The 72,089-nt window shown below is 34.5% G+C and overlaps 6 protein-coding genes and 1 pseudogene across 12 annotated transcripts; 5 read left to right on the top strand and 2 right to left on the bottom strand.

Moving 5' to 3' along the window:
- The first annotated feature begins 1,492 nt into the window (after positions 1-1,492).
- LOC114286954 (pentatricopeptide repeat-containing protein At1g05750, chloroplastic-like) lies at positions 1,493-6,926 on the top strand (annotated as a pseudogene). Its single transcript, XR_014346832.1, has 3 exons — positions 1,493-1,987; positions 3,221-3,224; positions 5,705-6,926. The product of XR_014346832.1 is annotated as a pentatricopeptide repeat-containing protein At1g05750, chloroplastic-like (transcript).
- Positions 6,927-18,873: 11,947 nt separating this feature from the next.
- On the bottom strand, positions 18,874-22,428 carry LOC114287034 (uncharacterized). The gene is made up of 4 exons (XM_028230302.2): positions 21,955-22,428; positions 20,664-20,920; positions 20,066-20,517; positions 18,874-19,299 (listed from the first exon to the last, which is right to left on the bottom strand). The coding sequence occupies exons 1-4, from the start codon at positions 22,080-22,082 to the stop codon at positions 19,039-19,041; spliced, it is 1,098 nt and encodes a 365-aa protein (XP_028086103.2). The 5' UTR covers positions 22,083-22,428; the 3' UTR covers positions 18,874-19,038.
- A 9,438-nt stretch (positions 22,429-31,866) lies between these two features.
- On the top strand, positions 31,867-32,941 carry LOC145804636 (zinc finger BED domain-containing protein DAYSLEEPER-like). Its single transcript, XM_082899273.1, has 3 exons — positions 31,867-32,426; positions 32,526-32,610; positions 32,703-32,941. The coding sequence occupies exons 1-3, from the start codon at positions 32,141-32,143 to the stop codon at positions 32,713-32,715; spliced, it is 384 nt and encodes a 127-aa protein (XP_082755399.1). The 5' UTR covers positions 31,867-32,140; the 3' UTR covers positions 32,716-32,941.
- A 2,314-nt stretch (positions 32,942-35,255) lies between these two features.
- Positions 35,256-48,050, top strand: LOC114287035 (uncharacterized). 6 transcript variants are annotated; one of them, XR_014346830.1, is made up of 8 exons: positions 35,256-35,539; positions 36,821-36,954; positions 38,539-38,824; positions 44,323-45,137; positions 45,261-45,395; positions 45,512-46,622; positions 46,706-46,795; positions 46,878-48,050. XR_014346830.1 is itself a non-coding variant. In XM_028230303.2 (6 exons), the coding sequence occupies exons 4-6, from the start codon at positions 44,598-44,600 to the stop codon at positions 45,806-45,808; spliced, it is 972 nt and encodes a 323-aa protein (XP_028086104.2). In that variant the 5' UTR covers positions 35,256-35,539; positions 36,821-36,954; positions 38,539-38,824; positions 44,323-44,597; the 3' UTR covers positions 45,809-48,050. The 6 variants fall into 6 exon arrangements, 1 of the variants encoding a protein (XP_028086104.2); XR_014346829.1 differs by having other exon boundaries at positions 46,706-48,050; XR_014346828.1 differs by having other exon boundaries at positions 45,512-46,795.
- A 1,620-nt stretch (positions 48,051-49,670) lies between these two features.
- On the bottom strand, positions 49,671-51,055 carry LOC114286985 (uncharacterized). Its single transcript, XM_082897077.1, has 3 exons — positions 50,446-51,055; positions 50,180-50,262; positions 49,671-49,766 (listed from the first exon to the last, which is right to left on the bottom strand). Exons 1-3 carry the CDS (start codon positions 51,053-51,055, stop codon positions 49,671-49,673), a joined length of 789 nt encoding a protein of 262 aa, XP_082753203.1.
- Positions 51,056-53,673: 2,618 nt separating this feature from the next.
- Positions 53,674-54,967, top strand: LOC114294750 (NDR1/HIN1-like protein 26). Its single transcript, XM_082899272.1, has one exon. It carries the CDS (start codon positions 54,069-54,071, stop codon positions 54,795-54,797), a length of 729 nt encoding a protein of 242 aa, XP_082755398.1. The 5' UTR covers positions 53,674-54,068; the 3' UTR covers positions 54,798-54,967.
- A 4,977-nt stretch (positions 54,968-59,944) lies between these two features.
- Positions 59,945-61,017, top strand: LOC114294758 (uncharacterized). Its single transcript, XM_082899278.1, has one exon. It carries the CDS (start codon positions 60,097-60,099, stop codon positions 60,817-60,819), a length of 723 nt encoding a protein of 240 aa, XP_082755404.1. The 5' UTR covers positions 59,945-60,096; the 3' UTR covers positions 60,820-61,017.
- The last annotated feature ends 11,072 nt before the right edge of the window (positions 61,018-72,089 follow it).

Below are 72,089 nucleotides of genomic sequence, written 5' to 3'. Positions count from 1 at the left end.
TATTTTATAAGGTATGCATCTCTGTTATTTTATATATTTGTTATTTTATAAGGTATGCATCTCTTTTGTTTCTTGTTTGTCTGATGATGTTGATCCTAGGTTATAAATCTACCAGCAACTCCGCAAAATATTTCGGTGTTTCGAATTATGTATGTTCTCTATGTATGAAGACCATCAAGGTATCCAATTATACTATCACTTTGTCAAATTTTTTTTTTTTTTTTCTTTACTATATCTACAGACTTATGGGCTTTGGGTGTTGAACAATACTATATTTGTTATCAGCTAAAGTTTGGTTAGCTGATAATAGTGTAATCTCTGAAGTAGTTGAATAAAAAATTGTTGCGAACGAGTCTTTCAATGGATTTTTTAGAACATTGTAATATCAAAATAGTGGTGTGGAGTACTTTCATTGCGTTCGTACTTTACTTTTAAAGATATATTCATTCCTAATATTCTAATGATTTTTCTGAGGGTGTCAAAACTATTCTTCTTTGATAAATTATCTCTTTCTTGTCTATTACTTGATAATATATTAGTTGATTAACTCTTATCTGATTATAACAAGATTTTTATTTATCAGAATTACAACTTTTAATGTTAAAAACACTTAAAGTTCTCATTATAACTACTCTTTGTTAAATTTTGTAATTTAAGTAAACAAACCTAAAAAAAAAAAAAAAAATCTAACTGCTCTCCTATGCAACAACAAGTACAAAATGAATTATAAAGATCACATATCTAGAAGGATTATAGCAGAAGAAGTACAAAATGACGAAAATCAATATGAAATAGAAAATACATATACAACAAATTTTCAAAATCCCTCAAAGAGGATCAAACTGGAGAATGAATGAATTCTGTAAAATATTTTTATCTTTCAATTTCCAATATTTTATTTCTTCACCTTAAATAATAATAGTATTACAATGTTAGTTGGGTATTTTATTTGTTCATCTTTTAATTACAAAATGGTTTCTATATGCATACACATAACAAAATTGAAATAACCTAGTAAATTATATATTTAATATTAATAAGTCTAACCATATGATATGGACTGTAATTATTTTATATGATTGTTTCAATCTACTTTCTAAATTATAATACTTAAACAGAAATATAAATGTCCTCCATACGTATGAAATCATAGATTATTTTCTTGATGAATTGACAAAAAAAATCCACATATGAAGATCCGACTTATCAAATTTCAACCAAACAATATATGTACTTTCAAATATAAACATTAAACATTAACAAAAAAATAGCAAAATGGTTCAAAAAGTAAAACTAATATAAAACCTACAAATAAAAAATAAAAAATAAAAAATAAACATAAATATAAATATAAAAAAAAATACCACGTATAGAGCAAGTACACATCCACTAGTTTACTCCTAAAAGTGTGACTTGCGGTAATTAATGGTTTAAACATTATAAGGCAAAACAGAAAACAGCCAATAATTCAGGGTGTTCATTATAATTCAACCAATTAAAAAGTTGAGAATTTAATTTCAAACTCTGAATAAATTATTGGAACTCCCTCCAAAAACCGTTAATTGAAACAATGAGCGTTCCCGCCTACCCGGCCACCCCAACCACACACCTCTCTCCTCCTCCGCCGCCGCCACCATCACCATCCATACACCCAAACACAACTCCCAACCTATTTCTCTCCAACAAAAAGTTCCCAAATCACCAACTTCCCTTGAGACAGACCAACAACAAACCCACTTCTGACCCCACAGTCTCATGGACCTACTCAATTTCTCGCCACTCTCGCAACGGCCGATTAGCAGAGGCCGCTGCAGAGTTCACCCGCATGAGGGTCTCCGGCGTCGATCCCAATCACATCACTTTCATGACCCTTCTCTCTGCATGCGCCGATTTTCCTTCTCGAAGTCTCTGTTTCGGGAAATCTGTTCATGGTTATGTTCGTAAATTGGGTTTGGATCGAAACAATATCAAGGTGGGTACGGCTGTTGTTGATATTGTTAGGATCAAAGACACCCAGAAAATTATCTCACACACACAGAGAACACAATATTTACGTGGTTCGGCCCAATGCCTACATCCACGGACAGAAATGAGAATTCTCACTAAAATGGAGCAAAAATACAATTACAGAGGAGGAGATAAAACTCACTCAACTCACAGCTCTCACACTCAATTTCTGATCTCTCTTGGTTCTCACTCTCTCTCTGTCCATTTCAACTCTCCCCTCAACCTCTATTTATACACCAATGAGGGAGAGCCTCATTGGTCACCACCTACCTTCTTCCACTCTCTAATGGGGTTGGTAGAGTGGGAGAGCCACTTCCATTGGGTGGAGAAAGTGGGCTCTCCAATAGGAGCTCACATGGGATGAACCAACAAATCACCCCCTCAACTCATGTGAGGTGATCCAGTCCATACACTGCTGCTAATCTTGTCACGCCCAAAAGACCAACAGAATCTTCATCTCCTCACTGAGACATTGCATCCCCTGAAAGCTAGAGATAATACACCAGAGATACAAGAGGAGGAGGGAATCCTACATCCTCAACTCAACTCACACCACTCTCTGATTTGGAGAGAGCCTCTGCTCCTATCTCCCACAAATCTCTTCCACGCTTCCTGTCTCGGATATCTTCACTTGCTATGCTTGAACTTGCGCAACCAAGATATCTTGACACCCCCTGATTGGATGTCCTGCACCCCCTGCTCGGGATACCCTTGCATTACCGTGCAACTCCTTGCATGATGAACACTGGAGCAACTAGAAAACTTCAGAGTTTGACACATCAACATCCTCAATTTTCCTTGCTCGGAGCTTATTTCTGAACAACCAGCCTTTGCTTTCTGCACTTCAGAACAACTTCCCAGCGATCTCATACGCCCGTTGTTTGTGCTGCAATCCCTGATGTTCGGTTCTGTCTCACTTGTAAGTCCGTACTGATGTTTGACAGTTAGCCCTTCTGCCAAGACAACTTCCACCGGTCTGTACACGTTACCACTATGCAACTCCGTGCATAGTGCTTGCACCCCCTTATTGGAGTGCATTGCAAAGCTCACTTTGCGACTTGAGATTGCATCCCTCCCTTCCATGCATCTTTTGAGAGGTTGCAAAATGTCTCTAACACGGAAGCAAAAGAAACTCTCTTCTTCACTGGCATAGTCTCTACAGATTTGGTTTCTTTGCTCTGAACTTTCTTCAAGATAGGCTTCACTGGCTCAGATCTGTGCACCTTTGAACTGCCTCCTTGCGTTCCCGTGCACCGTTTTCGCCATTCCTGATGAAAGCCTTGCTCAATCATACGCTTTGGTTGCGTATGTTCTCTCTTTGTACCCTTCGACTAGCATTTGACAACACTCATCTTTGTCAAAATTTCTCCTTCCAGTCTGTACAGTTTGTTGCACAATTTGCCTTGCAACATTTCTCTATCACCTCTGCGTACATGAAGAACCCCGCCACTAGATGAGAAACAATTTCCTTTTAGATCTAGCATACTCAGGGAGATTAGATTCCTCCGTACTCCTGGCACATGTCGGACCTCAGATAAAATTACTTTTCTTCCATCCTTAGTAAGGAATCGCACTGTCCCTATGCCGACAACTCTGTTCACTGTGTTGTTGGCCATCCGGATAATGCTACCGCTGACTCTTCGGTAAGTGGAGAAAAGCTTCCTATCCGCACATATGTGGAACGTACACCCTGAATCCAAAATCCAGCCGGGTGTTTTCAACTCTGACGAGACTGTAAGCATCACCTCTTCATCGTCAGAGGAATGCACTGCAACTGCTGTAGTTGAGGGACCTCCGTGTCCCTTAGCCTTCTCTTTGGCTTGTCTGTCCGCCTTCTTCTCCGGGCAATCTCTTATTACGTGATCCTCTTGATCACAGTAAAAACACCTCCTCGTGTTGTCCTGTCTGGACTGTGAACGCCCTCTGCTTTTACTTCTTCCTCTACCTCTGCCCCTTTCTCTATCTCTGCCTCTACTTTCTGTGACAAGGGCATGAGACTGCTCTCCGTCCATCTCTTTCTTCCTTGCCTCCTCGTTGAATAAGGCGTCTGTGACCATCCCCATGGTCAGCTTCCCTTCGGGTGCAGAATTACTGAGAGAAACCACCAACGTCTCCCAGCTGTCTGGTAAGGAACTGAGTAATAATAATGCTTGCATCTCATCCTCCAACTCCATTTTGATAGATGCAAGCTGGTTCACAAGGCTGTGGAATTCACTGGTGTGTTCAGCAACAGACACACCATTCTTCAGCTTCAGGTTTATAAGCCTTCTCATTATCAAGGCTTTGTTCCGTGCGGTCTTGGACTGGTACATGCCCTCCAATTTCATCCATAGGGCATAGGCGTCTGTCTCTTGGGCAACATGGTGGAACACACTGTGGTCAATCCACTGTCTGATTTGACCGACAGTCTTCCGGTTGGTTTTTATCCAGTCCCCATCCTTGTCTCTATCTGGTTTGACCCCCTTTAGCGCTATAGGGTCAAACAAATCTCTACAATACAGGACGTCCTCCATCCGCGGCTTCCATATCGCATAATTAGAAGCGTTCAACCGTATCATCGGCCCTGAAACTGATGTGGATTCCTCCATCATCCAGAAAGTAATCTCTGTTTGAAAAACAGGCTTTGCTGTGAAGTCCGGACTGCTCAAATTAGCCGGAAAAGCACTTCGGATTGCCAAAATAAAAACTGCAAATTTTTGAAAGCTTATTTGCAAAATCTGACCGTACGGATGCGTCCGAAATATTCCAAATAGTTGGAAAGCACTATTGGATCACCCAAATCGGACCTCAAATGGCTTAGATAAAGCCAAAACAATTTAAACGGTTCAGATCGGCAGAATCTGGTGCGCCTGCAAAGCACCAGATTACTCCTCCGGTTCGGCTGGCGTCTGGCTGACGTCAGCGGCTCAGTGAGCGGCTCGGTCAGCGGCTCGGTCAGCGGCTCGGTCAGGTCAACGCGGCTCCGGCTGGCGGCTTGGTGCGCGCGCGTGCGGCGCGTGTTGCGCGTGAAATCACGCGTCTTCTTCCTCCGTCCGCGCGTGTGGCGCGTGGGTGAGAGTGGGATCACGCCCCGTCTGCCTGATCGGCGCGTGGTGGCGCGTGGCGAGACTGGGACTCACGCGCCAACTTCCAGGGGCGCGTGAGGGCGCGTCCGGCCTCCGTTGAGTGTGTGCTTTATGTTTCTGGACTCCTCTCGTCGAGCCCTTGCTCCTAGTATGCTCAAAATCTGATTTCGAGCAATACGATTTCTGGGCAGTTTCGAAACAACGCTCTGTTTTGCCGAAAAACGTACAACTTGGCTCTGATACCACTTTGTTAGGATCAAAGACACCCAGAAAATTATCTCACACACACAGAGAACACAATATTTACGTGGTTCGGCCCAATGCCTACATCCACGGACAGAAATGAGAATTCTCACTAAAATGGAGCAAAAATACAATTACAGAGGAGGAGATAAAACTCACTCAACTCACAGCTCTCACACTCAATTTCTGATCTCTCTTGGTTCTCACTCTCTCTCTGTCCATTTCAACTCTCCCCTCAACCTCTATTTATACACCAATGAGGGAGAGCCTCATTGGTCACCACCTACCTTCTTCCACTCTCTAATGGGGTTGGTAGAGTGGGAGAGCCACTTCCATTGGGTGGAGAAAGTGGGCTCTCCAATAGGAGCTCACATGGGATGAACCAACAGATATGTACTCCAAATGCGGCCTCGTAGATCTCGCTAGGTTAAGTTTTGATGAGATGGGTGTGAAGAATAGAGTGTCTTGGAATACGATGATTGATGGGTATATGAGGAATGGTCGAATAGAGGATGCAATTGAATTGTTCGATGAAATGCCGGAGAGAGATGCAGTGTCGTGGACGGCTTTGGTTTGTGGGTTTGTCAAGAAAGGTCACTTTGAGCAAGCTTTGGAGTGGTTTCTTGAAAGGCAGCTCTCTGGGGTTGAACCCGATCATGTGACGATCATTGCTGTACTCTCCTCTTGTGCCAAATTTGGGGACACTTGGGTTAGGTTTATGGGTACATCGACTTGTTTTGAGTAAGAAAATCAAGGACAATGTTCGGATAAATAACTCGTTGATAGACATGCACGCGTGGTGTGGATGTATTGAATTTTCTCGCCGAGTGTTTGAGAAAATGAAGATACGAACTGTGGTTTCGTGGAACTCAATCATTGTGGGGTTTGCGATGAATGGGAATGCAGAGGAGGCTATTGAATTCTTCAAATTGATGCAAATTGAAGGGTTCAAGCCAGACATGGTGAGTTTTACTGGCGCTCTTGCTGCTTGGAGCCACGCTGGCTTAGTTGATGAGGGGTTGATGCTCTTCAATGTCATAATGAGTGTTCATAGAATATCACCAAGAATTGAGAATTATGGGTGCATTGTGGATCTTTATAGCCGCGCAGGGAGATTGGAAGAAGCATTGAATGTCATAGAAAACATGCCCATGAAACCAAATGAGTTTGTGTTGGGGTCTTTGTTGGCTGCATGTAGGACTCATGGGAATGTCAACTTAGCAGAAAGATTAATGAATCATCTTCTTCAATTGGACCCTAGTAGCGATTCTAATTATGTGCTTCTTTCAAATATATATGCAGCAGTTGGAAGTTGGGATGGAGCAAACATCGTGAGGAAGAAAATGAAGGATTTTGGTGTACAGAAGAAACCAGGAATCAGTTCCATAGAAATAGATTGTGATGTTCATGCATTCGTGGCTGGTGATAGATCTCATGTCGATACAGAACATATTTATGCAATGTTGGAGTGTATGCAGCTTGAGCTGAGGACATCCGGGTATATTCCTGAATCTAATGTAGGGGATTTATGTGAATATGATTGAAACTTTTCAGTTCTAAAATATGTATAGATTTAAATTGTTGTATGAAATGCAATTTTTCTAGTCTAAATTCATTATCAATTGATCTTACTTAAGTTTTTGAAAGTGAATGCAGCGGGAATTGGAAACAAAAGAATTAAGAAAGGTAGGAAAATTTTGGAAACAAAAACTAGAGCTTAAAAAAATGTTAAATGCATTATCAATAATAAGATGTTTGAATATTTTAACTAGGTTTAAAGGCTCAGTAAAGGATGAAAAAAATAATTACGAGGCACCACATAAACGTCTCTCAAGAACATCAAATAACGTCTGTGATTTAAAAATTATTCATCTATGATGTGTTTTGCAAATAAAAATTTCATCTCACGTATGGAAATACAATAAAGTAAAATGATTCAATAATCATATCATAAATTATTAATATATCAATTCTCATATAGTCCCAAACTGGGAGAGACATATCCCAACCAAATATATGCAGAATAAAATCATTAAAAATGATTTTACTAGCTAGTGCTATGATGATATTGTTAATCAATTTAAAATGATGATTATTATTTCTTGTTAAAGTGTGATATAAAAAAATGTATAATCATTTAAAATTTTGTTAACCTATAATATCAGGGAACTAACTAATAATCTGTATAATAAAATTAAACCATTCAAGATAACATTAATAATAGTACAAAAAAAAGTGTTGAAACAAACTAATTGAGGTTTTGTTTTAAAAACAACACTTCAAAATCGTGTTTTAAAGTTCTACTATTTAAAAATAAAAATAATAAAAAAAGAGTCATGGTTGCATCATCCTATAGGGGAACTTTTCATCATGATTTTAGACGAGTACAAATCTGGAATATTACATCAAGGTTTGTTATTGCAGGAGCAGTGCATATCTGGATTCCTATCCATGAATGAACTGTGGCATGAAAAAGTCAGACTCTGACAGTCCTGTGTTTAAACCCCAAACCATCGCTTCACATCTTTTTTACATTGATGTTGCCTTTAATCATCAACTTCACTCTTCCAACTTGCATCATATAAAACCTGCTTTAATGTCTCATCAGAACTATAGGATTGTTGTAAAAAAATTGGTTAAAAATTAATTTTTTAGTTTTTTAAATTTTTTTAAAAAATATATAAAAAAATAAAGCGATAATATGATTTAAAATAAATTAAAATTTGAGTTTTATTTTTTTTTTTTTTTATTTTTTTTTTTTTTTGACTCTTCCCAAAAAGCCCATAATACAGAGTGATTGACAAAAACAGTGGACTTGACCACATGCATATATTGATATATACGTACATATTCCAAAGTGAGAAAAGAAAGGATAGTTAAAGCACTCTCCATGAATGGACGAAAAGGATATAGTACTACTACATCTCTGAGTTACATTACATGATGATCTAAGAACTGTAGCCAAGTAGATACTATATATATATATATATATATATGTCTTGTTAAGTGGAAAAAAAGATACCAAAGAGGAGCTTGAAATTGCATGCATTTAGGTAGAGCTAGTTGGGACCATTTTCATGGAGTGGTGGGCTTCTTTGGGCTGCCACCGTTATGGTGCAATGGGTCTGGACCTGATGGAACCTTCCTCAATTCCCACCCCTCCTCCATGCTTTCTTCACCACCATACCCATTTCTGTTTTTTGATGATCCATGGACATTTGTAGGACTACTCTTGAACAGAACCTGAACAGAATAACAGACACAAATCACTCTTGAAATTAAAAGCTGTCATCCAACATATAACATATATGCGTGTGTGTGTGTGTGTGTGTGTGTGTCTAAGCTCATTTACATTTACATGAAAATAGATTTAAATCAGAACCTTTCTGTTTTTAATCTCTTGGGCAGCTGCGTTCACGTAAAAGCATCCGTGGCCAGTGTTGCACTCTGCGAAAAAAATAAAAAATAAAAGGTTAAATACATACGAAGTTTTTTTTTTTATTTTAATTTTTAAATTTTTCTCCCATTGGTATGAGATTGAACATGATGAAGTCATTGAAAGTCTTGGTAAGCACACATTAAAGGTTAAATAAATACAAAAATAAATAAAGAAAAACAGAAAGAAACAAAAAAGGAGAACTATAATAACATATTAGAAACCAAATACAAAATCGATACAGAAAACAAATGTATATGGATGGACAAAAAATTTGCATGATTTGTTGGTGTGGTCTATTATGAAAAACTCTGTATTTTTTTTGTCCAAATTTGTGTTTAGTTTAAGTATTGAGAGAGAGAGAGAGGACCAGAAGCTTGTTGAATGAGGACCATGCAGAAGAGAACCATGAGGAAAAAAGGGACAAGCTTAGGTGTAGAGGCCATGTGAAAGAAGCAAGCTACCCAACAGTTTTGCAGGGCTTAGAAAAGGGAATAGAAGTTGGGGGGTAAAAGTCCTGTAGATAAATAGTAGTGTAGTGAGAGGAGGAGGCAAGAGTTGAATAGTGGGAAGTCTGTGGAGAACCCAGTTTATAGAGGGATTTTGAAATGGTAGAAAATGATTACTTGTGCAGCCATTTCAGGAGAGTTTTGCAAGTATATCATTATGCCTCTGTTTGGTAGTTCGGTTGGGTTGAATTTAGGGCTATTTTAGTTATAAAAAAATAAAATAGGTTTTTAGTTTAATAAGATAAAATATCACATTTAATTTATAATTATTATATTTTTTTTCACAAAAAATTAAAAAAGTTGAAAAGTTCTTCTCAAACGAAATTTTTTAACCCCAAATTAAAAAAGTCGAAAAACTAAAAAGTCAACATACTTCTCAAATGAACCATATATATTATAAGAACATAAGATAGATAGTAGTATATAATTCGAGTATTTGGAAAGAAGGTTGGATTAAAATAACATATTAAAAGAAAAATTGATTAAAGTAGTCCATAAGACAAAATGTCACATTTAATTCATAATCATTTCATTTTTTCCCCCACAATTATCAAATCAACTACCAAAAAAAAAAAAAAAACTAATTAATTTTTTAAATTGTTTGGGAAGAATTTTAGTTGGGTTTTTTCTCATTTTTTCACTAAAAGACAAAAATTTTGCAAAACTAAAAAAAAAATGCATTCAAACAAAATATCACATCCAATCCCATAATTATTTTATTTTTTTCTCACAAACATCACATCCAACCACAAAAAAACCCAACTATCTTCCCAAACACAAAAACAAATTTCTTCAATAATATCCCACATCTAAAAAAATCTACATTAAAACCCATTTCCCAAACACCATCATAATTATTTTAGCCAAGTTAAAATAGTCAAAAAATTAAACAGTCAATTAAAATAGTCAACTTTTCATACAAAGCTAATATGATTACACTTGTATTATATTTTCATAAAAATCTTTCACAAAAATGCTTCTTCATAAATTATGATTGACAAGAGTCTATTCACTTATATTGTAGCATTAAATTATGATTAAATTTTTATCAATAAGAATTTATGAAAAAGTAATTTTGTAAGAAATTTTTGTGATAATAGATTATTTTTCAATATGATTAATAAGGATTGTGATTATGTGAGTTTTAAAATAAAGAAAACTAGAAGATAATAAGAGAGATACAATTCTCATCAATGAGACAAAAGAGATGACCATCGTCGCCGTTGTTCAAGCCACCATAAGATTTGTGACGACACTATCTTCTTTAGTTTAACCACGCCGTCACACCCAACGTGACTCCGTCAGATGGTTTAATCTTATGTTTGTACTACAAGGGAAAAGGGTTAGATGTAATAATAATGATAACCAAAGGGGTTGAGATACTTTCGTAAGGTTTTGGGGTATAAGTCATGAGGTTACAGGTTTTATAATTTTCATGGTTAACTCTTAGGGATTTGGTACAGTAGTTCTAGAACGGCTCTCTAAGTGCTAGACGAATCAAATCCAGGACTTGGATGTAGAGTCGGATCCTGCCAACTGCGCACTCTGACTTAAATGGTGTGTGTATTGTGGAGTCAGTGTATACACTCGAGGTATGTCCCTCGTCCTATTCTGATTAAACTAACATTAGGTAATTGATTCTGAAATCGACGAAGGACAAATATGAAAAGTTTACTCATTAACCAAAATAATAATAATGATGTACAAATATGAAACATGATTGGGAGATTAACCTCAAATAAATTTGAAAATTTTACATATGAGAGATTTCATCAAAAATTACTTATAAATACATGATAAATTTTATAATTTTACTTTTTAACATTTATAAATTTATCATTAATTGAAAACAAAATTTCTACGTGATGTGAAATTATTCCAAAATTTTTTTGGGTGATACAAGACACCACTTGGCGATGTCCCTCACCAATCTCTGAATATCATGTCTTTTTTGTTCTTTCATGTTTCAACACAAAATCATAAATTTTACCATTTCACTAATTACAATACTCTAAGTATCACATTCTCATATTCGAAGACCACCCAATAACTTCTCATAACCTCTACTAGAAAAATTATTAGATGAGAATGGGGTAAAAATTATGCACTATTTCCACCAAACAGTTGTGGGTTTGTGTGTTTGATCCCTAGTGTTTTATAATTTTTCTGAATTATTCATATTTTTTTGTTACAATATAAGTATATAATCTCTTATTACTGACTAGGCACAATGTCAATATGATATTTCAAAATAATTTAACAAGTATTCATTGATGAGGGTAAATTATTTGGCATCTACATGCAGTATTTCAACTTAATTTTTATTAGTTTAAGCAATAGAGCTTATTTATTTCTATATTAATTTTAGAAGCCAATAAGTGTCATAAGAAAAATGATGTGGAGAATCATTTGAACACCACCAAATAATTCTTTACCATCAATCACAAATAATTATATTTTTGTCTTACTCTCTTTTAAATTTCAATACTTTCGTGTTATTTTAGTTGCTTTGCAATAGGCATGGCGAATCTAGTTTTTTTTTTTACCCCTATTTTTTTCTACATTTTTTTTTTTTGGGGGGGGGGGGGGGGGAGTTGCTACATGAGAATAGGTGATTTTTTTTAATATTTTGGCCTGGTGCAATTATTCTCCTCTTAAAAAATTCTTTAAATATATACATATATATTTTTGTTTTTAAATAGGATTTATGAAATGACATTGGGGTTGGTCTTATAGTCTATCCGTCGCATTTTAAAATACTATAAGAGAAATGTTAAGTATTCAAGCGAATAGAACAAGAACAAATTATTTCAATTGTAATTGGACTTTACTAATATATCAATATTATTTTTAAAATAAACAAAGCTTCTGTTTGAGAAGTGGGTTGACTTTTTTACTTTTTAATTTTTTTGACTATTTTAACTTGGTTAAAAAGTTTGATTTGGGAAGGATTTTTTAACTTTTTAGTTTTTTTAACTTTTTTTGTGAGAGAATAATGTAATGATTATGGATTAGATGTAATATTTTATTTTTTGTTACTAAAATAATCTATTTTATCTTTTATAATTAAAATAGTCAAAAAAATCTCGTTTAACTCTCGTCAAACGGAGAAAAAAAAAAGGGTGGTGATTAAGAGCTCTAATAATAGAGCTCTAATAAGAGCACTAGTGACATGGCAACTTAAAAAAAAAAAAAAAACAAAACAAAACAAAGGCAAAAATATCAAATCATACAGTGGGACCCACAGGTTAGAGCTCTTTTAGAGCTCACAATTTAGAGGTCTCAAGCATTTTTCAAAAAAAAATTATGAGAATGGCAGCAGTACTAAGGGTGTCCTATAGATGACGTGATCAAAGGGTAGCCAATTAAAAAAGTCTACACAACTCGGAGTTTCCGTTATGCAAAGTGTCTATTTTTTATTCCCATTCTGGTACACTGCTACTCTGCGAATCTATCTATCTATCTATCAATCTCTCAACTTTGCGTCACATTTTCTAAGATTTTGCCAATTATGTTTTATTTTAGATACAGATTCGTTTTACATCACAAAAAAACAAAAGACATACTAGCATATCCTTCCTATGACCTCACTCCTGACTTCTGCTAACCTACGCCCCCAGAGTACTTCACTAGTGAGCGTTGTAGTTGGTTTGCATTAGGGGAAATTAATTCCGGTTGTCATTGTGGTTAAGGTTTGGAATTTAAACTCTAAGGTCATAGATTTAATTATCTTTTTTTGGATTAATATTTTGGACGAAATACAGTTTGTTAAGAGGTTAGACCTTAAGTTATCTAATCAGCACTTGGTGTGAGTTCAATACTCCCCGCTGTGCAAGTCCTGACTTAAGCAGAACTTGTCTTGGGAGGTCGGGGTAAGTTCCTAAGTTCTAGTCTCCTTGCTCAGAACGGCTAACAGGATATCCTGGTGATCTCTGCAAAGGGCGACCTTGAACCTGTGGGAGGGTAGGGAGGATTTTCCTGTAAAAAAAAAAAAAAATCCATGCAAGTGCTTAAGGTTTTGTTTGGTTAAACACTTTAATGAAAAAAAATAAAAAGAAATTAAGAGAAAATAGAAAAAAAAAAATCAATCAGTGTGTTTAGTTTGAATTTTTTGGATTAAGTTTTTTTTTAATTGAGTTTTTTGATTTTCGTATTTTTTTGTTTTTAATGAATATTTTTAAAATTTTAATTTTTTTTTTTTACTTTTTTAGATACACCTTACTTAGATATATCTAAAAAGTAAAAAAATTGTGAAAAAATATTTTAAAAATTTAATAAATACATAAAAATACAAAAAAAAAAATGTACTGAATTATCGTTTTTTTTTTGTATTTTTGGTATTTAGTAAATTTTTAAAAGATTTTTTCATAAATTTTTTACTTTTTAGATATATTAATGTTAAGTATGTCTAAAAAGTAAAAAAAAATGCTTAAAATATTTTAAAAATTCAGTAAAAACAAAAAAAAAACACGAAAAATAAAAACGTAGAATTTTTCGAAAAGTGTTTTTGAAAAAATGGAACCAAGCAAAGTGATTTATAAGATTCGAATTTTAAATTATGTTTAGTTAATTGGGAAATGAGAAAAAAAAATCTAAATGAAATAAATAAATAAACACGAGTGGGAAAAAAAATCTAAATGAGAAAAAAAAACACGAAAAATAAAAACGTAGAATTTTTTGAAAAGTATTTTTGAAAAAATGGAACCAAGCAAAGTGATTTATAAGATTCGAATTTTAAATTATGTTTAGTTAATTGGGAAATGAGAAAAAAAATCTAAATGAAATAAATAAATAAATAAGACAAAAAAATAAGATTGCATTTTCATAATTTTCTTTTCTTTTGTGTTTTTCATTATAACCAAACATAAAGTGGAATTGCATTTCCATTTTTCTTTTCATTTCTCTTTTCAAATCTTTTTACTAAACACAATCTTATGTGGTGTTTAATTGATTAGAGGAGAATTCCCTCTAGTCCAACTAGAGGGAGTTGTTTGGACTCGTAAGGCCCACTATGGATTATATTTTAATAATCTGAACTGTTCATTTTGTCAGACACTTTATGTATTTTATACACAAAAAAATTAGATCAATCTGATAATTGCAACTTATTTAATTTATTATTTTTGTCATCAAAAAACTGTATGATTTTAACACAATTGTCATCTATTTTTTTAGTAAAAAAATAGTAAACTAAACAAGTTATAGTTATTGGATAGACGTAAGTTTTTTTGTAAATAAAATACACAAAGTGCTCAACAAAATGAACAGTTTGTATTATCAAAACAGGGCCCTTGGTGAGCCTACAGGGCCCAAACAACTCTCTCCAGCTCAAATTTTAGACCGGAGGGAATCCTCTAACTTGATTAAAATAGTAAAACTAAAGCTCAATACTTTTGTATTGATTTTTAGAAGATAAGTGAATAAAATGTGAATAGTTTGAATTAATACTCTAGTATCACTAAATAATCACTTAAACATAGTTATATCTTGTGAATTTGTTAAACTTCATTTTTGCATCCCGTTATAACTTATTTAACGAAAAAAAATTAGAAAAGTTAAACAATTATTATTATTATTGATGTTGTTGTATTTTTTTCTCTAATATTTAGGTTGTGTGTTAATGTCATAAGTTAATCTGTGTTAACTGTAGAGATGGTTTTACCAAAGAGGGGGGAGAGGAGATCGAGAAAGAGAGTCAAAAGAGAGATGAAGGAAAAGTAGGTTGCGTTTGGTAGAATTTTCTAACCATGATTTGAGAATATAAGTTGTATTTTGAGTTTATGAGTTTTGAAATTATGATTTGAGTATAGAAAATTTGTTTGGTGAATAAGTTTTGAAAAGAGTTTTGTATTGAGCGAGAAATTTTTGATGTAACATACGATATTTGATACAAAAACTTACAATTTATAATCAAACACACAATTTAAAAATCTATGAAAAGCTTATAAATTTTTTTTTTAAATTCCAAAAATATTGTTTTATTAAAAATATATAAAAAAAAAATTGCACTGTTCAAGATGTCCAACAGGTCAATCGGTGTGATGACCGGCCAGACGTCCGGTGAGACGACCGGTTAAGCCAAATTTTTTTTAAAAAAAAATCCTGCCTGACACAGAGTGTTTTCTATAGAGTTTTCTGTTTAGTGTGGAAATATGATTTGAAAATCTCATCCAAACATGGTATTAGAATGTGTGGGGAGAATTATAATTTGAAAATACAACCAAACAGAGCCTATTAAAATTTTTCGGAGACTACATAATGTGTGAATAATAGACATTGTTTAATTGGTTTAAAATTGTAATTTCATACAAAAAAATTTGTATTAACCCCAACTAGTCTTGTGGTTTCATATTTCAACTGATTTATTAGATATAAAAAAAATAAAAATAAAATTATGTTTTGAAAATGTGACTTTAAAATTGAAGCAATAACTTGAGTTTAAAAATAAATTTAAAATTGTTTGTATTTACGAATTTTATTCAAAACTTTTTGTTAAAAAAAAAATTGGGATAAATGAGCACTGCATTGGGTTGTCTCAGTGTGAAGATGGAGAAGTTGTTGGTTGTTTAAGAGCAATTCCAACAACAACAATGCTATAGAGCTCTAAAAAGAGCTCTACTGTGCTGGCAGTTCCAAAAAAAAAAAAAAAAAAAAAAAAAATTTCAAGCTAAAGCATCACATCAAACTGGACCCCACACACTTCCATGTCATTAGTGCATGGTTTAGAGCTCATTTCCTAGAGCTTTCAAGCAATTTTCTTCCAACAACACTCTTTACTTTTCGCTAGTTAAAGTATAAAAAAAGTACACTTTTTATTTTATTTAATTACTTTAGCTATTTTGTTCTCCAATCATGCTCTTTATTTTAGCTAATTATTTAAACTAACTTAATTAATTTTTAAAATAAAAAAATACTAATTCTTGATATTTTACTAATATAAATTTGTCCATACAAACATACAAAACATGTAGAATGAGAGAAAAAAATACAAAATATAAAACAAGTTATTTCGTAATTCATCAAACAGGATTGAAAGAACATATAAAATTGCTACATATACACACACACATACATATACATATATATATATATATAATATAAATCTCAAATCTAAGACATAAATACACAAAATTCTAAAATATATATATACATAATTGTTTGGAGAGCCTATGGGGCTCTTTAATTGTAGCCACCAAAAAAATAGGATGGCAAAGTAGTTAGCCTAATAGCTAGCCCATTGGAGCTCAAAATTAGATTTACATTGGCTAAAATGCCTAACAAGCCTTGTTTAACTATCCCCTTAGATAGGGCTGAGTAAGGAATCCGTGAAATCTGTAATCCGATCCAGTCCAGTCCAATCTGATAGATTTAGATTGATTTTTTGAATCCGTGGTTCAGTTCCGGATTGAAGAATTAAAAATCCGTAGTTCACGGATTGGTTCTAGATTGAACTCCACTGTTCCGGATTAGAACCAATCCGGACCGTATACAAATAATCTATATTTGTATTATACATCCTCCTTCATAATATCTTCTCTTATTCTATATAAAACCTAAACTCAAACCTAAACCCGTATAATATCTTTTTTTATTACTTTTATTTGTTAGTTTTTAGTTTTAATTTTAATGGTCTAAATACTTATGGTGAAACTAGTTTTCTTATGATTGTTTAAATTCTAGAACAGTATGTCGCTATTGTAGAAAAACATGTTGCTATTGTGAAACTAATATAGCGCTATATTTATGTTTTTATGAAATTAATTTGTTATATATATATTTTTTTGTTATTTAATTATGTGAATCCATGGTCCTAAACCGATCAAATCCGTGTTTAAATAGATTGGTTCGGATTGGTTCTATGATTGAAATGGATTGGATTGGTTCCAATTTTTCAAGAACCGTAAATAACGGATTGGTCCTGGTTTTACCTCAATCCGATCCATTCCGGACCATGCTCACCCCTACCCTTAGAGATTCTCTAAGGACAGAATCACGTGATATTTCGGACTATTTTGAAAAGATAATTAAAAATTATTTTTTATTTTTTAATCTATTTTAAGTTACATTATTTTTCATATTTTTTATACATTTTTTTTTAGTTAAAAAATTAACTTTTAATCATCTTTTTAAAATAACCTTTTATATGCATTGTAATTTGTAAAGAAAATATAAGTTATAATTTTATGTTAAGTAATTAAAAATTATAAAGATAAATAATAATTTATAATTGATTAGGAACATAATCACGAAATGTGTCTGATCGAATTACTAATAATTTTTTCTTGAAAATGCTATTTGGAGGATTTTTAAAAGTAAGAGAAGATTTTTTAGGTTAGTACAGCTAGAGAAGTTTGACAGTATAGCTGGTGATGATGTGCAATGATGGTATTATACATATTATTATCTTTTTTGTGTACATATATAGATAGATAAATGTATATGTCTAATTATCTGATTTGAAGCGACTCAGATGTGTTCTTTACTCCGAGTTTTACGGTGATGCTAGTCATCTTTAATTGAGAAGTTTTAAATATATTTTTAAAGAGAGTAAAAAAATAAAAATAAACAAACACAGCATTAAAAGTGACAGTAAGTGAGATTTACTATCACATCATTAGTGACACTTCTAATTAGAGATCTCAAGCATTTTAAAAATAAATTATTTATTATTTTAAAAATAAAATTAATAAAATAAAAAAATTACGATTATCAGATTAATATAATTTTTTTTATAAAAGATATATAAAAAGAGAGCCCTATAAAATAAACTGTTTAAATCATCAAAACAAGACCAATAGTGGAGATTTTTTTATATATACAATATTTTTTTATATATAGGCTTCTCACTTATATATACATATATATTAGGAGATTTTTTTTAAGTTTAAAATTTTATAAAATAAAAAATATATAATATTTTGATAGTAATTAAGATCTCTCAATATTTTTACAGAGAAATTTCATCGAAAGATTTTAGTTAATATAAAAAATATCTTAAACATATGCTGTTACACAAAATTGGAAAGAAATGTTAAATATCTTAAACATATGCTGTTACACAAAATTGAAAAGAAATGTTTCAATAATTTTTCCTATATTTTACCTATATTTTATTCAATGTATCATATGCTTTTTCACAAAGAATTAACGGCCAATCAAAGAAGCATACTCTCATCATAATTTTATTACATAGTGATAGTCGCATAGTATACAAAGAAGCATATCACGATCATATAGCAAAGTATACAAATTCCAACTAACAAAACAAAACAAAACGATCATGCAATAAATCTGAGGGGATTTGATATTGGTTTGTTTTAGTGATTTTTTGATTTTTGATTTTTTTTTAAATTAAAAAAAATTAATATACTTAAAATTAGTTAAAATAATTATTTTTTGTGAGTGAAAAAATTAAAGACTCGTGAGGTTCAATGAGTCTTACTTTAATAATATGAATTATTTATTCTATTGGATACATATATGTAGATCATTCATGAAAAATAAAATAAATAAATTTGATAATTATAGAAACAACTTTATCAATTTTGTTTTTAGAAAAAATAATCGTTTATTTTTAAAATTACACATTTTGTCTATTTTCTTAAAACAAATATAATGAAATAATGTGACATGAAAAGATTATATCATTTTTGACAGATTATTTATACAAATGGACTTAAAAAATAAATGACTCGTACCATCAAAATTAAGTAACATTTTGTGAATTGGGGAGAATCATCCCATTAAAATAAAATAAAAAAATTATGAGGGCGGGTGATCAAGAGTTAAGACCCATTTGCTTCCTTGTCTTTCCCACAAATAAGTCTCTGGATTTGATCAAACCAGGTATATGTCCAATGAGTGTTGTGAAAGGCAATTGAGCTACTGCCTCTTTCCTCCCCAACGAAACAAGTGCACTTGCAGAATGAGCCTGATGATAACTAGCCATTTGCTTTTCTTTTCCTCCAATCATCAAAAGTTTCAAGTTCTTTGCCGCCACTAGAGCATGTTTTTGTGCCAAATACCCTTGCTTAATTTCCTACAAGTTTCATAAACACAATAAGTTAGATTTGTCTAAAATATATTTAAAATAATTAGGTAAATTACACTTTGCACCCTATATTTGCATCAAATTTCACTTTTGTCCGTCATTTTTTTAATGTACTTAGTCAAGTCACTTCAATTTTAATCAAGTTACAATATGGATATTGGGCTAGTCTAATGTTAAATTGGTTAATAAAAATTGTCATGTAACTTCCACAATCATGTAAAGACTTTTTTTAATGTAAAAATGGAATTTTTTTTTTTTCTCATTTATTCTTCTTTATTTATTCATTGTATTTTCTAAACCAATCACTAAACATCACCCCTTTTCTGTCATCTCATCTACTCCGACCACCCCTCACCAAGCCCTTTTTTTGCCCGACAACCGTGTAGAAAGGGATAAGGGTGGCAAGGAATGGGCGGTTAGTAACCATGATGGGATGGGAAGGGTAGGGGTTGCGGGGTAAAAAAGGGTGGGGAAGTAGCAGGAAAGAGTGATAATGGTGGCGAGTTCCAAAAAAAAAAAAACAATAGTGACAGCGGAGTAATAAAAAAAAGGAGAAAGAAATAAACTTGAATTTTTACCCAAAAAAATGCCTCGTGTAAGTGTGACTGGACAATTTCTGCTAGACAATTTGACACCAACTTGAACAAAATTACATAGGGCTAGTTGCTACAATTAAATTTGATGTAAAGGGCAGAATTGCAGAGTATTATTTACCCAAAATAATTTGAAGCAAAAAAGGCACAAGAACACTCACCTTTATATCAGTGATGTCTCCAATGGCAAAAACATTCGGGTGACCTTTAACTCTCAAGTTCTCATCAACCATTATCCTTCCAAAATGATCCAAGCTATCCTTCAACACAGATTCTTTTAGCCATGTCGAACCCATTGGCTTTGCGGTGCACAAGAAATGGCAATCTGCATTCACAGTTTCTCCAGATGATGTTAAAAATGTCTTGCTTGTTTCCGAAACAGATTTCAAATCCACAGATTGCTCCAATTTCACTTCCACTTTCTTCGATTTCAACCAGTCCAGAGTCTTGTTTGAAGCTTTTGGTCCAATGAATTGTAGCAATCTAGTTCCACTGTGCACCAAAGTGAGCTTTTTATCAGGATAATCGACAGCGATTTCTCCAGCTAGCTCGACGCCTGTGGGTCCGCCTCCCACGATTAAAATGGAACTAGCCTTCTCAATTTTCTCATGTTCTGCCATTCGATAGAAAATGAAATTTAGTTAAACCATAGGTTGTGACGTCAAATTAAAATCTGAATAAGGATTGACTGTCACAATTAAAAAGTGAAATTTTAGTATTAAATGGCGAAAGATGACATAACAATCGTGTGAGTTTTACCTGCTTGATATTGTTTAAATCGATCAGATTTGGATGCCGGAAGGGGATCAGCATGGCCAGTGGCGATGACAAGATAATCGTAGCCAACTAGACGCCCCTCGGAAGTCAAGACTTCAGTATTAGTGACACTGATAGCGCTCGATGTGATTATACGACCATTTGTAAGGTAATCTCTATGGTAGATCAATGATCTCTCTGCGAACGATGGCTCCACCATAGACCTCAAGCTTGCCCACGGAATTTCTAAATATTCCTTCCTGAAAACAACAAGAATAGAAATAAAAATAACAAAGTGCTACTAATTAAAAATTCAAAAATAGCAACATCATTAATAGGTAGAATTGATCTATGAATATTTAGCAACACTAGTGTTTGTTTGGTGTAACTGTTAAAACAGATTATAAATTATAACTTAACAAATTATAAATTATGACTTTAATCAGAAGCTGTTAATCTGTTTTGTATAATTGTTAGATTATATATTTAAGTTGCTGAGTAGTGTTTGTTAAATAAGCTGTGAAGTAGTTTTTTCAATTAATTTTTATTTTTTATTATTTATTATTTGTCTACATTTCTCATAAATAATAATAATAATATTTTATAGTCCATTTGGGATTTTTTCTATTTTTAAAAAAATAAAAAATAAAAAAATTTAAAAATATAACCGTGAATTAATATCTCCACAGCAGAAGCTGGTAATCAGAAGTAAGGGATGAGGAATCAGTTTTTTTGACTTAAAATAAGTTGTTAGAATCAGAAACTGTTTAAAATAAGTTTAACCAAACAGTTCAAAATAATTTTTTAAAAATCAAAAGTTATAAGTTAACTCAAAAAAAATCTTACCAAACACCCACTAGAGGCAGATTATGGATGCAGATTCCGTAATTGGCCCACAGAAACCCAACAGCTCTCTCCAGTTTGATTTGGACCGAGGACAAGCCTCTCCCAATTAGTTAAGCGAGATCAGTCCTTACCATGAATTACCAAAAAATATTCAATAGATCCACAAAGGGGTTAATATTTTTTTTTTTTTGGGGGGGGGGGGGGTGCCTATTTATGAAGGAACAAAGAAGAAAAGTAAAATAGGGAGGAAAATAGTTAATTACACTCTTAGCATTCCTTCATTTCATACTGTTGATTGTGTTTGTCAATTGCACATAATTTAACAAGAATTATAGAGATCGACTATTATAATGAAAATTTGTACCCGAAACTAAGATTTTATATAAATCGTAATGATATTAAGTGTAATTTATTTATTTTTTTAAAATACGAAAAATAAAACGCTTACGGATCAATCAGGGTGACGTCGCCGTGGAATTGGAGAGATTTGGCAACGAGGGAACCGGCAATTCCGCCACCAACCACCACCACCCTCCGCCGCCTCTCTGCTTCTTCTCCTCCTTGGGTCTGCTCCATCTCAATTCTTTCTTTCACCTTGCTCCTATTCTATCTCCTTCATCATATATATATATATATATATCAAAGAATTAGATATAGGTATATTTACAAATTGAAGAGACAGAGAGGCACCAACGTGGGGGTTTGGCTTTCCAGGAAGGAAAAACCCAAAGAAGGTTGACCTTGTACACAAGTTGCGTTAAATTTAATCACTGGCAACAAGGAGGATAGAATCAGCTACAATTTGTTCTCTACTGTCCAATTGGGTTATATGGGGAGGAGAGGAAAATGTGGAGGAAAGAGGGAAAATGACAAATGTTTTTTTGGTCACTTTTTTATTTTATTTTATTTTACTTTTAAAAAAATTATTTAATATTTTTTTACTCATGGTTTTAATTTTGCAAGTCACACGGTATACACACTTAATAAATTTATTTAAAATTATATTTTTATCTTTTAATTTAATTACATTTAAGACAAAACTTTTTATTTTTTTATTTCTCAATACACATACAAACTTCTAAGGTTTGGTCGGATATGGACCTTTGAATGGATCTAGGTTTGTAGATGTTAAGTTCACGATTTTTGTGTTTTTTATTATGACTTATTGTATTGTTAGTTGTGATATATTATGATATTAATTATGACATATTTTTATTAATATCGAAGAATTTATTAAGTTATACCTCATGTGATATTTGGTTATAACTCTTTTTTTCTTTTTTTTTAAATTATAACTATCATAATATTGAGTTATGTTATTTGCAATAATTAAATTCACAAATAACATAACTTGTATATGTTAGATGACCTTAGCATTACCTATTTACAATATATTTCAATATATATTTTGTTAGAGGAAATACCAGAAAAATTATATTTTATTGATAAATAATGCAAAGAAAATGAGATACAAAATCGATGCAGCAATCACAAAATTATGACTTGTCCCCTCTAGGATACAACAGCCAGACCACTTGTCATATGGTTCAAGCCAACTCTGCACAAGATGGTGAACCCAAAACTCCACCAAGAAAAAACACCCTTCTTTGACAAGTAATCTCTCAAGTATAAAAAAATAGTTAGTGTAGTTGTAAAAAAAAATAGATGAGAGGAACTATTTATAGGCTACTAGGACCTTACAAATTACACCAAAAATAATAATGACCATAAAACTAGAGAAAATGGAGAGTCACCAAATATTAACTCGCCACCAAGTTCATGAACTCCAATTAATCTTCAATCATGAACAAGACAAAAGGTCACCAAAACAATGAATCTCTCTATTCATGAACAAGAAAAAAGAAAAATTATGAACACAAATATATATATAAATAAATAAAAGATATTAAAATGGTCCAACAATTCCCACTCATTTTAATATCAACAAGGACAAGAGATATTATCAAACAAAGATAGACTAATATGCATCATGAATGAGTGCTCTGCATTGAACATTCATTAGTGAAACAACAACCTCTACTCTAAAGTCAATAGTGGTCTTAGATTTGAACTATGACTACTTAGGGGAAATAAAGTATTACTACTCACACATAATAATCCAGGTGTTGACATAAGCTCTTAATAGCCAGCACATTACTGCCTTGTGCTTATCCTAGTTTTCAGGACTTCTGCTTATCTCAGTTTTCATGAGCATAGTTGAAAATAAGCCTTATTCTCATAGAAAGCAGCCCAACTTTCATGCTCACATATGTGAAATCTGTCAAGGATGTTCTTGTAATTGACACACCCCACTCAACAAAAGCTACAAAATTTTATTAAGAGTATAAAAACTCAACCCTTCAACATTACAGGACAAATGCACTTACATCATAGGGATGGACATCAAAATATTAAGGAGTGCATTTTTTACAATCACTATATGATTTGTTTTTCTCATTGAACCTAGTTACAGGATCTCTAGTCCCTAGGTTGGGTATCCTCATACATGGTTTATGATTTTATAGGCTTTAAACCTAAATCCCTCGATGTATTCCAGACCCTATCTTTCGCCAAGGCCATGGTTAATGGATCCACAAGATTATCACAAGATCTTACATAATTCACAATTATGATGCCATTACTCATATAGGATCTCACATTACTGTATTTCCCTCGAATAGGTCTGGATTTACCATTATAAAAATGATTGTTCACTTTACCAATAGCAGCAGTGCTATCACAACGAATTAACACAGGAGGAATTGGTTTTTCCCAAAAAAAGATTTCATGTAACAAATCTTTCAACCAATTCACTTCCTCACATGCCGAAACTAATGCTATAAGTTCAGCTTCCATTGTAGAATTAGCAATTATAGTCTGTTTTTTAGATTTCCAACATATAGCACCACCACCAAAGGTGAAAATAAAACCCCGAGGTAGAGAAACAATCACCTGACAAAGTGTTCCAATCGACATCACTATATCCCTCAAGTACCGCAGGATATTTGTTATAAAACAAACCATAATTTTTAGTACTAGATGAATATATCATAATTCTTCCCATGGCTAGCCAATGATCTTGACTTGGCTTGTTAGTAAACCTGCTAAGTACTCCAACAACATATGTAATGTCCGGTCTAGTACTGTCAATAGCATATCTCAAACCACCAATCATGTTAGCATATTCCTTTTGATTAATCAATTCTTTTTCAATTGTTACAACAGACAAATGTATACTTGTATCAAAAGGAGTAGTAACATGTTTATAGTCTAAAAAATTATATTTTTTAAAAATTTTCTCAACATAATGCGACTGATCAAGAAAAATGTCATCCTTAGTCTTGGTAATTTTAATTCCCAAAATAAAATTGACTTCACCAAGATCTTTCATATCAAAGTGGCTATTAAGCATATTTTTGATCTCATTTATAATATGCAAATTAGAGCCAAAGATAAATAGATCATCCACATATAGGCTAATAATCGCATGTGCATTCTCACAAGTTTTATAATATATGCACTTGTCACATTCATTAGTCTTATAGCCATTCTTAAGGATGCAAGAATCAAATTTCTCATGCCACTGTTTAGGAGCTTGTTTTCAACCACAAAGAGATTTAGTTAGCTTACAAACCTTGCTTTCTTGGCCAGGCTCCACAAAGCCTTCGGGTTGGTCCACGTAAATCTTCTCATCTAATCTCCATTTAAAAATGTTTTTTTTACATCCATTTGATGATTTTTTAAATCATGAATTGCAACCACTGCTATTAACAGGCTAATGGATGTAACTCTAGTAACCGGAGAAAAAGTATCAAAGAAATGAAGATCAACTTGTTACTTAAAACCTTTAGCGACAAGTCTCGCTTTATATTTATCTATAATTCCATCCTGTTTAAGCTTTTTACGAATGACCCATTTACATCCAATAGTTTTACAACTTGAAGGTAAGTCCACTAGCTTCCATGTTTTATTTGAAAGTAGTGAGTCTATCTCATCATTTAGAGCCTCTCTCTAGAAAATAGTATCTAGTGATGATAAAACTTCTTACACTGTAAGAGGAATTTTTTCCACATTGTAAAGATAATAGTCAAGACTAAAATTTTTTTCAACTCTGGCTCGTTTACTCCTCCTTGGTTGGATTTGAGAATTTTCTTATTCTTGAAAAATTTGAGATGGAGTAGAAGAGCTGGGCACGGATAAAATATTTTCAGAAATTATTTGACCCCCACAATTTCTAGATTTGAAAGGAAATTTATTTTCATGACAAATAGCACCACCTAATTCAAAAATAATATTATTTTCCATATCAAAAAATCTATAAGTTGTACCATGTAACGCATACCCAAGAAAAACACAAGTGGTAGCTCGTTCACCAAATTTAGGTCGTTTAGGATTTGCAAACCTCACAAAAGCTAAACAATCCCAAACCTTCAAATAACATAGATTTGGTTTATGCCCTCGCCACAACTCATAAGGTATAATTTTAGTTTTTTTGTGTGACACTCTATTTATCACATGGCAAGCTGTCAAAATAGCATCGCCTCAAAGATTTGAGGGAGCACTTGAATCAATAAGCATAGCATTCGTCAAGTCAATTAAAGTTTTATTTTTTATTTCAGCTAAGCCATTAGATGAAAGTGAATATGATGGAGTAGTCTCATGAACAAAAAAGTTGAATCCAAGAGATTCATACTCTCGACCTCTATTACTTCTAATTCTCTTAATCTTTTTACCGAATGGATTTTCCACTTCAAGAAGGAATTTTTTAAATTTCTCAAAATCACCACTTTTATTTTTTAGGCCTAGTTTGGCATACTAGGAAAAATCTAAAAAACTAAAAAGTTACTAAAAAAAGTTTAAAAATTATCACTATTCACAAATTAAAAATATAAAAAAATTAATTTCTACAATATTTTAATACAAACAAGGACTGACAGCGTTTTGAACTGATTAATGGTTCAGTATTTAATACACATTTTTTTGTAAATGTGTTTGGGGTTGTTTGGGGTGTCCTAAATAAATGCACTTTTTGACTTTTTGGACTAAAAAGTTGAGTAAAAAGTTGAGGAAAAAAATATAGCTGTTTTGGTTAATTTTTTGTTTTTTTATGAAAAATTGTGTAATAAAAAATTGTATAAATAAAGTGTATAGGGGAAGAAAGTTGAGTAGGTTGTACGGATGCCCTGTTGGGCCAGCGTGTCTTGCACAGTAAATTATTGCCTTCTTCGAGACAAAATGTTTGGACAGTGATGGTCGGTCCGTGGGGGCCACCATGGATCCCATTTCAATAATCTGAATCGTTCAATATGTACAACTCTTTGAGTATTATATGCTTATAAAAAATCACGTTGATCAAATATTGATAGCTATGTGATCGGATTAGTTTTTTTTTCAACAGTTAACTATCACACTATCAGTTTTGTTTATACAAAAATGGTTTGATCATATAGTTAACGAAATCCGATCAACGTGATTTTTTACAAGTGTATGGTACTCAACGTGTTCTACATATTGAACGGTTCGGATTATCAAAACGGAACCTTTAGTGGGCCCCCAAAGGCCCAACATTACCATCAAACTTTGTGACTTTACATATGTAATTTTTTTTTTTTGCCCAAAAAGTGTATGACCTGCCTTCCTGCTATGGCAGTATGGCTGACAGTGTAATTCAAACTTTTGTATTACAAAAATTTATAAAATATTTTTTTAATATTTTTTATTTGTGAATAGTAATGACTTTTTTTCTTTTTGTGTAACTTTTTGACTTTTTAGATTTTTTGGGACTTGCCAAACCTGGCCTAAATATACGTTTATGTATTTTGAAAAATCATCAATAAAAGTGATAAAATATCGGTTACCACCCGAGTTAAAATTTCTTTAAATTCACACAAATCAGTATGAAATAATTTTAGCAATTTGGTATTTTTTTTCAACATTTTTATGGGGCCTCTTGGTAATTTTTGCTTTACTGCAAATTTCACATTCCTCAATTTGTTTTGGTCACTTTAGGAATTAATCCTAAACTACTCATGATTCCCACATATTTACTGTTAATATGACACAAGAGAGCATGCCAAAAATTAATAAAAGACAAAATGTAAGTCATGTCATAGTAATAATCATAAAATTATTCTGAAAAGAAATTTAAGAGATAAAAGCGACATTTATACTCATCTGTATTGTAGGAAGCCACTTTTGCTTCATGTGTCTCGTAATCTTCATCATTCATCTCCTCGGTTGGGATTTTGTTTGGGTTCTTCTTGGTAAGAACATATGCAACTTTCAAAAGGCTGAGGTAAAAAAGAATTTTTCCTTTTCACCTCTTAAAATGAACTCCCTTGAACTTGGAAGGCTTGTTGAGATCTCCAATTTCGTCATTGATTTTTTTTGGTACTTATTCCATGGTTGATTACCTTGAAATTATTAGAGAAAATACCAGAAAAATTATATTTTATTGATAAATAATGCAAAGAAAATGAGATACAAATAGATTAGACTGAGGTACGGATATCTCGTTTTCTTTAAGGAGATCATGCCCACTGCGGTAGGAAGAACCCAAATACTGATGCAGCAGTCACAAAACCATGGATTGTCCCCTCTAGGATACAACAGCCCTATCACTTGTCGTATGGTTTAAGTTAACCCTGCACAAGATGGTGAACCCAAAGTTCCACCAAGAAAAAACACCATTCTTTGACTAGTAATCTCTCAAGTATAGAAAAATAATTGGTGTAGTTGTAGAAAAGAGTAGATGAGAAGAACTATTTATAGGCTACTAGGACCTTACAAATTACACTAAAAATAATAATAACCATTAAATTAGAGAAAATGGAGAGTCTTGAAATATTAACTCACCACCAAGTTTATTAATTCCAATTAATCTCCATTTATGAATAAGACAAAAGGTCACCAAAATAATAAATCTCCATTTATGAACAAGACGAGATTCATGAATAAAACAAAAAAAAAAAATTCATGAACAAAAATATATAAATAAATAAATAAATAAAAGATATTAAAATAGTCTAACATATTTACATAAATATATAAAAAAAGAGGGTAAATTACAATGACACTCCCTGAGATTTATGTTTATTACAGTTTCTCCCTTACCTTTTGAAAATTACATTATCCTCCCTGAGGTTTAAAGTTTCATTACAGATTGCTCCTGAGGTTTAAAGTTTCATAACAGTTCCTCCATTACCGTAATGATCATCATACATAAAATTAAACTAACAATGGGTTAGTGTAATTTCTCAAATGTGAAGGAGAAACTGTAATAAATATAAATCTTAGAGGGTGTTAGTGTAATTTACTCAAAATAAAAAATAAAAAAATGATGTGAAGCCATAATGACTTTCAAGTACTTTTATAAGATTAATCTCGTCGGAAGACTCGTATTGGTAAGCATCTCAACTGTGTGTACTTAAGCGAAAAAAAGGGCTCCGCTGGGACCCCCAGTGACACATGGGGGCTGTCATTGGCTAAAAATTAAAAAAAAATAAAAAATAAAAAATAAAAATAATTTTTTGGACCAATGAGAAGAGACCCCAGTACACTCCCACTTAGAGATGGCAATCTGAAACCGGCCCGACGGTGACCCGACCCCCCGTCCCCGAATTTAATGGTTATTCACCGAAAAATATCCCCTACGGGCCGGGGACGGTATTTAAAATTTCATCCCCGATGATATCCGGGCCGGGGACGAGGATAGATGTTTCATACCCGGACCCGGCCCTGCCCCGCTAATTCCCCGAGACGAAATTACCTTTTTGTCATTGCATATATATATATCATATATGCTTGTATGTGATTAGGGTTCTTTTCATTCAGACACCACACCAAACTCCCTCTCACACACACGGTGCTCCTCTCCCTCTGTCGCAGCTCGCCACTGGTCTCTCCCTCCTCACCGGCGATCCTCCTCACCGGCGACCCTCCTCACCGGCGATCCTCCATCACCACCGAGCCTCTCACTCACCCACGGAGCTCCTCTCTCTCTCTCTCGCTCACCACTGGTCTCTCCCTCTCACTCGCGACTGGTCTCTCCCTCTCTCTTTCATCTGTCACCGCCGAGCCTCCCTCCTCATCGGCGATCCTCCGATCGTCCCTTACCGCCGCTCCTCCAGCTCTCTCTGTTTCGGTATCTCTCTCTCTCTCTCTCTCTCTTTCTAGGGTTTATATATATGTATATTATATATATATATATATATATGAGTGTTTAGTATTTAGATCTGTAAATATTTTGTATATTTGAGTTTAGATCTGTAAATATTTTGTGCTGCAATCAACAGCCTCTAACCCTATCGTAAGGATTGCCTAAACATTTTTTTTATTTTTATTTTCATTTCTTTCGGGGAAGTTGTTTGGGTGTAAATAGAATTTCCCGCGACAAGAAGATGGAGAAGATCCAATCTTCGACTCGCAAACACAAACACACAGAGAAAAGAGAGTGAATGTGTGTGTGTGTGTGTGTGTGTGTGTGTGTGTGAGAGAGAGAGAGAGAGAGAGAGAGGGGGGAAGAGGGCTGTTGATTTGGGAGGTGAAATCATCGGCTCAGATGATCCTTGATTTGATCATCTTTTGTGTTGCAGAGAGGGGCAACCACCCTAAAAAACGTCCCAATCTCTCTGCTGGGAGCCTTATTCATTCTTTGAGCCTAAACCTGTAATTTTGTAAGATTCATGAACCTGCCTATTCACTATTCTTCATATTTTGTTATGAATATGATCATTTTATTTCACAAAGATAAAGATTATCAACTGTATGATTGAATTTAAAATCTGAAAATTAAAATGAATTTGGAAAAATGAAAGTTGAGAGATTTGAAAAAAATCTTTAGCCATTAGGACATTTTAATCTGTTTTGGGCCTTGAGTTTAATTTGAAAAGTTTACCCAATCTAGTTGTTGTCTTAAAAATCTTTAGCCATTACTTTGATGTATATATTCTTTTTTATCAGGCAAGATATTATATAATAATAACATATGTATTACCATTAGCATCATCTTAATTACAGAAGACTTTTACGTTCAACTTCATGTTTAAGCCTAAGGCTTTATCAATGTGATTTGATATAGAGCAAGGACGTAACTTTATTTTTTTGTTAGACCTGTAAAACATGCATTCTACAACAAAATTGCTAGTCCAAGAATAGCGGGGTCATATAGATATGGAACCTTGGGGCTTATTTTCCCTGTTCAAAAAAAAAAAAAAAAAAAAATAATAATAATATATATATTTTCTTTCTAGAAATGGATTGTAGAGTTAAACCAAGGTCAATTTGTGTTTGAGGCTGCACTTTATGTGTTGAATGGACATGCACAAACCTTAGTAATATCAACCATTGTTTAAAGTGCCTTCCCGAAATACAATAAAGAGTGATATTTTAAAGATTTATGATTATGAGAGGGTGAAGACATTGAGTTTGGTGGAGCATAATAAAAGTAGGGTGGCAATCACAACTGATATGTGGACTGCTAGCAATCAAAAGAAAGGATTCATGGCTGTCACCGCACACTTTATTGATGATTCATGGACATTGCAAAGTCGCATTTTGAGGTATATTTTTGTAAATTTGCAAATCATTTAAAAATTCTATCTTATTCAGTTCAATTTGCATATTAATACTTGTTTATGAACATCATATTTTAGGTTTATTTATGTTCCATGTCCACACACAAAAGAAGTTCTTTGTGATACTTTGCTTGAGTGTTTGATGGATTGGAATATTGATAGAAAAATCTCGACTGTTGCTGTTGATAATTGCTCCACAAATGATGCCATGATTACTATGTTGATGGATAAGTTAAGTAATTCATCGCTTTTGTTGGGTGGTACTTTATTTCATATGCGTTGCTGTGCGCATATTTTAAATTTGATAGTGAAAGATGGATTAGATGTCATCCGAGTTGGTGTGGAGAAAATTCGAGAAAGTGTAGCTTATTGGACAGCAACACCAAAAAGAGTAGAAAAATTTGAAGAAACAGTCAATCAATTGCGTATTCCACATACTAAGAAATTAGGACTTGATTGTGCAACTAGGTGGAATTCGACCTACTTGATGCTTCAGACAGCCTTATTGTATAAGGATGTCTTTTCTAGGTTGAAAATTAGAGAGCCCCAATATAAGACTGTGCCAACTGAACAAGAATGGGAGTTTGCTAGAGAGATTAGTGGGAGGTTTAAGATTTTTTTTTCTATCACTGAGTTGTTTTCTGGTACAAACTATCCCACAGCCAATGTTTGTTTCCCAGCTTTATGTGAGATTAGGATAACACTGTCTCAATGGCTCTCTTGTGAAATTGAAGTGATCAGAACAATGGCATCAAAAATGGTTGAAAATTTTGATAAATATTGGTTAGTGATACATGGTGTTATTGGGGTTGCAGTTGTACTTGATCCTAGGTATAAGATGAGTGTATTGGAGTTTTATTTTGAAAAACTTTATGGAGACAAAGCTGAAGATGAAGTTGATAGGGTTCGTCAACTTTGTTATGATTTGTTGCAAGAGTATCAGCACCGAGTTGGTATGGAGACTGATGTTGTTGTTGGTGACTCTTCTGCTCATCCAGAAATTGTTACAGAGACCCTTTCTGAATTTGATTTGTTTATTAGTAGAAAGAGAAGTAAAAAATGAAGAATGTAAGATCAGAGTTGGACCATTATTTAGAAGATGATGTTTTGCCGAGAACTTCGGGTTTTGATGTTTTGAATTGGTGGAAAGCTAGTGGACCGAAGTATCCGACTTTACAGGCAATAGCTAGGGACATTTTAGCTATTCCTGTATCCACTGTTGCTTTTGAGTCAGCATTTAGTATTAGTGGAAGGTTGGTGAGTCCACATCGTAGTAGACTTCATCCAAACACATTAGAAGCATTAATGTGTGCACAAAGTTGGTTGTGGGGTGAAGAGATGAAAGGTATTATTTCATCCAGTTTACATATTATTATTTCACTTTTTATTATTTATATTACCATGGAATAATTTCACTATTGAATTTATATTCTTTACTTTTTAGGAAATTCAACATTGGAATCGGTGGGCTATGCAACTATATATGATGATGATGAGATCGAGTCGGATCAGTCATGTGCCACTTTTGTGTTAGTTGTCATCTTTTTTGTTGTAATTAACATTTTTTACATTTTATTATTAGTATTAATTATTTATTTTTTTTCCTTTTGTTATTTAACAGGAGTTCAAGTTGAAGGAGATGATGGAAGTTGTGTGGTTTGTATGGGTTTGAAGAAACAATGGATTTGTTTTTTTTGTTGTAATGGATATTTTTATTTTTATTTTTAATTTCAATTTTTGGGTAACCTATCCCTTGCGGGTTGTGCTTGGGATTAATTATTTTATTTGCTACTTGTTGAATTTTCTTGTGTGCTGCTGGACACATGTTTTGGTTGTGTTATTTTGTTCATGTTTTGGTTATGTTATTTTGTTGCTACAGGATGCTTTGTGTGTGAGTTGTGTATGTATGGGCTACTGAATTAATGTTTATTAATGTTTTGCTACAAGATGTTTATTGATATTTATTGATTAGGATGGATGTTGTTACAGATTTATTGATGTTGCTACAGATTTATTGATGATAGCTTTGTTTATGGATGTTGCTACAGATGATGTTTTTTAAATGAATGTTTATTGATATTTATTGATCTAATTAATTAAAAAAATGATATTCCAATTGATAGATGTTGCTACAGATTTATGGATGTTGCTACAGTTTTAATTAATTAAAAAAATGAAGCTATTAGGGTTGATATTGATAAATTTCAAAATTTATACATCCAGTATTGAAGGGTGATTGAGAATATTTATTAATGTTTATAGAATTTTACATTAAAAAAAAAAAAAAAAAACCGGGGATTATCCGGGGTCGGGGATCCCCGATCCTCGATCGGGAGCGGGGATGGGGCCGGGATAGGGATCCCCATTGGGGATCGGGGACGGGGACGGGGGGAGTATTACTTTCGGGGATCGGAAACGGGGGTAGTCCCCGGTTCCGCCCCGCCCCGTTGCCATTCCTACTCCCACTTGGGGGTCTCATCGTTTTCCCGAAAAAAATTGCGCAGATATAACGGTGCTATTTTTATAAATTTATGCAGTACCCATGACGTAGTGACACGTGTAGATTGTAAGATTATGGTCACATTATCCTTAAAGCACTGGATTTTATACAATTAATTTTTAATTTTTGAGTCTGGCCCACATACCCAGAAGTTAACGACGGCTTTTGTGAGGTGGGAGAAGACTTGGAATTTGTCTTTGGTTTTGATCAACTTTGATGATGTCATGGACGACGTATAGGCCGAAGCCCACATACATGGATGAATAAGATTGGCCCAATAATATATGCTCCACATGGACAATTAGGTTATGTTTGAGCATTAAATATTTTAGTTAAAATTTTAAAAAATTATTATTATAAATTGTTAAATTATTTTATTATTATTTTTTATAAAATTAAAAAAATATTAAAAAACTAATTTTCAAACAAGCCCAATCATAACCGACTAGGTTAGTCGGTATCGGCCCAACTGTCGGCGTAAGAAGCAATACTTAGTCATATTTGGGCTGACTGTTGGCCCACGTAGCAGCACCCGTATATATAGCTTTAGGGCTTGTTTGGTTTGTTTTTGAAAGAGTAGTTTTTGAAAATTATTTTGGAGAGAAAGTTTAAAAATTTTTTTGGCTTGTTTGGTTGTGTATTTTGAAAGTAGTTTTGGAGTTTGGGAGTTTGTAATGATTTAATATTTTGTTACAATTGAGTAGATGCGTGTAAGAGAAAAAGTGATTGAGAATGAGGGAGAAGAGAAAAAAAGTGATTGATTGATAGGTAAAAGAGAGAAAGTGATTTTGAAAATTGTTTTGGAAAATTTACAAACCAAACAAATTTTCTAAATTTTTTTTCCCAAAATCACTCTAGAAATTCAAACCAAACATACCCTTAATATTCCGTAAATAACACTTTTGCTTTCGTTATATTTGATTATTTTTTCACGTTATTCTTTAAAATTTTATTTTTTTCAATTTAACTTTTTATGTTTCAAGTATTTTTTAACTAATTTTTAAAATTAATTTTTATTTAAAATTAGATAATAAATATCACATTAACTATTATATAATATAAAAATATATTATTATATTGATTTTAAATTTGTGTCAAAAGAATGAATTATACATAATAAATATTTTATATCCCGTTATATATCATTTTTTGTTTAATTTTAAGTATAAATTAATTTTGAGAATAAATTAAAAAAAACTTAAAATATAAAGGGTTTAAGTAGAGAAGAAAAAACTTTAAACGTCAAAAGAAAAAAAAAATGACCCCACATAAAACGAAAAAATGTAGCAAAAAACTATTTAGGTAAATAATTAAAATTTTAAACTATTTTATCAAATTAATTTATTTTTTAAAATCACAAGTTTAAAATACGATTTTATGATGAAATTACATATTCAATATACGATTTCATATTGGCATAACTCACATCAACATATCAATAAGTTAAATTAATATAAAATTACATTTTCAATATGCGATTTCATGATAAAGTCACATCTTGAACTTGTATTTTTTAAAAAGTAAATTAGTTTGATAAATAATTTAAAAAGTGAGTCATGTTTTAATAAATAGTTTGATTTGTTTTTTAAAATATTTTAAAAAAAATCCTAAATATTCCTATACTCAATTTTTTGGGGGAAAAATAAGAGGGAGGGTGAAAGGAGGGAAAAAAATTTGAAAAAACTGGGACAAAAAGAGGGAAAAGAAACAAACAGCTGAACGAAACGAACCCAGATGTCTTGCTTTATTGACAAGTGCATTGAGCGAGTTTCGAAAAGTTGAATTTTGATTCGAATCTGATCGCGGCTAGACAAGAAATCAAAGCACACTCTGTAGATTCTGTACGCATTGGTAATGTAGCCTTGGAGTAATTTGGAATTTTCAAATCGTAGATGGCTCTAATTCCACTGATTCAACACCCGTGTATTGTTGAATTTAAGGAAGCATGTGTAGAGAAGGTCAGACACCTCAATTCTTTCTACAATTGTCAAATTTTACTTATAACTTGGTTCCTGATTTATACCGTGAGCTTGTTTGTTTGTTTTTCCTGAATTACCAGTCACAAATCATATTGTAGGGTTGCTATGTTTGCATTGTTGAGTTTTCAGAAAATCTGAATGGTGATAGAGTGTTTTCCCCAATTTTTTCCCCTTGTAAATTAGGGGGGTCTTACGTGTAGATAGGTGGACTTATTATTTAATGGTGAGAATTAATGGCGTTTTTATCAAATATTATTAAAAAAATTGTTACTAATTATTAATTTTTAGTAACAGTTTAAAAATTGTCACAAAAAATGTCACTAATTATAAATTTTAGCGACAACTTAAAAAAATCGTCACAAATAAATGTTACTAATGTTCAATTTTCAGTGATAGTATGAAAAATTCGTCACAAAAAAACGCTACTAATTGCAAGTTTTAGCAACAATTTATAAAAATTGTGACAAAAAAAAGTCATTAATTGTCAATTTTTAGCGATATATGCAAAAAATATCACAAAAAATTATTTTTAACAACGATTTTACTAGAACTTGTTTTCAATATGATTTGATGGGAATTAAATCCAACTATTAGGACTTATTGGTAGTTTAGCCTCTAAAATTAAGCTGCACATTGTGTAAAATTTCACATTGTTGATGTTATAACCTGTGAGCAGGGCTGAATTGATGAAAAAAATCGAACGGGCAGTATTTTTAGCAGAGGTAATTCAGAAAATAATGAGAGATTATGATCCAGCAGTTCGTGGTGTATAACATTGCCATCATTTGTTTATCGCTTAGCTTATAGAGTTCAGTCATCTGTGATATGATGTGGGTTGTGAACAATTGTGGTTTTTACACTGAAACTCTACAAGTGTTTAATTTCCTATTCTTTCAAGATTTTTATGTGTAAAATTTGTCTCGAATCTTTGTCTGGCATTCATGTCAATGTAATGTTGTTTGATAAATGGTGTACATTGTCATATTATATGAACACAAGCACATTGATCAAGCTTTTAGTGCTGCAAAGAGTTTATGTATTGTCCCTAAAACCATGTACTTCATCGAGACCTTCCTTTTCTTTTTATTTTCTAGGGCAAAGTTATTGTAGGATCACAGAACTGTATAAGTGCTTATTTATTATATCAATCTTATTTTCCTTTTTAAAAGCTTTACTCAATTCAGTTCTTCCATTATATGAATCCCTCACTGTGCTTAATTTGTGCAATGTTTAATGATGGCATTTTACATTTGGTTGCAGGATATGACAGGATTGATAATTAAAATACACCGATTGTCCGTTGGTCCTTTACCTTGACCGAACGGAAGAGATGGCTTTTATACCGAAATGAGACTGTACTCGGAAAAAGTCCGCCATCGTTCATCCCCCTCCTTGTAAGCCAAAAGTTTCTTGCACTGGTGTTAGACATGTTATTCTTTTAATTGACTATGATGGAGCCATCTTCATGGGCTCTTAACTTATCCTGGTTAATGCCTAAGTGATTGCTTTCCAAGCTGTGCCTCCAATGGCTTACATTAGGTTTTAGGCAGTTGCCTAGTGTGTGCTCAGTTGCTTCGACTCCGAGTTTTTTCACTTGGTTCCATTACTTTGTTCCCAGTCATTAGTTATTGTGTTGTTGTAGCTTGCCATATTGATTGTTTATTTGATTAAGTCATCAATAACCAGATGGTCAAAAGGAAAGCAGAAAGAAAAGGATTAGGAAATATATATATCATGGGCATCATTATAAGAGGAAGATGCTCCCATCCATTTGGGTTCCATAACTTCCAAAATTTGATTTTGCTCATTGCTTATCCTTTTGAAATCTTACCTTATATTCTTCTGTTGGTTGGTGGGAGAATGGGATACTTTGTAGGGATTTGATAATTTGAATTGTAAATTTGTTCGGTCTTGGTGTATGTCTTACACTATGTTACCTCAAATGCGGATCATTATGGTACGTAGAATGGGAATGGGAACGTAGTATGTCGCATGATTTAAAATGCGGTATGATAGGAGTGACTTCTATAGATTTTATTATAGGAATTTAAGGTATTTCTAGAGATTTTCTTGTAACAATTAGACATATGATAAATGTAAGATTTTTTTTTTCTTTTCAAATTAGTCATGTTACACATTTATATAAGCATTGTGACCCATTTTTTACGTTTTGTATTGTCGAAACTTCACTCACATTAGATTTTAATTCATTATATTCGATTTTTTTACTCTTAAGGAAACCTTTAGGAAATATATTGGGAAAAAAAACTTTTGGGATCACTTTAGATAGCTAAATTTATTGTTTTTCGAAGCAAAAGTCATATTTCAAAAAGTGCATTCCAAAACAGAATTCGTTAAGGTAGTAGCATTTTTTGGTAGCATTGGTCTTACATCTGTAAATTACTATTTTCTATGGCATGCAAATCATTTCCTCACTTGAACATCTGTCGGCAATTTTCCAAGTAGATTATAGTCTGTATACTTATATTTTCCTATGTTTTGGTGGCTAGTATTGGTTGACAGACCTAATATGGCATAAAAAATTTATGAACTCACCATATTCGAATGAATTGAAATTTTTGGGGCCCTCTTTGGCTGCCAGGTCAATCATCGGCGAACTCTGGGTTGATTTATTTGGGTGGCTGGGCAACAGAGGACCGAGTCTATTGTAATGCTCCGATTTGTGGAACTGCTCTCAAATCATTGAGTTGAAGCTCATTTTCAATTTGATCTTTAAATAATCTTTGTACATGGACAATGTCATTTATAAGTTCTCAATAAATCACATGGATAGAGCTTAAATCAATTACAGAGAAGTCACAGTTTCCGCATTCCCTCTTCAGCTTTATTAAATGCTATTTTATGACAATGTCATATTATGATTATTAATTGTTCGAAAAATGTTGTATGGTGATAATTAATTTGTTACTTTTACCCACAAAAAAAAAAAGATAACTAATTTGTTATATAAAATACAGGAAAACACTTATGATCTTCCTCCCGCTACTGATGATGCCATACATCTTATAAGGCTTGGTAGTTTCCGAGTTGGGATTGATCAGCCCGTGATAGAAACTGTGATGGGTATGGATGTTGGGAAGCTGATAAATCCAGCAAGGGATGAAAGCCTTGCAAATTTTTTAACTCTGAAGTCATCTACTTGCTCCGAAATTATGAGTCTGAATTCAAATATGGTTGGCAAAGAGTGATACAGGGATGATTCTTGAGGACAATGCATGCAGTTCATAAATCATGTATTCTGCGGTATGTTCTTCATTAGTTCTGAGCTTATTGCCTTGCTTTTCACCTATTCATCAATTTCCATTTGCATTTTTAAGACAGAACCAGGCTTATCTTTTCCACATTCAAATTCATTCATCGCAGTATGTTGTACATGGTGTCCATATGAATGAAATTAGTTTTGTTCTCCGGGCAAAATAATGGATATATTATTGTATATAGTGGCCATACCTTTTAATAGGATTCTTATTAAGTGATTGTTAATGTCAACCTTCTGTAAGTACATAAATTTTTTGACTGGTGTAAGAAGTTCAAACGCCTTGACTGAAAGGAAGGAAACACTAGAGAGCACATAGCACAATTTGTGGTGTACATGGCACTAACTATAACCTTCATCTAAGGGAGTTATCGAAATCCTTTATGGATAGAGCCTATTTATGCTTAGTTGCTAACCTTGCACCTGAATACATAGCTTCGTGGGTCGATTTGGTAAAATAGTTTCATGCCGAATTCTTCCAGGCTGTTGTGGTTCATGAGTTGGGCTTTAGGTTTCAAAGCCATTAAATGACTTACCTATTGGCATGATCTGACTCAACTGTCAGCACATTAGGTATATAGTTGAGTTGCGTTTAGTTGTATTAGTTAATGTATACCTCAAAGTTCCCCCTTCTCTATGACGGTTCTCCGCAAATACCAACCTAAGATCAAATTCAGAGTACAAAACATTACATTGTTTGGTTTAATTTTCACTAGTGGATAGTAACTCGGACGATTGGCCATCGTCATGTTATGTTATGTTCATGATTGATGATTGTGCTTATTGTTATAATGCCATATCGAAAATTGTCGGAGAGACTTTAATGAGATTTTGATAAAAGTATAAAAGTGTTAAGGACGAAAGTAGAGGGATTAGAGTGTAATTTTGGTAAAGATACAAGCGACATTAAATGTAATTAACAATATCAAGTAGCCATTCTCTTTTGGTTTTTTAAATACGACTTGACTGGCAGTCTGAAGTTAACTGGAATAATTAAAAGGTCAATAATTCAATTGCTATTCAATTTTGTTTGTATAATGAATGAAATGGTGCTGTTTTCACAAAATGAAAAAAAAAAAAAAAAAGAAAAAAGAAAGAAGGAAGGGTAAATCACACTAACACCTCCTGAGGTTTTTGTTTCATCCAGATTCTCCCATCACATTTGAAAAATTACATTCTCCTCCCTGAAGTTTGTAATCTTATTACAAATTGTTTCCTGAATTGTTGATGTCATATCTTAAAATTTTTTAAACGACCATTTTGCCTTTTTTTCCTATCATTTCTTCTTTATATCATGATTATTACATTTTACAATTTTTCATTATTAAATTATGTCTGAACATATTCTTATTGAATGATGATATACAAATATAAAATTTTCAAATACAATGATATAGCTTAATGATGATCTTTTACTTTAAAACAAGACACCCATAAACATGATTTACATTTACAACAATATCACTATTATAACATTTTTATGATATTTTTTATCTAAATTTTTATAGGGGAATTGACTGGTAAATCCCCCATTTTGAACTTATGGTCCGAATGATCCTAAATGTTTTCTTTTGCACCACTTGGTCTTTATGTACATCGAATGACTAGAATGCCATTGAGTATAGTGCGTATGGGGGTTTGTGTCACGACCCAAACCCGCCCCTGTAGGTTTAGCACCGTAACCGGCCAGTAATCCGTGGATTACCAAAGACCTCTGAACAGATTAGCAAATAATAAAGGGCTGCGGAAGCAATAATACAAAATAGACAAGGTCCAATGAGTTGTGATAACGTACATGGGACAGAACATTTCAAAACTTATTCATATATACATAAGCATGCCAGTCAAAGGACACCAATATTTACAAAGTATTACATCCCAAGACCCGTCTTTACAAGACAAAAACATAGACTAGCATGCATACAAAAACAGCCATAGCATTAGATTTCAACCAGAACCTCTTCGGGAGGCGCAACAGTTGGCTGACGAAACAGAACAGAAGGCCGTCAACTCTGGCCTTGGTCACATACCGGCTCACATACATACATAATATAAACTGTAAACGCAAGCCCAGTGAATAATAATAGAGTAAAGGGTTTCAATGAATGAGTTCGTATAGATTTAGAAATCATAATTCAGTTCATATCAAAATCATAGTTTATCTAGATCATATACAGACAGAAATCAAAAGTCATGATTAAGTTTACGTGATACATCCATTAGCATAAACACAACAGAACAGAACAGAATGTATACACGTGAGGTTATGAATAACCAGTTCCATAAAGGAATCTCCGGATCCGGGTAACAGAACAGAATAGAAGCTGAGCTCCCGTGACAAGGCCTCTGGTACGGGTAACGAAGTGCAGACGGAAATAAGTTCCGTAAAGGAACCTCCGATATCGGGTAACAGCTAATAGATATCACATGATGTTAAGGATGTCGTGAATACATATCAAAAATTGAACAATCATTCATTGCACAGAACATATCATTTCGGAAAACAGATCTTGTTTTATCACACAGAAAGTAGATACAGTTTAAACATAACTTTACTAAATTATTACTCACAGTTGGCCTTAAAACAGACAGACGGAGCAGATTGATCACACGACACGCGGCACGTAACCTACATAACACATAACAGATACACACTTGAAACACACGTTCTAATTGTACAAAACTTACGTCGTTGGCTCTTAGTGTGTTTATAACCTTAAATCCTCACTATAGAGTCTTAAACATGGCCTAGGAATGCCTAGGATGGAATGAGAATGCAAAGATGCCTTGGAAAACATTTCATAAATTTTGCCGAAGGTAAAGTCTACGCTCGAGCGTGGATTACCCCGCTCGAGCGGACATGCAAATATGAAGCTTCGCTTGAGCGTGGACTTCCTCGCTCGAGCGTACTGCAAACTTAAGAAAAAGTGCTGGATGCATGAAATTCAAGCTCGACGGGCGCTCGACCCCCGCTCGAGCGTGTGACACAGACCCTCGCTCGAGCGTGGATTCCCCTGCTCGAGCGGACTGCAAAACACACAAACTTCTGGGTATATGTATTTCACGCTTGAGCGTGACTTTCGCCGCTCGAGCAGAAGTGCATGTACTCAGGCTTCACGCTCGAGCGAGCGTGAAAGTCCCCGCTCGAGCGTGGGTTAAATTTCTGGAAAATCCAGATTGACCTCCAAACATGAAACTCGACCCTCAACCGTCCAAAACTCATTTTTCTGGGCCAAAACTTTGGAAAACACTTGGTAACCCATAAAACAATATGTTTAAAGCTTCAATTCAAGAAATCATGGCCCAAGAGTAAACCAATTTGTGCAAAATCAACATGAACTCTAAGAACATAACTTAAATGTAACATGCATGAATTCTCATGACTTCTAATGCTCCAAAACATGATCCAAAACAAGATTAAGCTCAAGAATAGAATGAATTCATGGACTATAACAAAAATGTGGACATGCATGTGGAAATTCATGAAGAACAACTCCAAAATCCAAGAATATGTGCATGCATGCATGAATTCACTCTCAAATCCAACTCTTAAAACCAATTCTAGAGTTTAAACTCTAATCTTCCATGAGCCATGTAAGAATTAAACTTAAATGCACAATTGAAAGGGAAATCTCCTACCTTAAACCTTGAATTCCAAGTCTAGGAGCTCAAATTTGCAAAGCTTCTTCAATTCTCCTAAGTTCCAAGTCAAATCTCTTGTTGAACTCAAATTCCTACCTCGCTCTCTCTCTCTCTCTCTCTCTCTCACGGTTTTAGCTCAAAAAAGGGCTGAAGGAATGTTGTATCAACATGAATGAAGTATAAAGAGTGTAGGTCTAAGATTGTCCACTAAGTGGCAAAAATGCAATTAAGTTAAGGTGATGTGATTTAACTTTATTTAATCATACCCAATCAAATTAAAATTAAATCTACCATAAAATCGCATAAATTCTAATTAACACATAACACTAATCAATTTCAGATTTGGCCGCTGATAAGGCCTTTAATTTGCAGCTTAAAACATAAAACACGAACAGATCATTTTATGGCATACAGATAAAAACACTAAGATAATGCAATACATATGCAATGTAATTCCGGATTCTTTCTAAATTGCTGTTAGGCATAACTAATCATGGTTTAGCATTAATCGGAGGCCGGGGTTATTACAGTTTGACAGTGTTAATGTGATGGATGACTGTGGTTGGGTGTCACGTTGAGATACTGCAACATATGCAAACGAGACCCACGGTGCCCCGCCCTGTTAACGTTTGAAATCCCCAATTTGGAAACACCACCTAATTGGTAGGTAAATGAATCATGCCCTAAAATTAAGGGGTGAGATTCTGTGGTTCAAAATTCAAATTCCGTCAATCGGTTCCCATGGTGGAGCTTTGGTGTGGCTTTCCAAAGATTTGGTGATTCAAAACGTTGCAACTGCAGTCCCTATGTTGTTTCTATAGTTTTGGTTTGGGATAAAACCCTAAAGAGTGGTGTGACGTGACAACCTTACGTCGTTTAGGGGAAGATTACGTTGGAGGAATATCTTATTCACACTCATCGACGATGACTGGTAAACGTAATTACCCGATTGTGTTTACAGAATTTATGATTCGTTTCTTGTTTACAAAACTTATTCACACTCATCAACGATGACTGGAATCCACTTTTTGGTTGTTAATATTGGTTGCATATGACGTGTGTTAGTACTTATTATGTTGGTCGAATCAGTAGGTTGTAGTGCGTGGTTGTTTTGGTGGGTTGGTGTGTGGTGTCGCTTATATGAAGACCAACTGAATTTCCCATTAAAACGCATAGTGTGGTGGGGTGTGTTAATAATGTAGTGTGTGTATTTGTGGGGCATCCATGTAGTTTGATGCGGTCGACATTAATATGCCAACTTGTCTGTGAAATGTTTTGGGAATGGGCAAATGATGGGGGGGTTGTGTGTCACGGATGTATGTCTTTGTGTGGCCGTTAATGTTACGTTGGGTGAAACGGTACGTGCGTGTTGACACGCATCTAAATTCATATAGATGTGAAAGGCACATTTTCGTGGGGTTCGGCCATGATTTGCATGCGGCCATATTTAAATTACGGTGTGTTATGTGGGGTGGATGTTGGTATGTCCATTCCGTTATAACTGTTTGATATGTACTTTGCGTACATTAAAAAGTCAAACTTTAATATAAAATGTTATGTGACAATATCTTAGTTTGGTTCTTGTTGTTGGTGGTACGTGGTTAGTCAAATGTTGCGTTTTAATAAGTTCAGTTACTTTGATGAGTCTTTTTGTTGTTTACCGTGTATAGCGATTTAAATCACGTACATCCCCTGCCTTGTTTTGTTGCCAACCGTATGTGTGTTGTTGTGCATACGATTACATTGTAACATATGGTGTTGACATGTTATAGCATTGTAATATAGTTTCCTTTGGAATGTTTGGCTTACGTAACTGATATTTGATTTGATGTTCAAAATGCAGGGGTTAGGAGGACAAACAGTCCATGGATGCGTTCATGTGAGCGTAAACGTCAAGATGCAGCCAGTGAAACAACGACAAATGAACTTGGGGTATGTAGGCAAGGATGGATCCTGTTCAAATAAACAAAAATTGTTAATCGTCCAAGTGTCACACCGAAGCGTAACCGTACGAGGCTCAACTTCTGGTCAAACATTGCAGGCATTGTGAAGTTGGTGTACACGCTGAATTTGCGAGACAAACACCTTGTCCACCTTAAAAAAATACTATTCTGGTTGATGTTTGAAGCAATTTTGATAAATCAACTTGACCACGTAGAGTTCCGCAAAGGGGACGACCTAGTGGTAAATATCATCCGGGCATACAATGCAAGGGATGGGACGTTTCGCGCAGGCGGACAAAGCGTGTGCGTAAGCGATGATGACATCAAGTTAATATTTGGGATCCAATGTGGTTTTGGTTGCCTTGATTTGACCCCTCGACCTAAGCCACCGTCCGACTTTGTACAACGTAGGTGTCGTAACATTAATCACATAACCTCGAAACTGATATGGACCCTACTAGTCGAAGTTGCGGAGGGCAGTACTGCTCGTGATGTGGAAGACACCGCGGAGCTGCTATGCTTATATGCTTGTGGGAAATTATTCTTCTCAAATTTTGAGGAAACAATCAACTGGGCGCTAATCCGATATGTGGATAATTTGGATGCAATGAAAACGTACGATTGGACAGGTGCAATCCGTATCTCGTTGATGAGTTCGGTGAGGGACTTCTATCGAACACCTGAAAAAGTAACCGGATATGTCGTCGCATTGATGGTACGTTTGTAATTTATTTGTTGGTTGTGTCATTAATTGCAAGCGATTTATTTATGTTACATGTGGTGTAGCCATGTAGCTAATTCGGACGTTATTATTTGTTATGTGTGATGTGGGGTACAGTATTGGCTGTGTGAACATTCAACGATCATATTGCTCGTATCCGCAACCGCGTTTCCCAGGTTTCTCAAGTGGGATGTTACCACGTTAGTAACAGCTGCACATGTGGTCAATCTATCAGGGCATGTAGATTTTGAGGTAATTGTAAATGGCAGTTACGATTGTATGATACCTATCGTAACGGTATTTTGTGTACAAGTATACGGTGACACTATTTGAAAATTGTTCATGAATTTTTTGTGTGGTGTTTATAGGTGATAGCTGGACGATTGATTACAAAAGATCATGAGGTTAAGATTTTGGAGGTAGATGGGGTAAACTGTGCTAGGAGTGCGGGAAATGCAGTGGAGGAATTCTATGGTAGTGTACATGAGGATAATTTTGTTGATATGGGTATGGAAGGTAATGTGACGGGTGGTGATAGTGGAATTATGTTAGAAATGTGGAACATAGTTCAGCGTCGGTCCATATTAAGACACCAAACAGGACTATTACACGAAACGCAAGAAAGCACACAATGGACGTGCGGCCACACATTTGCCATGCTATAGAGAAAATTACAGAGTTTGAATTGGAAATCAACGAGAAAGACGGTGTGATTTCAGAGTTACGGGCAGAAGTGGACACACTGAGGTAGGCGAATGAGGTGCAAACGTTGTATTTTGTTGGAGGATTTGGTAGCTTGATGCAAGCTAAGGACGACGAGGTGAAGAAACTCACCACTGAAAATGCTAAATTGAAAAGGGTAGTAAATGTTTTAGAGGAGCAACTTGCTGAGCGCGAAGTGCATAACGTGACGCAAGCATTCCGTGGTGAAGATGTGAATGCAGAAGGTGTGAAATATGGGTTAAGTGGGAACGAACATGTTACAGACCTAACAAACAATACCACCCCTGACAGAGTGTTTGCAATAACTGGGGATGCAGTTTCGGTTTGGGATGTTATGCTGGTAAGAGAACAAACAGACAGGATCACTGAAATACAGCATGGTGTACTGGCTGGAACAGAGGTGGTGGTTATCAGTCCAAACATGGCAGAAGGTGGTCGGTTGAATGTTGTGAATAATTCATTTGTGCGGGACGTAAAATGCAAAGTGAGAAAGGGGTTAACCCCGACAGGGGTTGAGTGCCTGAGTGTACGTGGGCGGGTGAGCACATCGAACATGGTGCATGTCTGTTCAATTGCGAGTAACGTAGACTGCAATGCAAAAAATGGTGGGTGCACGGATGTAATTGATGTGGATGATGTTGACGTTTACGTGAAGAAGTCAGGCTTTGACATTAACAACAAACACGGCGTGTGGAAAATGATGACAGCTGCGGAGAAAAAGAAAATCACCGATGCATATAACAGAGATGGTGATAGGTATGTACAAACAAATTATTTAGGTTTAGCGTTACTACTGCCATATGTTAATTGGTTTACGTGTGTTGTGGATTGTATGTAAGGCTGTGATGTGGGATGGGCATGGTCATGGTGTTGTTATGTATTTCACCGATGTGAAATCACTTGTGCGCCAATTTGAGATACGGGGGAATGTAAGTCGTGTTGATGGGTATTTATGCAATGCGTTTTTTTTTCCCCAACCATGCAAGAATCCAATATGTACAAATGTCACAGGTGATCGATGGATACACTGTGCTGCTAAATGCTGAGCATGAGAGGATAAATGAGGGCGTTGATGCTCCAGATAAATCTTATTTCTTCAGTAGTATTTGTCTAGTAAGTTTGTGGCTATAAATGTTATGTTTGGTTATGGGATGTCATAATGTGTGACTTGTTCGCATGGTGATGCGGGACATGATGAAGAACAATAATGTACGGTCAAGGAATAGGTATATAATGGACAACTTGCATGCTGCAAAGCTCTTTCGTTACGTACATTTCCCAATTTACAAAAACTCACATTGGACGCTGGTCGTGTACGACACTAAGGACGGGAGTTGAAAGCCTTTTAACTCGATGAAGACGAGGAGCGGAATTGTGGACGTACACTACATTAAGGCATTTTTCCTGGTAAGATTTGTACATGTTAAACTGTATGGGAGTGTGTGTCCACATGAAAATTGTGTTGGCTGACATATGTATGCATTGATGTAGAAAAACATTGTGTCAGAGGTCCAGAGGCAGACCATGGGAAAGGACTCGATTGATACTCAAGAGTATGATCCGCCGCTAGAATCAGTAGTGGACTGTTCCTAACAACGTCCCGAATCGTAAACACGTTTTTATTTTCCACACGACATAACCTGGTACAGAAAATGAATTGTCTTAATTTACGCTTACAACATTAATAACATGTGATGTGATATTATTGAACAGGCTTGATTGTGCTATCATTGTATGCGTTGTGATGCGCAAGTATGTGCGCCATGTGGATGTTAGTAGATCGTTGCATGGGGGCAACTGCAGTGTGTTGTGGGCGATCATGGTGTAGTCTTTTGTGAATGATCCGCTGCGTGGATTGAAGAATGATCTGGCTTGATTGAGGGTACGCACATCTAACACATTGTGGGTAACATTAAGGGTGTGTAGGGGTGCACATATGAATAACTGGTTATAGTATTAGTATCGAATATGGGTTTTCCAGATTGCGTGCGTTATGATGCGCAAATATTTACCTTTTTTGTTATGCCCATTATATTATTAGCACAGATTATGGTTTGTTCAAATTGTTAGATTAGTGTGTTGGATGTTTTGTCTTGAATTAACGCGTCACGTGCGTGTACAGCATTTTGACTGCCGTTATCTGGCATATTTTTTGGAAAATATTATGATTTGTTTTGGTTGCAAAGCTTTGAAATATATGTGTATTGTGATGATCGATGTGCTTGTTCGCAAGTATATTGTTTGTTTGTTTTTCCTGAGTTATGCATTGGGACATTCATTCGTGTCCAATTTTACCGGTTGATAGAAAATGTGTCAACCCATTCAGAGTGACAACTGTTTACTACTTAAAATAAGGCACACGTTCCAGTCCATTGTGGTGCACGAACTACAGTACAGTGTATATGTGTTACAGGGGTGAACAATATGTATGGCAGTGTATTAGTGTGATGTGGAAGGCAGTTATGTGCGTCAGTGTGAATGCAGTACGACGTTCAGTATGTGGGTGGTAAATCTTAACGAATTTATTGAGGCATTAGTGATGTGGACGTGGGGGAGTGGTGTAAATGGGTGTTTTAGTAAATGTTAAGTAAGGTTAGGGAGGCAGCGTGATAACGTGGGACATACATTGTATGTAGCGTACATAATTTTATGTTTTTGCATTATAGCAGTTCATGTAGTGGTACAAAGTTGGGTGTGCCGCGAGGGTCCACCAATGCATCAACACTCGTGTGTAACACATTATGATGGCAGAATTTGGCGGTGTAATTGGTTGAGGTGCGAGGTGTGTATCGTAGGTGTGCGGGTGCATGTGACAGTGTAATTGTTGTGAGTATTAGTATGTGGGAAGTGATGTGGGACAACGTCGTTAACTGTAAGATTTTCCACGAGTTTCCTTATGTTGTCTTTGTGTGTTTGGTTATTCGTAAGTAAACTAATGTAGTGCACGAATAGCTATATTGAACGTACACACATAGTACTTATAGCCACGGTACGCATTCTTGTGGTGAAAACAAAACTATGATAAAATTAAAACACGACTTAAGCAAGGGTACGCAATTATATTTGCATAACGGTTAGAATATAACAAAATTTCTAAGTCAATTGTACTTATAGGCGAACAAAACATTGATATAATAACTTATTTAAATACTGAATTGTATGTGATTAACACATTCTCATTTAATGATATGCACGAAGTATACATCCACTTAAAATGTAATAATATAAATTGGGATATCAACGTATAGGGATTACGACTAAATAGGTTCCTTGCAGGTCTTCCTATTGTGGTTCCCCATATGACCACACCTCCCACACTGTATTTGTTGCACATTCTCACCCTTGGACGGTATTCTTTTCTTCTTTGGCCTCCCGGGCAGGCGTTTGACGTTCGGTGGGTAAATGTCGTAGTCAGCGGGGTTGAATGGTGGTTTTTCAACTGTTGGTATTGGGTAGATGGTTGGCGTATACGTCAAACGGTATTCGGACACATGGTACCAAGGTATGACTATGCCGTTAAGGTTTCTCCTGCTTTTTCTCATTGCAACAACAACATACGCACATGGAAACTCGTTTATTTCTCATTGGAAACATGAACATGTACGCCTGCCGATGTCCACCATAACAGACGGGTATGAATGGACCTCATACATGTCGTTATTCGTCTGACTAACTTTCCATGCCCGACTTTTGTTGTAAGCTTCTTCCAGTGGGGATTCTATTTTGGGACAAATTGCTCCAGTCCATGTGTGGGCCGACACCCTCCGCTTCGCCATTTGTTGCATAATCTGACCTCTGATGCTGTCAACTATTCTGGTGATTGGTAGATTCTGTGCTTTGTGAATCCAAAAATTGAATGATTAGGCGGCGTTGGAGCTCATTTCGCTGTATTGTCTGCCTCTATAAAACCCAATGGGAAAAAAAAAATTAAACAATAAAGTATGCTCATTTGTTGTTGGGTATGTTCAAATTTACTTTGCGTAACAAATATGTCCGTACTTGAAAAATGCGTTTGCCTAGTGTTGTGGATGTGCATCCGCAAGGAATTTCGTTACAATGGCTTTTCCAGATTATTAAAATTCGTCGGCCTTTTGATTAAATGTTGCTATGGTGGGTGCGTATGCACACTTACGTAATTTGCTGACAAGCCCAATCCGATGCATGCTGTTCACATAGCGTAGTTTGTCCCGCAAATTTCTTTGTAAATGTTGGAGGTAGAATGCATGGTGAGATGTAGGGAAAAATGTAGGCATTGCTTTTTTCAGTCCCACGCTCCAAACAGACACAAACGTGAGCGTCCTATCATTGGGTACCACGTTGGCGAGATGTTGTAAGAACCAACCCCAATTCGTGTTGTTTTCGGAGTCCACAATGGCATAAGCAAGCGGAAACAACCCTATTGTAATGATGACAACATGATCAACATGTATAATATAACAACCATAACATACAATGCTTTGGTTCCGGCATATGGAAAAATACGTGGGTGTATCACAATTTGAACTTGTTCGGACATTCAAATGGAAATGAGACTACGAAAGTAAGTGAGCATAATGTTTTTAAGTGAAATGGGACACACCTTGATTACAGTCCTTTGTAGTCGCAGCTAGCAAAAACCCTTTAAACCTGACTTTCAAGAAGGTTTCGTCCAGGAAAAGTAATGGACGACAATGACGAAATCCATCAATGCATGCTTTGAATGAAATAAGAAAACGGCGGAGCCGGTAGTTGTGTTCATCATAATCGATGTGAACATAACTCCCAAGATTGTATTGCATGACGGCTTCACGATACCAACGCAATTGGTCGAATGATAAGGAATGAGCGCCAAGCAATTCCCCCTTTGCCTTCTCAACCCTTAACCACGCAACCCGGTAGTTGACGTCCAACCCATAATCGTCTTTCAAATCTAAGATGACATCAGTTGGACGTGTGAGTGGTCTGTCCCGAACACGAGCTGCCATAATATCAGCAACCATATCAGATCCAACCCTTGGATGATTTGATATCCGGACGGATACACCGCAACTATGCACACTGTTCCATTTGCGAAGGTAGAAAAATTGATTTGCTTTCAACACTCGTGCATGTGCAGAGTACGTGCATCCCTTATCCTTCACCATGGAGCACACCGTTGTTACCCGTACGGAATCATTCTTAACATACCTGAAATTGAACCCAAACTCCATGGCATACTTGCACAAAACCGTTCGAAATTCGTGTGCACCCCCCTTAAAACATTGCCCGACGTGGGTTAACACCCGTGTCCATGATTCAGTCAGTAATACTTTATTATTGTGCGGGCAGAAATCATGCCACAAATCAACCTCGTCATCACTTTCTCCTTGGTCGTTCACGATTATTCCGGAAACTGGGTTGGGTTGCATATTATGTTGTTTGCCATACGTACGTACGCTATCCAACCTTCCATGCTGATCAATCACCACACAAACGTGTTCCAAACCGAACGGCCGGGCAAGACTAACAAGGTTTTGCAAATCCACATCATCTTGTAAAGTAAAACTATTTAACCCTGGAATCTTGTACGACAATCCCACATTACGGGGATCTATCCCGCTGAACTTGGAACACATAAAATTGACTAATTCAGCAAACGTGCCATGATCCTGCTAATTGTATGCTACGTTAGTGTTCCGATAAGAACACAACAATATCAAACTCCCTTCCATACCTACGAGCATAGACACTGACATGGGTAAAACACATGTTATACATGTAAAAAAAAAAATATACCAAACAAAATCGATACGCTAATAAATTGAATAAAACTAAATCCCCCCACCCTGCACACACAGTGGTAGGGAAAAAAAACACAACTAGATACATCACCTCACAAATGACACATGTTTATGGCCACACAATAACAAACACACAAACATAATCAACCCATTAACAAGGTTCAAAATTGTATTATGATTATCACATTGTACCAAAACAACATTCACATCAACCTCCCGCGGAACCCACGATGACAACATAACTGGAACCCCCGTGGCAGTGTGAAGGATGTACAAGCGTGATCACGGACACACGTCGTCTAAAGGGTAATGGCATCTTAACTATCCAAAACATATATACGTATGACGTACCTACAACGATAAGCAATGTTGACGACTACAGCAGCTCTCATCACTACCAAGAGAACAATGAAACCCTACTTTGCTAACCCACAATAATCCTACAGCCTGACTCACGAATTTGTCACACCCCAAAACATAGGATCCAACTTACCAAACGTGACACAACAACGTATTCCACAAAATATTCACTTAATCCCACAATGCACGTATATGCCAATAACAAACAAGGGCAAATCCGTCTACCCATACCTTATATAATTTGAAACGGGACTTGGCTATCTATCAAATGTGCAAAATAGGACTTGCCAATCCAAAGGATTCAATGTGGGACTATAGAGAATAACAGTTTGGTATATAGGACTTTCTGATAATTTTCTCATTTTTTTATATGAATATAATTTTTTATTTTTATTTCCACAATTATATTTAGATTATATCAATTCAATCTAGATATATTTAAAAAGTATAAAATTTGTACAATTTTTTTTTAAAAAAAATTATTGAATACAATAAAATAAGATAATGTATTGAATTTTTATATTTTTATATTTGGTGAATTTAAAAAAATTACAAAATATTATATTTCTTAAGTATATCTAAATTAGGTATATCTAAAAAATAAATTAAAAAATTACTTAAAATATTAAAAAAAATACCAGTAAAAAAAACACGAAAAATAAAAAACTCATTTTTTTGTGTGAGTTAAATCAAATAAGATAATTGTTATTTTTCTTAAAATGACATGAATAAAATATTTGTATTATTTTATATGTATAAAGGTTAAGAGGCAAATATGTTATTTGAATTTGACAGAAAAGTAAGTATAATTTTTCAAATGTAGGAGAGAAATTTATATTAAACAAAAATCTCAAGAGTTGTTAATATAATTTACTCAAAAAATATATCAACCAAATATATTGATATACTAATGATAAATATTTTATGATAGAAAAATTTTATAAAAAATGTTTAATGGTTCGAATTTGTTTGATTTAAAAGATTTAAATGTATCAAAATAATATTATTTTATTTTTAAAGTGATATTATTTTATAATGTTCAAACTACTCAAATCATAAAAATTCTAATTACCGAAGATTATTGAAATTTTAGATAGAGTCTGTTTTGTGTCCCATTCTCAGCCCCAAAAGGGCGTCGAGAGTCAGGAGTGTCAACAAGGAGAAGAGAGTACTCGTGTTTAAGGCGGCTGCTTGAAACATACGAGAGCCACGCGGCAGACTCCACTTTCCATCTCTTTCTTAATGACACCCACTTTCCTGGAAAATTCCTCTGCTTTCATTATACGCGTTCGATTATTTCTTTCGAATTACTGTACTTGGTGTATATTATTATTACATGTCATTCACGTAGAAAGTACATTACTACCAATTACATGCTTTGCACTGTCGTGTCTAGGCAAATTCCTAGCCAATGTCATGTCTAGGCAGATTCCTAAGAATATTGACATCTCGTTTGACAATATTATATTTTAATTTAAAAATTAAAAAATTATTATAAAAAGTAAAAAATTTAATAACTTTATATAAAAAGTTAAAAGTTTTATTTTTTTATACTTTTTATACATTTTTTAAAAAAATTAAAAAATTATTTTAAATATATTAATTTTTTTATATTATATTTTAATTTAAAAAATATTAAAATAATTTATTTCCAAACAAGATCTAATTTGTTTTTCTAAAAAAGACAAAACAACAAACTTTACACGTTCTTTCTAGGGAAAATTACATGCGAAAAAGGGAAAAAAAAAAAAAAATTAACTCATAAGAGTACAAGTAACACTTATACCTCCACCCCTATAACCTTCCATTTACATCTAATCACAACTATACTTACACCCCATATATTAATAATTTTTTTTCTCTTCTCCTGCCAACATCTATATATTGATAAACTTTTTTCTCCTCTCTTACCAGCATCTAGTTTCCATCTTTCTATTTATCTATCTATTGTATAACAACTTCAACTCCTCAACTCGTGCCATTCATTTCGATACCCACATACCATAATTTTCTCTCTCTCTCTCTAGAAAAGGGGTAGAAGACAATAGTTTCAAGTGGAAAGCAATCAAAAACAAGTACTCTAATGGCAGCCTCACAACCTACTTATCCAACTTCCTATCCTAACAGCCAAACAACCTCAAACGCACATGCTTATAGTTATACTCACCATCAACCCCCACAGCCTAAGTACAACCGAAACCTGCCATTTGTACGCCGTCTGATCTTGGCTCTGATCTTACTATTCGTTGCAATCACCGCTGTTGGCTGGATCACATGGCTCATTCTTCACCCTCAAGAACCCGTCTTCCACGTCGACTCACTCTCTGTATCCAACTTCAACATCTCCGACTTGCAGAAAAATGCCCGATACGAGGTCCAATTGACCGTAACGAACCCGAACAAGAAGATAAACCTGGAGTTCGAAACCTTCAGCGTCTCTGTGTTCTACAAGAGGAACCCGCTCTCAACGGGGTCAGTTCTTCGGCCTTTCGATGTGAGGAAGATGAATGAGACTGCAGTGAAAATTGAGTTGGGTTCGAAACCGAACGAGAATTGTCAGATAAGGGGAAAAAGGACAGCCATTGACATGGCCAACATGGGTAGAGATTGGAAGCAGAGGAAGATGAGTTTAAATGTGGAAATGGTGGGTTTGGCTGAATTTAAGGCTAGTGATTGGCTAAGCAGCCACAGGACAGTTGGTGTTTTTTGTGAGAATTTGGTAGTAGTGTTTGGCTCAGATGACATGAGCCGAATGACAGGGAAGCTCAAGAGCACTGGAGGGAATGACTACTGTTCTGTTTCTCTTCTTTGATGCCCTTTTTCATTTTAGAATTATTATTTTTATTGTTTTATTCAATTAATTATTTTTTGTTAGATAAATTGGTAGGCATATGTAGTGAATAGCATGGTGTTGTGTAATTTGTTCCTATAGCTTTCTTTTGTAATTGTTATAGCAATAATGTTAGACCAATTTTTGAGCCAGGTTCAGTTCTGTTGCTGGTACGAGGTTGGTCTGTTATTGGACTGTTGGATTTCTTTGTTGTTCTCTTCTTTGTTTCTTTTCTTCTTGGGTTTGGTTCCTTACCAAACTCTTGGGATGAGCTAGCTTGCTGCTCTTTCCCTCTTTTTTTTGATGTAATCTCAGCTTTTGTATGGTTTTTGCATCAATGAAGGTTCTCTTTTGCTGATTAAAAAAATAATGTTAGACTAATTTTTAATAGCGTGTTTTAATTTGACAATAAATTTACAAACACAAAACTAATTATTAAATTAAATATAAAAATGATTTTGATCATGCGTATTATATAAGGTTTGCTATAAAAAAAAAAAAAAAATTTCATCTGTATTTTATTGTTAATTTGAAGGTTCAAAAACGCTGAAAATGGGATAGTCAATGCCATTCGCTTTTTTGGACTTGGGACCTATTTATTATGAAGTGGACAACGGAATTCAAACCTTAAATCCTCAAATAAAAATGAAAAATAAATAATTTAAAACATTTATTTGTTTTGTCTGATTGGTAGTGCAGGCTCAAGTATGTCACTTATTACGAATTATATATGCGTGAGTTTGACAATTTAAATTTATTTTACCGTAGTAAAACTTCATATTAAAATAAATAAATAAATAAATAAAAATTGAATGAAACTTGATCGTATGAGTAAATGAATGGTCTATGAATTGGACTTGCTCGTGATGAGCAAAGCAAGTTGACGGTGGATTGGATCTTCTTCCTCGCTGGCTCTTGAGAAACGAATCCTTTGGATGCAAGGTGGAGTGTCCTTTTCATGGGTTCTCTAACGACCAAGTTAGTGAGGGGTTTAGTGAAAGATAGAAGATAATAGAGAAACTATAAATTCAAGTGAAGGGAATTGATCTTGTCGCCTGTGGACGAAGTTTAATTTGAATTGATCCTTGAGTTGTTTTGACATTCCAATCTTGTATACAGCCTTATTGGGTTGTCGATCAGTTGGGTTCACTTGGGATGATTGTCCTAGGCTAAGCAAGGCTTGTTACCCATCTGGAGGTCAGGATGAACCCAGCGACTAGGACCGGCAATCAAACCTTTATCGAGTGTGTGGATATTAGTAGTTGCCCATTTTCGAGCAACGTTTTAACCAAGCATAAGGAATTGGGATTGTCTGTCGAGTTGCCTCTCTCAGGTCTGGAGTCCGTTTTACTTGGAGCCTTTGCATGTTAGATAATGTCTCAACAGGACCACATAATTAAATGTCGTGTTATTATTTATAAGAACCCTACAATTTAAGTGATTCAATTTAGTTAATAGGCTTAAGGGTATATGTGTTATGGACCTAATGTGTAGATACTAGTTGTATAATTTCTATTTCTATGAGGAGCAGAAATAGAAATTAAAACATATTGGTTAAAGTTGGTTTTCTTTCCTTTTGAACTTCCACAACCTTTCAGTTTTGAAAACCAATAAATAGAAATTAAAACCAATAATGGTTAAAGTTGGTTTTCATTCCTTTTGAACTTCCACAACCTTTCAGTTTTGAAAACCAATTACAACCTTTAAAAGGTTATGGTCCCTATTCATTCCCAGGTGAAAATAAGAACACTGCCATTTTTTTTCCTAAATCCTCTCAAGGAGAAATATAAGGCACCAAAGGGGAAAGGATTAGAAGGCAATAACATAATCAATAACAAAGAGTTCATTGATAATCACGCTTCCGTTTAACCGTTCATCAATGGATTCAGGTATGTCATTTTGTCTTGATTTCTTGATAATACACATGGTAAATGATCCAAAGTGTAAGGTTTATGTTCTGAAATTTATGTTTACAATTGGTATCAGAGCATGCATATCATGTGTCTTATCAGAATTGATATGCTTTATTCATTCTATTTAGTTTCTTGGAATCAGATTCTGAATTTTCTTATGGATGTAAATTCTGTTTTTTCCTGTTTTATTCTGTGAAAATGGCAATCTGTTTTCTGGAATTGTAAAATGATTCGGTGGGCAGTTTTTTTTTTTTTTTTTTTTTTTTTTTTTTTTTTTTTTTTTCTCAAATGGATGAACATCATGTATTTATATATATATAGATATATCTTGCGATTTGATCGGTTTAATTTTGAACATCATAAAAAAAAAAAAAAAAAAACTATTTGTTTTTGGACCCGTCAATTCTATTTATATATGTATATATATAATTGGAATTGCTGCAGATTATATAACATATACGGGGTCACAAATTTAGAAATATTTAAATTTAATGTAATTTCATACAACGTCTACAGAAATTTAATTTTCTAACATTCTCAATATATGTTAATTCAAACAAGATGTCACAAAAGTGATCTCTCTTGTCTAGATTGTTTTATATGGAATGTTTTGAAGTTCATGTCTGTGTATCTCATGCGGGTATTTGTCGGTCCAAAGACATGATTAAGACTTGGCAGAATTACACACACATTTTGTGGTGATGAACATGTGTCAATTGTCAAGAAAACTAATGTGAATAATAAATCCATCAAAAGATAGATTTGTTATTTGACATAACTTATTGTCAATATTTGATCATTACAACAAGAATACCACTTACAGTTAATATCACTACCCAAAGGCTTTGTATAAATGTTGTGCTAGGTATCTTGAGATGTTGTCATTAAATTAATTTATTTAGAGATTATCTGTTTGGTAACTTAATGTGAGCATAAGTGTGAGATCGGATAAGTTAGAGGTCATTGGATATTCCGACTCCGATTTTGCTGGATGCCAAGACAGTAGGAAATCCAGAATTTGTAGCATGTTATGAGGCATCAAACCAAGGGATATGGCTGCGGAATTTTGTCACTGGGTTGCATATTTTGGAAGGCACTGCAAGACCACTTAAGTTATATTGTGACAATAAGTCTGCGGTTTTATATTCCAATAACAACAGGAGCTCGACAAAATCAAAGCATATTGATATCAAGTTCCTAGTTGTAAAAGAAAGAGTGTAGAGTGGACAGATTTCCATAGAGCACATTGGGACAAACTCCATGATAGCGGATCCACTTACGAAGGGACTACCACCCAAGGTCTTTCATGAGCACACTGCTCAGATGGGTGTTGTTCTATTTGAGAACATTCTGGTTTAGTGAGAGTTTGTATTTATATTACTGCTTTATGTCAGCCTTGAGTTTTATCTATGTAATTAGATTAATTTCTGCAGAAATGAAATATTCAGTTTATTACGCTCTGTTACGTACTGTGAAGTATTAATCTCAATAAAGTTAAGTAGGACCAGTTAGAAATAGGCATGTATGGATCACATCACATGTAATTTCCATGCTACGCATCCATGATTGATCTATGTCATTTAGCTGTATTAGTATACGTGACCATTGGTGGGTCGAGTTACGATTGATGTAACGAAGACCGCTTTGATCCTATATTAATATAGTTAATGGACAAGATTGTTTGGATACCCTCAAGTTATGATAACAAATTTCTAAGCTCACTAAAGTTAAGCACATTTTTCAGGATACATATGTGGTCCAGTGGGAGATTGTTAGATAATGTCTCAATGGGACCACATAATTAAATGTGGTGTTATCATTTATAAGAAGCCTACAATTTAAGTGATTCAATTTAGTTAATAGGCTTAAGGGTATATGTGTTATGGACCTAATGTGTAGATATTAGTTGTATAATTTCTATTTCTATGAGGGGCAGAAATAGAAATTAAAACATATTGGTTAAAGTTGGTTTTCATTCCTTTTGAACTTCCACAACCTTTCAGTTTTGAAAACCAATAAATAGAAATTAAAACCAATAATGGTTAAAGTTGGTTTTCATTCCTTTTGAACTTCCACAACCTTTCAGTTTTGAAAATCAATTACAACCTTTAAAAGGTTATGGTCCCTATTCCTTCCCAGGTGAAAATAAGAACACTGTCATTTTTTTCCTAAATCCTCTCAAGGAGAAACATAAGGCATCAAAGGGGAAAGGATTAGAAGGCAATAACATAATCAATAACAAAGAGTTCATTGATAATCACGCTTCCGTTTAACCGTTCATCAATGGATTCAGGTATGTCATTTTGTCTTGATTTCTTGATAATACACATGGTAAATGATCCAAAGTGTAAGGTTTATGTTCTAAAATTTATGTTTACATTGCATTGATCAACACTTCAGTTTAAATGAAGTCCGGTATGCCAGAGCCATACCAATGATGAGGTTGTGTTTGATTTATTATGTGAATTAGCATGTCTTGTTTATAAGAAATTTCACTACGTGATTAGTTTGAAATATAACGTACGTAATGCCTCATGATACTTGAGACTATTGAATAAATATTCCATCTAATGTGTGTTGCGACTTTTCATTTATATAATCTATGCTACATAATATTATGAAATAATTTACAATAACGTTATAATAACATTTAGTTTATCATATGATTTGTGACGACTTTTCATTTATATAATCTATGCTACATAATATTATGGAATAATTTACAATAACGTTATAATAACATTTAGTTTATCATATGATTTGTGACTATTACATTGGTCGATTAATTCCCAACACTTATAATATTTGTTTTCAATGCAATTGTGACAACTTATATGATATGATAAAAAAAATGATTTAATAATTTTTTCATTCTCAACCCACATCGTTGTCCAAATTTACCACCAAAATTGATTTAATAATATTATTTTTCTTCTTTTTTGCCTTTAGGAGTAGTCTTCCGATTTTGCAAGGAAGGAGGCTTAAAAAGTAGGAAGCCACGCGGCAGAGGAGGAGAGTGAAGTTTCTGCATCGTTACTCTGTTAAAAGTCAAGTGCAATTGTTGTGTTGTGTTGTGTTGTGTTGTGTGTATGTACATTTCATGGCCCCTGAAACCTTCGTTGTTATATGTAGAGGCAAATTCCTAGAAACCTTGATGATCTTTCCCCAAAACTTACAAACCAACCACCAATAAAAACATTTCCCTCCATTTTCATTTTTAAAGCTCACACGTTATTGTAATTATATATACACACCATTCCTTCCTATACCCACATCCCATGACTCTCTCTTTATCTCTAGAAACACAATAGCTGCATATATCTTCAGGTAGAAATCAATCAAAAACACGAAGCAAAACGAGTACTCTAATGGCAACTTCACAACCCACCTATCCAACTTATCCCAACACCCAAACAACCTCGAACCCTTGTTCTTGTAGTTATACAGGCACTCAATCTTCATCACAACCGATGCACGACAGAATCCGATTGATTGTACGCCGTCTGATCTTGGCCCTCATCTTTCTATTCGTCGGGATCACTGCAGTCAGCTTCATCTCATGGCTCATTCTTCAACCCCAGCTCCCTGTGGTTCGTGTCGACTCCCTCTCTGTTTCCAACTTCAACCTGTCTGACTTGCACACAAATGCCCGATACAAAGTCGAATTCACCATAATGAACCCGGACACGAAGATAAGCCTTGAGTTCAAGCGATTCTTGGTCTCGGTGTCCTACGATAGGAGCCCGCTCTCGAGGGGGTGGCTGGGCCGGGCTTTGGAGGTGAGGAAGATGAATGAGAGTGGAGTGAAAATTGAGTTGGGATCAAACCCGGGAGATAATTCCTGGATAACGACAAGGACGACCATTGAAATAGGGAGTGATTGGAGGGAGAGGAGGGAGGTGAGTTTGAATGTGGGAATGGTGGGTTTGGCTCAATTTAAGGTTAGTGATTGGCTAAATAGGCACAGCTCAATTAGTGTTTCCTGTGAAAATTTGAGAGTCGCGTTTAGCTCGAATGACACGAGTTCCATGACAGGGAAGCTCAGGGGTACTAGGGCAAGGAATTACTACTGCTCAGTTTACCTTCTTTGACTTGTTATTATGCTCTGTTAATTGGTTTTGGAGAATGAGTATTTTTATTCTTTTATTCAATTATCTGTTAGATAAATTGGCATAGTGAGTGAATAGTAGCATGATGTTATGTGATTTGTTCCTTTATAGCAATAAGATTGTACCAATTTACATATTTATCCAAAAAAGCAAAAAAAAAGATTGTATCAATTTACTCTATAGAGATTATGGCAATCAAAATGCAATTCTAATTGGGTTTAGAGTTTAAGGTTTAAAAATATATATATATTATATATATATATATATATATATATATAGTGGGTATTTGGGAAGTTGTTACTTTAGTTTTAAGAGACTTGCGTGCAAGTCCTAATAAGTGGATTTATTGTCCAATAGGTTCTATGATAATTAATGGCATTCTTTATCGAACATAATTAAAAAACGTCAGTAATTATTAATTTCCAGTGACAGTTTGAAAATTATCACAAAAAAGTTACTAATTATAAGTTTTAGCGACAATTTTAAAAAATCATCACACAAAAAATATCGCTAATTTTTAACTTTCAGCAATAATTTAAAAATTGTCACATAAAAATGTCACTAATTGTAAATTTAGCAACAATTAATAACAATCGTGACAAAAAAAGTCACTAAATGTCAATTTTTAGTGACATGCAAAAAAGCATCACAAAAAATTATTTTTAACAACCATTTTTTTAGAACTAACTTTCAATAGGATTAATGAGAATTAAGTCCAACTATTAGGACCTATTAATAGTTTACACTTATTATTATCAAAAAAAATTATTATTATTTTTTTTAAAGAATTACTATTTTTATTATTATTTATAGTGAATAGCATGGTGTTATGTGATTTGTTACGATAGCTTTCTTTCGTAATTGTTATAGCAGTAAGATTGGGCCAATGTTTTAGTGGCTGTGTTTTAATTTGATAACAGGTCTACTCACATATAAATAATCAGAATTAATTCTGAAAAGCAATCTTAATCATACATATCAAAAGATGAAATCTGTCATATAAAAAAAAAAATATATTGGCTTTTAAATTTTTTTTTTCTAAAAACTTTTTGACTTTTCACTTTACTTTCGTTTAGTTTATTAAAAAATACGTCTCCATATACTAATAATTGAAATGGTAATATTATTATAATTATGATGATTATGAGTAATCCAGTCCAATTACGCTATGTTTAGGGATAGAGATTTGTCATTCACAATTAGTTAATGCATGTAAGATTAAAATTGTACCAGTGTTTGAAATTAGTTAGATGATCTATCAAAAGGATTTGTCATTCATAACTACCTGATATATGTGGATTAAAATTGTACTATAGTGTTTGAGATTAATTGGATGTCCTATCAAATACAACTTTCATATTAAAATTTTATTATTATTATTTTTCATGCATAACACGATTTAATAAATAATAATAATACTTTTTTTAGTTATTTTTCATGCATAATAACACGAATTTTTTGATAACTACCAACCCAAATCCTAATCCACCGCCAGATTCCTATTGCGGCGGCATAGCCTATTGCCTTGGTATTTTTATGCCAACCATCAGTCTCTTTGTGTGCATATGGATACGATTTTTTCAAGTTCTAGATCTTGAATTCCAACACCAATCAGTCTCCATAGCCATCTTCAATGTCACCAGCGATAATCAAATCTTTGCAAATTGGGACGTCAGTTTCAGCGTAAAAAACCCTAACCCTAAAACAATCACTTTTTTCTATGACCATCAAGGCTTTGGTTTGGCAAGAGAAAGACTCAATACTAAGGCTTGGTTTGGGATGTCCTAAAAAATTGTACTTTTTATCTTTTTACGAAAAGATGTGCAGAAAAGTAAAAAGGTGATGTGATGGAAAAAAGATAAAAAGATAAAAAGATGGATTATATAGGTTATGCCAAACGAGGCCTAAAGTGGCCTCATTTAGTCAAGAGGCTAAGAACATGACGGTTTTGTGTGCACCAATGTTTCGGCGAGCATTGATCAATGGATCGTCAGAGATGTTGTGGGGAATTGGGTGAGTGGAATATTGAGTTTTAGGTTCAAGGTATGAACTAAATTCCGATTCAAGAGCTCTAGGTAGAGGTTGTTCCTGGCGAGTATTAGGATTGAATGCAAGAACTTGAGGTTAGGGTTTTCATCACATAACGCAACTGCACCATTATTGTGTGGCTTGGGAAATTGCGAGGTTTAGGATATTTTTTTGAAGAGTAATGTTCATGGTTATCAGAATTTCGATCCGAAGCTTACGATCTTACGATCCATTTGAATACAATCGATTCGGATCGTGTAAAAAATTTCTTATAGGTAGGATTTTTCAATCCTAGTAATGGGATCTTATAAGATCGTGGAATCCCAATCCGAATCCGATCTAATCCGATCCAATTTACAAGTATTGCATGACATATTTTATTGTAAATTTTATGTTTGTTGTCTAAATACTAATTTGTGGTAAAAATAAATAACAAAAATTAAGTAATATTGAATCAAATAGACTAAGAAAAACAAACTAAGAAACAAACATTCAAATATTGGGGTAATTTAAAAAAATTAATTAGTCGGAAAAACAAAATTAGCTTTAGCGGAGTCTAAGGAGGGTAAGATGATTGCAACCTTATTCTAATTTTTGGAGAGATTATTTTTGTGTCTCGAATCCGCTCCAACAGGGATGCTAATGACAAACCTTATTACTCGGTTAAGCTACTCTTTTGAGTTCTTATTCTTCATCTTCTTTTTTGATGAAATACAAAACTTTTACCATCGACTTTTCTATTGTATAATATTATATGTACATTTTACATGGAGTATTATATTTTTCACAATATCTTCACTTCTTTTTAATAGAATGTAGGCTCATTTTGTGTATACTTTTTAAGAAATATTTATTTATATTAAATTATTATGTAATTTGTCTTTTTCGGTAGGATCTTACGATCCTCGATCCGATTCTACGATCCGATCCTATAAACACCTCCAACGATCCAACGTAGGATCTCAATTTTAACAACCTTGGTAATGTTACTGTCATGACCCGAATCCGCCCCTATGGGTTTAGGCCATGACCGGCCAGTAATCCTGAGATTACCTACGGCTTCAAACCAAACCAAACATAACTCATTAGAGTAAAGGGGCCAAACGGAAGTAAAAATTTAAAACTTTGTCCATAGAGCTGTGCTTACATGGCATGCCAAAACAAACTATACATACATACATTAATAACTCATAATAGAAATATAGTACCATAAAGTTCTGTACAGACAGGATCATCCAAAAGTAAGTCAACCCATGAAAACTATATACAGACATATACAAAGACTTCGCCAACATGACAACATAGAACAAAATGACAAAAAGGCGAAGGCAAGTCTTGTGTGTGAGACACATGGGCTGACTCTCCAAAACCCGGTTGTTCCATACAGATTTCACTGGGGCTGGGTCTGGACCTCTCTTGGCTCACCTACAAAGACATGAATGAGCGTGAGCGAAAGTCCAGTGAATAATATCAAATAAAGAAAATTCATTGGAACATTAAACATCAGACGGCCTTGGGCCTAATTCATTCATGTCAAACTGACCCTTGGCCTTTTCAAATTTGCATATCAAACTGGCATTTAGGCCTTTCAAACTTTCATATCAGACTGGCCTTTCGGCCTTTCAAACTTTCATATCAGATTGGCCTTTAGGCCTTTCAAACTTTCACATCAAACTTTGTCCACCATTCAAATTAATGAACTTTACAAAACTTACATAGAAGTAAGCAATTGGACAATAACATATTTCAGATGTTACTCACAGTGATCGGCTTGTGGATTTGTCCTAGAGCTTGACCCTACATATCACATAACACATATGGGTTACAAATAATTCAATCTGTTCTTTAATTCACATTTTCCTCTTTAGGTTTCATTCTTATCTCTTTAACTCAATTACAATGCTCAATGCATGCCTAAGAGTGCTTACAAGTAAATGAGGACGGAAAACGAAACACAGAATGCATAAACAAAATTTCAGAAAACAGGATCCCCGCTCGAGCGTGGACTTCCCTACTCGAGCGGACCCTTGAGGCCTGCAAAAGTACTGGTTATATCAAATTTACGCTCAAGCGTGCATTCTGGCGCTCGAGCGGAAGGCCTCTCTACATGGCTCCCCGCTCGAGCATGAACTTATCCGCTCGAGCGGACACCATGTCTGCAGAAAATACTGGGAACATGATTTTCACGCTCGAGCGGTGGTTTCCCCGCTCGAGCGGGAATCAAAATTCTGGAAAATCCAGAACATGTTCTTGAGCTTCAATTCGACATTCAAAGGTTCCAAATGCATAATTTTGGCTCAAACTTCACATATACATATTCTAACATGGTATAAACATCAAATTACAACACAATGAAGCTCAATTTCACGAATCAACACATTCATGTCCCAAATTGACTCAAACTCATCACCAACACACTAAATTCAAACATACAAGACATGGAAAGATGATCAAATACATAGATTTAAACCAAAAACTCAACATGGATCATACACATTATGCTCAAACATGGAAATTCATAGCAATTTCCTACATGCATGCATCTATTGGCTTTGAATTCAACAAAATCAACTTAATTTCATGCCAAACTTACTCTTGATTACCCAACTAGCTTGAATACACAAAATTACAAACTAGAATCCATGAAATACTCACCTAGGAGCTTTGATTCTCACAATCTATAACAAATTCTTGGGAAATCTTCAAGGTTTCCAAGCTTTGAGCCAAAATTGCACAATTTCTCCCCCTTTCTCTCTCTATGGCCGGCCCTCTCTCTCTCACAATTATATAACTCAGATTTTGAGTTGCAAAGAAATAAAGGAGAGTGTACAAGGCCCTATAAGTAAAAGTCCACTAACCAAAATTATAATATTTAATAATTTGAACACTATGCTATTAATTAAATCAATTTAATCTGATCCGAATCAATTTTCAATTAAATTTCACCATAGGCCCCAAAAATTACGCTAATCACAATGGCGTAATCAATTTCGAGTTCTGTGGTTGATAAGGCCTTCAATTTAATTTTCAAAGCAAACAATCAAACAGATATTCCTACGGTGAACAGATAGAAATTCAAAACCACATATTTTCACATAATGACACACAAAATCGTATTAAACACATAATCATACTCATATTAAGGACCAATTAACATATTACGGAACAGGGATATCACAGTTACAGATTCAGAAAAAATATTTAGAGAGTAGCTTTTAGTTATTTAAGTTTTTTTTTTTTTTTTCTCTCTCTTGTGTTTTTAAGAACAGAAGTACTTCAAAAACATGGTAACCACATGAATTTTTTTTTTAATGTTCTTTTCACATTGTTTTGATGGAAGGACAGTAAATTTTGTGAAGTAATCTTGCTTCACCGCCAACCTATAATGAAAGTTTTTCCACCAGCCTAGCTGATAGTAGGAGCATAGAAGCTGAATTCAAGGTTCAACAATAGCTGCTATCTTTGAAATTTCTAGTTTTAGTTGTATTTGCATTAATTGAGTTTATACTGTCATGTTTGTCCATAAATAACTAATGTATCAGAGTGGTAAATGTGTGGGAAAAAGAAGAGCGTTAGAGAGTAAGAGTGTGTTTCTCCTCTTTAGTGTATTCTAAATATTTGAGTGAAATAAATATGTTTTTAAATTATAAATTCTCTCACTCGTATTTGTTTTTTGTGAACCACCATAAGTGGTTTGCACCCCACTCCCACTAACAGTGGTATCAAAGCTGAAGGTAGCTTGAATTTGCAGACATTCTGCAAAATTTTCAAGAACAGAGCATTGGTTCAAAACTTGTCTAGAAGTTAAAGTTGTTGAAATCAACTATTGATTACACCAGTGTGTAGGTCTCATCAAGACGATCGCACGCAAAAAAATAGCGTCGAAAATTGAGACGGGAGGATCCTACACGCACCACACGCTCTAGTTGATGTCGTTCTCACGCGCCCAGACGCTACACGCGCCAAACGCGCGAACTAGAGGAAGAAGACGACTAAGACAAAGTGAAGAAGCGTAAAGTTAAATAATATAACTTGAGACATAAGACCAAAGGAAATTGTTTGGAAAAGTGGTTAACTCTTATCTCTGAATCACACAGGCCAAGGTTCGAAACTTGGCAGCAGCAAATCAAATTATATTTTTGCCAAGCCATTAGAGTTGAGCCGAGCCGAGCTACGCTGGAGGGAGGAGCGACGCCTCTAAGCCGCAGACCGAGCTGAGCCTCCAAGCCGCTGACGTCAGCTGATTCGAAGAAATTATCCAGTGCCTCTCAGAAGTTTCAGATTCTGCGGATCTGAACCGTTCAATTATTTTGGCTAGATCTAAGCAGTTTGAAGTCCGTTTTTGGTGATCCAATAGTATTTTCCAACTATTTGGAATATTCTGGACATATCGATACGGTCAGAATTTGGAAATTGCATCCTGAAAATTTACAGATTTCTTAAAGTAAACCAATGGCCAACACAAACAATTTCTTTTAACCCCAGTTTTCAAAACTCAGCAAGGAGAACTTTGAAAATTAGAGTATTCAAATTCAAGTCCTACTAGCCTCACAAGATTTGTGAGAGTTAGTGGATCGAGGATATGACAAGCCAGTTACTCTTGAAGATGAAGGAAATTTAAATGAAACTCAGAAGACGGCGTTAAAAAATTCAATGAATAGAGATACAAAGGCCTTGTATATACTCTATCAAGGCATTGATGAGTCAAGCTTTGAGAAGATTTCAGCAGCAGCAACCTCTAAAGAGGCATGGAATATTCTTTGTAATTCACATCGTGGAATTAAGAAAACGATCAGAGTTTAACTCTAGGTGTTACATGGCGAATTCGAGATGCTGCACATGAATGAGAATGAGTCAATTTCTGAGTACTTCATTGTTAATCAGATCAAAAGATATGGAGAGAAGATGGAATCTCTTCAAATGATAGAGAAGATTCTATGATCACTCAATCCTAAATTCTAGTACGTGGTTGTAGCAATAGAAGAGTCCAAGGATCTCAGTGCCATGACCACCGATGAGTTGATGGGCAGACTTGAGATTTATGAACAAAGGATCAACAAGAAGGCTCTCTCAAGTTCTCTAGAGCAAACTCTTCAATCAAAGCTGTCTTTTAAAGATGACAGAAACGAGCAAATGGGACATCACAAAGAGGCCGAGGAAAAGGCTGTGATTACAATAACCGAAGTTGTGGTTTTCGAGGAAGAGACGGAAGAGGTCTAGCTAGAGGAGGAAGAAGTCAACTACACTTTGCTCTAAGAGGAAGAGGAGGTGGTTACAATAACCGACCAGGATTTGACAAAAACAATGTTCAGTGCTATCATTGCCACAAGTTTAGGCATTACAGCAATGAATGCTGAAGTAGAGCAACAACAGAAGCCAGAGAGTAAGTAAATTTTTCCGAGCAGGAAAAAAACAAAGGCGGACCTATAGTCCTGTTTGTCCACCATGGAGATACTGAAAACCAAAATAATTTTTGGTATCTAGATTCGGGAGCCAGTAATCACATGTGTGGTTGTAGCTTGACTTTTTCACGCCCCATTTCAGAAGACGAAATAAGTCCTACAGTATCGGACTCCTGCAGTTCTGAATCTGATTCCACAAGAGCAATGCGAAATAGATAATCACTAAAGAGTTCAAATCCGACAAATCTTTTGAAAATTGATTTTGAATCAAATTGCCAAAAATGGAGTGCTTTGCCAGATACAGAGTCGCCACCTAAGTATTTTATTTTTGAAAAATTTAGGAAACCCATAACTTGTGCCAAAGGCCACGTGTCTGTGGCTCGAAAACTTAGGTACGAGAGGGGAAGGCCATAAATGAATGAAGCACTCCGCTTCCTCGATCAAAGATCAGCCTCTACTAATCATGATATGAGCCTCATGTACGTTATATGATCTTGTTCCGGTTTACTAGGCTAGCATTATTATGTAATGCGCACACACACACAAGTATAGACTAAGTTGCAAGAATTGGAACGCTTGATTCATGTTTGTTTTGAAAATTATTTTGAATATGTATCACTTGAAAAAGTGATCGCATATAAATATTACTCAAATCATTCCAATTAAAGCAATAAGCCTTCATCCACAGGTATTCAAGCAGTTTATCATTCAAGCAATTAGCTTCATGGCAAGCATGCTAGACATGGCAAACAATCACACGCATACAATTTATGCTAAAGCGAGTAAAGGGCTCACCTAGTACTCCAAACCAAAATAAACAAAAGAGTTAGAAAAATACATGATTTTAGCTTTGCGATATGACTAATGCAACACATACAATATGCAATTTCTAGGCTCGGCTACTAATATGGCATATGAATCAATGAAATAACATGCGGTCTAAACACATATTCAAAGAAGTATTTAAACTAACAATGCAAATTAGAATGATAAACCGAGCCTTGATGCCTACAATAGAAGGGAATCGATGATGTCGCATGTGGACGAAGTTTAATTTGAATCGATCCTTGAGTTAGGTTGTTTTGACTTCCCAATCTTGTATACAACCTCATTGGGTTGTCGATCAGTTGGCTTCACTTGGGATGACCCCTTATCCTAGGCTAAGCAAGGCTTGTTATCCATCTAGAGGTCAGGATGAACCCTACGACTAGGTTAGGAAGTCAAACCTTAATTGAGTGTGTGTATATTTGTAGTCGCCTATTTTCAAGCGACGCTTTAACCAAGCATAAGGAATTGGGATTGTCTATGGAGTTGCCTACCTCTCTCAGGGTTTGGGGTTTGTTTTACTTGGAACCTTTGCATTGATCAACACTTTGGTTTAAACGAAGTCTGGTATGACACATCCATACCAATGATGAGGTTGTGTTTGATTTACTATGTGATTCAACATGTCTCATTGATAAAAGATTTCATTAGGTGATTGGTTTAAAACACAATATGCGCAATATTACATGATACTTGAGACTATTAAATACTTATCTCACTTAATGTGTGTTGCGATTTTTTATTTACATAATCTATGTCACATAATACTACGAGACAATTTACAATAACGCTATGATAACATTTAGTTTACCATATGATTTGTGACTACGACATTGGTTGATTAATTCCCACCACTTATATTTGTTTTCAATGCAGTTGTGACAACTCATATGATATGATAAAAAAATTTGATTTCATTAATTTTTCATTCTCAACCCACATCGTTGTCCAAATATACCACCAAATTTTTTTATTATTATTTTTTTTCTTATTTTTGGCCTTGAGGAGTAGTCGTTTGATTTTGCAAGGAAGGAGGCTTAAAAAGTAGGAAGCCCCGCGGCAGAGGGGGAGAGTGGAGTTTCTGGATCGTTACTCTGTTAAAAGTAGTGCAATTGTTGTGTTGTGTGTATGCAAATTTCATGGCCCCTGAAACCTTCCTTGTTATATGTATAGGCAAATTCCCAGAAACCTTGATGATCTTTCCCCAAAACTAACATACCAACCACCAATAAAGAAACATTTCCCTCCATTTTCCTTTTTGAAAGCTCACACGTTATTGTAATTATATATACACACCATTCCTTCCTATACCCAGATCCCATGACTCTCTTTCTCGCTAGAAACACAATAGCTGCATCTTCAGGTAGAAATCAATCAAAAAAAAGCGAGTACTCTAATGGCAACTTCACAACCCACCTATCCAACTTATCCCAACACCCAAACAACCTCGAACCCTTGTTCTTGTAGTTATACAGACACTCAATCTTCATCACAACCGATGCACGACAGAATCCGATTGATTGTACGCCGTCTGATCTTGGCCCTCATCTTTCTATTCGTCGGGATCACTGCAGTCAGCTTCATCTCATGGCTCATTCTTCAACCCCAGCTCCCTGTGGTTCGCGTCGACTCCCTCTCTGTTTCCAACTTCAACCTCTCTGACTTGCAGACAAATGCCCGATATGAAGTTGAAATTGTTAGATAATGTCTCAATGGGACCACATAATTAAATGTGGTGTTATCATTTATAAGAAGCCTACAATTTAAGTGATTCAATTTAGTTAATAGGCTTAAGGGTATATATGTGTTATGGACCTAATGTGTAGATACTAGTTGTATAATTTCTATTTCTATGAGGGGCAGAAATAGAAATTAAAACATATTGGTTAAAGTTGGTTTTCATTACCTTTCAGTTTTAAAACCAATAATGGTTAATTTATTGGTTTTCATTACCTTTCAGTTATGAAAACCAATTACAACCTTTAAAAGGTTATGGTCCCTATTCCTTCCCAAGTGTGAGAAAAAAAATAAGAACACTGTTTTGTTTTTCTAAATCCTCTCAAGGAGAAACATAAGGCACCAAAGGGGAAAGGATTAGAAGGCAATAACATAGTCAATATCAAAGATTTTATTGACAATCAGATGCTTCCGTTTAACTGTTCATCGATGGATTCAGGTATGTTTTTTGTCTTGATTTCTTGATAATACACATGGTAAATGATCCGAAACATGAAGTTCTGAAATTTATGTTAACAAGTGGTATCAGAGCGGTTATATCATGTGTATTATCAGAATAGATATGCTTTTATTCATCCTATTTAGTTTCTTGGAATCAGATTCTGTTTTTTGTATTTCTGTTTTTCCCTCTGCTGCAAATTCTGTTTTGTTTTCTGGAAATGGAACATAATTCGGATGGGCGGTTCATTTTTCAAATGGTGAACATCATGTATTTATATATATATATGTATATAATTGGGATTGCTACAGATTATATAACATATACGGGGTAACAAATAAAGAAATCTTTAAATTTAATGTAATTTCATACAACGTCTACGGAAATTTAATTTTCTAACATTCTCAATATAAGTCAATTCAAACAAGATGTCACAAAAGTGATCTCTCTTGTCTAGATTGTTTTATATGGAATGTTTTGAAGTTCATGTCTGTGTATCTCATGCGGGTATTTATCAGTCCAAAGACATGATTAATACTTGGCAGAATTACACACACATTTTGTGGTGATAAACATGTGCCAATTGTCAAGGAAACCTAATGTGAATAATAAATCCATCAAAAGATAGATTTGTTATTTGACATAACTTATTGTCAATGTTTGATCATTACAACAAGAATACCACTTACAGTTAATATCACTGCCCAAAGGCTTGGTATTAATGTTGTGCTAGGTATCTTGAGATGTTGTCATTAAATTAATTTATTTAGAGATTATCTGTTTGGTAACTTAATGTGAGCATAATTGTTTATTCCTTTTAT

The sequence above is a fragment of the Camellia sinensis genome, chromosome 12 (assembly GCF_055761805.1).
Source record: "Camellia sinensis isolate YWXY chromosome 12, ASM5576180v1, whole genome shotgun sequence".
Lineage (NCBI taxonomy): Eukaryota > Viridiplantae > Streptophyta > Magnoliopsida > Ericales > Theaceae > Camellia > Camellia sinensis.
Note: the sequence above shows the minus strand (reverse complement) of the source record. Positions and strands in the feature narration are given on the sequence as shown.

Bases quoted from the DNA above. Each gene is read 5' to 3' on its own strand.
- LOC114287034 (XM_028230302.2), bottom strand. From the start codon at position 22,082: ATGGAGCAGACCCAAGGAGGAGAAGAAGCAGAGAGGCGGCGGAGGGTG. The intron at 20,921-21,954 runs GTAAGCGTTTTA...TGTTGTTTTCAG, and splicing joins GACGTCACCCTGATTGATCC to GAAGGAATATTTAGAAATTC. The intron at 19,300-20,065 runs GTGAGTGTTCTT...TGAAACTTGTAG, and splicing joins GAGACATCACTGATATAAAG to GAAATTAAGCAAGGGTATTT.
- LOC145804636 (XM_082899273.1), top strand. From the start codon at position 32,141: ATGAAGAATGTAAGATCAGAGTTGGACCATTATTTAGAAGATGATGTT. The intron at 32,427-32,525 runs GTATTATTTCAT...TTTACTTTTTAG, and splicing joins GTGGGGTGAAGAGATGAAAG to GAAATTCAACATTGGAATCG.
- LOC114287035 (XM_028230303.2), top strand. From the start codon at position 44,598: ATGTTTGAAGCAATTTTGATAAATCAACTTGACCACGTAGAGTTCCGC. The intron at 45,138-45,260 runs GTACGTTTGTAA...TGTGGGGTACAG, and splicing joins GATATGTCGTCGCATTGATG to TATTGGCTGTGTGAACATTC. The intron at 45,396-45,511 runs GTAATTGTAAAT...TGGTGTTTATAG, and splicing joins CAGGGCATGTAGATTTTGAG to GTGATAGCTGGACGATTGAT.
- LOC114286985 (XM_082897077.1), bottom strand. From the start codon at position 51,055: ATGGAGTTTGGGTTCAATTTCAGGTATGTTAAGAATGATTCCGTACGG. The intron at 50,263-50,445 runs GTGTGTCCCATT...TCATTACAATAG, and splicing joins TACAAAGGACTGTAATCAAG to GGTTGTTTCCGCTTGCTTAT. The intron at 49,767-50,179 runs GTACCCAATGAT...TGGGTTTTATAG, and splicing joins TACAACATCTCGCCAACGTG to AGGCAGACAATACAGCGAAA.
- LOC114294750 (XM_082899272.1), top strand. From the start codon at position 54,069: ATGGCAGCCTCACAACCTACTTATCCAACTTCCTATCCTAACAGCCAA.
- LOC114294758 (XM_082899278.1), top strand. From the start codon at position 60,097: ATGGCAACTTCACAACCCACCTATCCAACTTATCCCAACACCCAAACA.